The sequence below is a fragment of the Nicotiana tabacum genome, chromosome 19, assembly GCF_000715075.1.
Source record: "Nicotiana tabacum cultivar K326 chromosome 19, ASM71507v2, whole genome shotgun sequence".
Classification (NCBI taxonomy): domain Eukaryota; kingdom Viridiplantae; phylum Streptophyta; class Magnoliopsida; order Solanales; family Solanaceae; genus Nicotiana; species Nicotiana tabacum.
This window is the reverse complement of record NC_134098.1, coordinates 91,995,659-92,067,747: the sequence shown is the minus strand read 5'-3', so window position 1 is coordinate 92,067,747 and position 72,089 is coordinate 91,995,659. Positions and strand designations below refer to the sequence as shown.

The 72,089-nt window shown below is 38.9% G+C and overlaps 1 protein-coding gene and 1 non-coding gene across 2 annotated transcripts; both read left to right on the top strand.

Moving 5' to 3' along the window:
• Positions 1-12,860: 12,860 nt before the first annotated feature.
• On the top strand, positions 12,861-69,691 carry LOC107798920 (endo-1,4-beta-xylanase 5-like). Its single transcript, XM_075239216.1, has 7 exons — positions 12,861-12,867; positions 12,925-13,046; positions 66,996-67,218; positions 67,482-67,648; positions 67,862-67,960; positions 68,110-68,886; positions 69,266-69,691. Exons 1-7 carry the CDS (start codon positions 12,861-12,863, stop codon positions 69,629-69,631), a joined length of 1,761 nt encoding a protein of 586 aa, XP_075095317.1. The 3' UTR covers positions 69,632-69,691.
• A 1,026-nt stretch (positions 69,692-70,717) lies between these two features.
• On the top strand, positions 70,718-70,793 carry TRNAG-UCC (transfer RNA glycine (anticodon UCC)). Its single transcript has one exon. It is a non-coding gene; the product is annotated as a tRNA-Gly (tRNA).
• The last annotated feature ends 1,296 nt before the right edge of the window (positions 70,794-72,089 follow it).

Genomic DNA, 72,089 nt, shown 5'->3' with positions numbered 1-72,089 from the left:
CCAAGCCTCTGATGTCGCATTTGCGACACCAGGTTCGCAAATGCGACAAAACTCTCGCAAATGCGAAGCCTGGCTCCAGATGTTAAGGTTGCAAATGCGACGGAGGGGTCGCAAATGCGATCACTGCTGAGTTCGCAAATGCGGCTCAGGTGTCGCAAATGCGAAAAATCGCCAGGCTGAGCTTCTTCGCAATTGCGAAGCTCTTCTCGCAAATGCGAAGTCCGCATTTGCGAACTATTTCTTGCATTTGCGAGACTTGCAACTGGTGCCAAGAAACATTAGAAATCTGGTGTGTTTTTTATCCCTTCCGCACGTCCGAAACACTCGAACCCTCGGGGCTCTACACGAAACACCCACACCTGTCTAAAAATATCATACAGACTTGCTCGCGCGATCGGAACACTGAAATAACGTCAAAAACCAGGAGTCGGACGCCAAAACGCATGAATTAACTCATGAACTCAAAACTTCTAAAAAGACTTTCGCTCGTCTGATTCCTATCAAATCAACTCGGAATGACACCAAATTTTGCGTGCAAGTCTTAAATGACATTGAACTATTCCCGGTCTCGGAATTCCTTTTGGACCTCAATATTACCAAAACCCGTTCCAAACCAAATTCTAAAGAACTTCAAGAACCAACTTTTGATATTAGGCGTCGAAACGCTCCAAAACCCGAACCGAGCATACGCACAAGTCCGAAATCATCATGCGAACTTATTAGAATCATCAAATCCCGATTCCGGGGTCGTTTACTCAAAAAATTGACCGAAATCAAACTTAGCCTTTTAAGGCCAACTTAAGGAACCAATTATTTCGATTTCAACCCGGACCCTTCCAAGTTTCAAACTAACCATCCCCACAACTCATAAATTAGTAAAAGCACATACAGGGAGTCTTATTTAGGGCAACGAGGTTCTAGAAAGTAAAATGGCCGGTCAGATCATTACATTTTTGGCCTCTTAAACAAACGTTCGTCCTCGAACGGGTCTAGAATCATACCTGGGGTGCTGAACAAGTGAGGATATCTGCTCCGCATGTCCTCCTCGGACTCCCAAGTCGCCTCCTCGACTGGTTGGCCCTCCACCGAACCTTTACTGCGGAAATCCTCTTAGATCTCAACTAACGGTCATGTCTAGCAACAATGGCAACCGGATCCTCCTCATAACCCAAGCTCTCATCTAGCTGAATAGTGCTGAAGTATAACACATGTGACAAGTCAACGTGATACCTCCAGAGTATAGACACGTGAAAAATCGGATAAACTCCTGATAGGCTGGGAGGTAAAGCAAGCTCATAAGCAACTTCTCTAACTCGCCTTAACACCTCAAAAGGGAATATAAACCTTGGGCTCAACTTGCCCTTCTTTCCGAATCTCATAATCCCCTTCATCGGCGAGACTTTCAAGAGAACCTTCTCGCCCACCATAAATGATAAATCATGCGCCTTCTGATCCGCGTAACTCTTCTGCCTAGACTGTGGTGTGCGAAATCGCTCCTGAATCAACTTCACCTTTTCAAGGCATCCTTCACCAAATCAGTACCATATAACTTAGCCTCGCCGAGCTCAAACTACCTGATGGGAGAACGACATCGCCGACCATATAAATCCTCAAATGGAGCCATCTCGATGGTGGACTGATAACTGTTGTTGTAAGCAAACTCGGCCAAAGGAAAGAACTGATCCCATTGTCCCCCAAAGTCAATCACACAAGCTCTGAGCATGTCCTCCAAGATCTGAACTATCCGCTTTGACTGCCCATCAGTCTGTGGATGAAACGCAGTGCTGAGCTCTACACAGGTCCCCAACTCACTCTGTACGGCCCTCCAAAAATACGAAGTGAACTGAGGGCCTCTATCTGATATGATGGAAACAGGCACACCGTGCAACCGAACTATCTCCCGAATATAAATCTGGGCCAACCTCTCTGAAGTATAAGTAGTTGCAACTAGCATGAAGTGTACCAACTTGGTCAACCTGTCAACAATGACCCAAACCGCATCGAACTTCCGCAAGGTCCGCGGCAATCCAACTACGAAGTCCATAGTAATGCACTCCCATTTACACTCCGGTATGGTCATCTGCTGGAGTAGGCCACCTGGCCTCTGGTGCTCGTACTTAACCTGTTGGCAATTTAGGCACCTAGCTACGTACTCAACTATGTACTTCTTCATCCGCCGCCACCAATAATGTTGTCTCAGGTCACGATACATCTTCGTAACACCTAGATGGATGGAATACCGAGAACTGTGTGTCTCCTCTAGAATCCTCTCTCTCAAGACATCGACGTTAGGAACACATAAATGACTCTGGAGTCGCAGAAAACCATCCTCGCCAATAGAAACCTCCTTGACACCACCCTATAGTACCGTCTCTCTAAGAACTGCCAAGTGCGGATCATTAAACTATCAAGCCTTGATCTGCTCCAATAGTGAAGACTGGGCAACAACACATGCAATAACTCGGCTAGGCTCTGAAATATCCAACCTCACAAGTCTGTTACCCAAGGATTGAATGTCCAAAGCTAGGGGCCTCTCCTCTGCTGAAATGAATGCCAAGCTACCCATACTCTCTGCCTTTCTGCCCAAGGCATCCACGACTACATTCACCTTGCCCGGATGATAAAGAATGGTGATGTCATAATCCTTCAGTAACTCAAGCCATCTACGCTGCCTCAAATTTAGATCCCTTTGCTTGAACAAATGTTGCAAACTGCAGTGATCAGTGTAAACCTCACAAGGCACTCCATATAGATAATGCTTCCAAATCTTAAGAGCATGAACAATTGTGGCCAACTCCAAATCGTGCACAAGATAATTCTTCTCATGGGGCTTCAGCTGACGTAAAGCATATGCAATAACTCGCCCCTCCTGCATCAATACACAACCCAAGCCAATGCATGAAGCGTCGCAATAAACTGTATACATCCCTGAACCAGAAGGCAACACTAGAACTGGTGCTGTGGTCAAAGCTGTCTTGAGCTTCTGACAGCTCGCCTCACAATCCTCGGACCAACGGAACGGAGCACCCTTCTGGGTCAATCTAGTCAAAGGTGCTTCAATGGATGAAAAACCCTCCACAAACCGGCGATAATAACCTGCTAACCCCAGGAAACTCCTGATCTCAGTCGCCGAAGTGGGACGAGGCCAACTCTGAACTGCATCAATCTTCTTAGGATCCACCTTAATACACTTGCCCGATACTATATGCCCGAAGAATGCCACGGAATCCAACCAAAACTCACACTTGGAGAACTTAGCATATACCTTCTGTTCCCTCAAGGTTGAAACACCACTCTCAAATACTGCTCGTGCTCCTCCATGCTACATGAGTAACTCAAGATGTCATCAATGAAGACAATAACAAAGGAATCAATATAAGGCCTGAACACCCTGTTCATCAAATCCATAAACGTCATTGGGGCATTAGTCAAGCCGAAGGACATCACTAGAAACTCGTAATGGCCATATCTAGTACGGAAGGCAGTCTTTGGAACATCTTAGTCCCGAATCTACAACAGATGGTACCTCGATCTCAAGTCAATCTTGGAAAACACCCTAGGACCCCGCAACTGGTCAAACAAATCATCAATACGCGGCAACGGGTACTTGTTCTTTATGGTGACTCTATTCAATTGGCGGTAATCAATGCACATCCGCATAGTCCCATCCTTCTTCTTCATAAATAATACTGGTACACCCCGAGGTGACACACTCGGCCTGATGAACCCCTTTGCTAGCAACTCCTCAAGCTGTTCCTTCAACTTCTTCAATTCTTTCAGAGCCATATGGTACAATGGGATAGATATAGGTTGAGTGCCTGGAACCAAGTCGATACAGAAATCAATATCACGATCTGGCAGCAATGCATGGAAGGTTAGAAGGAAACATATCGGAGAACTCCCGAACTACTGGCACTGAATCAATCGTCGAAGACTCTGCGGTAGTGTCCCAAACATAGGCTAGATAAGCCAAACAACCCTTCTCGACCATATGGCGAGCCTTCAGAAAAGAGATAACCCGACTAGATGTAGTGATAGACGAACCCTTCCACTCCAATCTAGGCAACTCTGGCATCGCTAAGGTAACAGTCTTGGCATGGCAATCAAGAATGGCATGATATGGGGATAACCAGTCCATGCCTAGGATGACTTCAAAGTCGGTCATATCAAGTAACAAAAGGTCCGCTCTAGTCTCGTATCCATAGAATGTAACCACACATGACCGATAAATCCGATCCACACCAATAGAATCGCCCGCGGGAGTGGACACATAAATAGGAGTACCGAAAGACTCGCGAGGAATATCCAGAAAATGAGCAAATAGGGATGACACATATGAATAGGTAGATCCTGGATCAAATAATACCGAAGCGTCCCTACCGTAGACAGAGATAATACTTGTGATAACGGCATCTGAGGCCACTTCATCTGGTCTAGCCGAAACAACATAAAATTTGGCTGGAGCGCCACCTGACTGGCCTCCGCCTCTGGGCGGCCGGGCAGCTGGTACGACTGTTGGAGCTATAATCATGGGCTGCTGACTCTGCTGCACTACCTTGCCCTGAAGCTTGGAGCAATATCTCCGCACATGACTAAGATCCCCGCACTCAAAACAACCTCTCGACGTGGTGACCTGCTGCCGTGACGTCTGGCCCTGATGGCTTGAATACCCACCGGAAGAAACCTGAATAGTTGGTGGGCGATATGAACTCTCTGGCATGGCATTTAATTAAGTATTGGAAGGACCCTGATGACCGGAATACCCGCTGGAAGAACCATGGATAGCTGGCGGGCGGTAAGAACTCTACGGTATAGCACTGAAATAGGGCCTCGCTGGAGCACCTCGAGGAGGTGGTGGTGCTGAATATGGGGGCCTGCTGGACTGGCCCCTCCCAAGATGACCTCTGCCCCCAGCCGGGGAACCTCTGAACTCTCCCAAAAAATGAGACCTCTTGTCCCGCTGCATCTTCTCTTTACCCCTCTGACGGTAACCCTCAATCCTGCGAGCAATCTCCACTACCAATTGATAGGGAGTCCCCATCTCCACCTCTCGAGCCATACTAGCCTAAATACCCGAGTGCAATCCCGCAAAAAACCATAAGACTCGCTCCGCCTCAGTAGGGAGTATCATAAGTGCACGGCGAGACAACTCGAAGAATCTCGCCTCATAATCGGTCACGAACATCAAACCTTGCTGAAGCTGCTCAAACTGAAACCGTAACTCTTCCCTCTGAGAGGGTGGAATATACCTGTCCAAGAATAGGCGGGTAAACTGATCCCAGGTCATGGGAGGAGAATCTGCCGGTCTACCAAGAAGATAAGACTGCCACCACCTACATGCGCTGCCCTCCAACTGAAAGGTAGTGAAATTCACCCTGTGAGACTCCAATATGCGCATGTTATATAGTCTGTCCCTGCACCTGTCAATGAAGTCCTGAGGATCCTCATGTCGCTCACCCCTAAAGACCGGAGGGTGAAGCCTAGTCCATCTGTCCAAAAGCTTCTGCGGTTCGCCAGCCGCAGCTACTCTAGGCTCAGGCACATCTGCTGTTACTGGCTGGGCTCCGCCCATGGGAAGAGTGCCCGGGGTTTGATATACAACGGCTGCATGCCCAGGGGCCTGAGCGGTAGGGGTCTGTGCTCCCCCTCCCGCCTGAGATGTAGCCGGATCTGCTGGAAGTAAACTGACATGAGTCATATAATCCATAAAACGTAGCATACGGCCCATGACCTCCTGGAAGCCCGGTGCTGTCATGAAGTCGATCAGGGCTGGCTCTGCAGCGGGCACCTTACCCTGCTCCTCAACTATGGGATCCTCCACTAGATCCGCAGACGGTGCAACTGGGGCAACCCTGGTACGCCCTCGCCCCCTACCTCGGGCCGGTGCCCTCCCCCGGCCTCTGCCTCAGCCTCTAGCAACAAGGGGAGCAACTCCTCCCGAGTCAGGAATGTCTGTTGCGCACGTTCTCACCATCCGTGAGTGAATAGAAGGAAGAAACTTAGTATACCATCAACTGCACAATAGGAGATGAATAAAGAGTAGTTTCCTAACATCCTATAGTCTCTCGAAGATAAGTACAGACATCTCCGCACCAATCCGCAAGACTCTATTAGACCTTCCCATAACTTGTGAGACCTACGTGAACCTAATGCTCTGATACCATGTTGTCACGACCCAATTCCATATCAGGCCGTGATGGTGTCCAGCATCGTTGCTAGACAAGCCGACAACAAATAACATAATAACATTTTTATTTTTAACTAATTTCCCATGTAGTTATTTTTCCTTAACCTAAAAGGTTTGACAAGAGACCAATTTAAATTAATATGTGAAACCAGTAGGAATGTTTATAACCATAAGGAGAGAACCCCAAAAGCAATAAGTTTACTAATACATGCCAAGATCTAGTATCACAAGTATATGGGCAACTTAGTAGATTATACAAAAGAATGTCTATCCTACTGTCTGAAAAGGAATAGACAGAAATCAAAATAAAAGAGAGACTCCGGCATGCTGCTGAACAGCTCGGAAGGGCAGCTCACCGTGGAATCTCAAACCCAGATCAAGAATGCGCGCCGGATGGATATCCAGATGCACATGCCTTAGATCCTGCAAAGTTAAGTGCATAAGTGTAGCGTGAGTACACACAATAATATATACCTAGTAAGTATCCAGTTTAACCTCGAAGAAGTGGTGATGAGAGGTCGACTTGACACTTACTAAGGCTAATGATAATAAACCAAAATCATAAATAAGCATGGATTACAATAAATGTACTAAAACTCAACAACAAGAGATGATAAATATGTTTTTCACAGTTATTATTCCCAAGAGTTAACATGCACAAATAATGCCGAGGTCGTACGACCCGAACCAACACAATCATATTTAAATGTGCACTGCTGAGGGTCGAACAACGCGAACCATAGATGCATCTATTTAATCTGCCAAGGCGCTCGACCCGCTCCACAATAGAAAACACTTAAAGAACACAAGTTTTCCAATAACAGTCAAGTGTCCTATTCATAACCTTAAATGAGTGAAGACTTATCGTTTTGAAATTCTTGTACAATTTATGGGATTGTGATTTAAGCAATCTAATTGATAAGTAAAGGCGCAATTATTTCAAGTATAGCATGGTAGGGGTCATAGACTACCCTGACTTTAGCATGAATAGTTGCTACGCACGGACTCTCGACACTTCATACGTACGTAGCTCCCACAAATAGTCATATATATTAGTTAATTCGCCTATGGGGAGATTTTCCTCTTACAAGGTTAGAAGACTTACCTCGTCCCAAAGCCTACTTCTCAGTTCAAAAAGGTGCTCAAACCTCCAAATTTGGTGCCAAACGACTCGAAACTAGTCAAATATCATATAAATTATCACTTTATGCTTAAAAGTTCATATCCCCATTATTAAAGTAATTACCCAACCCTAAATGCAAGATTCCTAAAATTCACCCCTAGTCCCACGTGCCCGCATTCTGGAGATTTTTGAAGAAAGTTGTTACCCATAACCTTAGGAACATAAATATATGATCTTTACTAATATCCTTAACCAATTTCGTGGTGAAATCTTATTTTTATCAAAAACTTAGGTTTACATCTAAACCCTTGATTTTCACTAATTTTTACATATTAATCTACCCATAATCTATGTATTTAACTCATGTTATATAGAAATTACTTACCTCAAAGTGCTAAGTAAAAATCCCCTTCCAAAAGCTCCAAATATCGCCCAGGAGATGAAGTGAAATGAAATAAATGGCCTAAGTCTCGCATTAAATGAGCTGGGCACAGGCCTCTGATATCGCATTTGCGACACCAGGTTCGCAAATGCGACAAAACTCTCGCAAATGCGAAGCCAGGCTCTAACTGCTAAGGTCGCAAATGCGACGGAGGGGTCGCAAATGCGATCACTGCTGAGTTCGCAAATGCGGATCAGGTGTCGCAAATGCGAAAAATCACTAGGATGAGCTTCTTCGCAATTGTGAAGCTCTTCTCGCAAATGCGAAGTCCGCATTTGCGAACTATTTCTTGCATTGGTGTGTTTTAGATCCCTTCCGTACGTCCGAAACTCACTCTAGCCCTCGGGGCTCCACACCAAACACCCATACCTGTCTAACAACATTATACAAACTTGCTCGCACGATCGCAACACTGAAATAACGTCAAAAACCACTAATCGGATGCCAAAACGCATGAATTAACTCATGAACTCAAAACTTCTAAAAAGACTTCCGCTCGTCCGATTCCTATCAAATCAACTCGGAATGATACCTAATTTTACATGCAAGTCTTAAATGATATTACAAAACTATTTCCGGTCTCTGAATTCCGTTTGGACCTCGATATCACCAAAATTCGTTCCAAACCAAATTTTAAAGAACTTCAAGAACCAAATTTTGATATTAGGCGCTGAAACGCTCCCGGGTCATCCAAAAATTAAACTGAGCATACGCCCAAGTCCGAAATCATCATACGAACCTATTGGAACCTTCAAATCCTGATTCCGGGATTGTTTACTAAAATGTTGGTAGAAGTCAAACTTAGCATTTTAAGGCCAACTTAAGGAACCAATTGTTCCGATTTCAACCCGAACTTTTCTAAGTCTCAAACTAACCGTCCCTGCAAGTCATAAAATAGTAAAAGCACATACGGGGAGTCTTATTTAGGGGAATGGGATTCTAAAAAGCAAAATGACCGGTCTGGTCGTTACAATTATAAAGTCATTATTTTGCTAGGGGAGTTCTATTATGCGATTCACATAACCACATTACTTATTGATGTTAATTATGGAGTCGGCTCCCCTCCAGTATCCTCTCCATTTCCCTTACCGCTTGTTTGGATGATTGTTACTTATTGTATTGCATTATATTATTACTTTAATTTAAATATAATATTTATTTTAATTGTTATTTAAATTTATTGTATCGTAGTGTCAAATCTATCATTAAGTAACGACGAAAAGTGTCACTTTATGTAATGACAGATTTGGTGTGGTGGCATTGTTACGTTGCTTTATCCTCTCATCTTGCCCTTCCTTATTATTAAATAATTATATTTTATCCTTTACCCTATTTTTTATGTAATAATTCTATTTCGTATCTTATTTTTTCTTAGTAATATTGCAAGTTTATTATTCATCTTTGTAACGACAAATATTTGGGATTCTCTTACGGGATATAATATTTAATAAAAATATGAAGTGCTCCTTATTTATTAACATTAAATAATGGGTTGTATGTTCACTTTCTTATTAAAGTATTACTGAAATGTGTCAATCTCTTTAATTTTTTCTTCCATATTCATATGTCAAGATCTATTAAATTCTTATATCTTTTTTCCGAATTTGAAGTGGTTATTATTATTTAGGTATCATATTGACTTTTATGTTTAAACTAAATTCGGTTAACCTTGAAAGTGTACATCGACGAAAAATTATTGTCAAACGACTAAAAAAATAACTATCATGTATTACTAAGTAAATTCTCCCATAAGAATATTTAATAGATAATATGTTTGTCAATTTTTTTAAATTTTTACTAAATATATATTCACTTATCAAAAATTTAACAAAGTAAGATTGAAATAATATTTAAGTAATAAAAATTCCAAAAAAATACGAAAAACCTCCCAAAACCGAACCAATCCAAACCGATATAGTTAGTTTGGTTTAGTTTTGATAAAAACCGAACCAACCGAGTCCGTGTACACCCCTACGTGGAGGATGGATAAGTTTTTTGTAGTTATTTTCTATAAAAGAAAAGGAGATATGAGTCACTACTTTTAATTGTAGTTATTCTTGCTTAATTTTGAGGTGATAAAACTAAATCACGGGATAAAAGCAAAAATCTATTATAGTAAGTTGATTTCAAAGTGTGTGTTCAATTTTTGAGTAAGTGACTCTTCTCCTTAATAATGAGTACTTAGGTTTGCTTCTTAAAAGGGAAGTCGCAAGAGAGTTGAAACTCATAAACAATCTTTTGACTAGTAAAATTAGGATTGGACGTACTCTTAATAATATTTACCTAAATTATAAGAAACAAATTACAAAAATTAGCAAAGAGTTGATAACATATTGAAAAACTTACCGTATTTGAGTTTGATGTGATCAAGGAAACAACAATATAGTAGTACTACACGGCAAAACCTAATGCAACTAGGAAACGGAAGACTGAAACATCTATAAATATAGGAATTAGACTCTAGAAAAATTCCAATATGCACGACCAAAAGTTGAGCAGAAAAAACATACAGACATGAAGTACACATTTGAAGAATTTGATGGGGTCTTTTTATTGAGAATTACACATTTCAATGTTTCGTGTGGCACTTCGAATGCAACATCAAAATCAAGCTCCCTACGCCCTGCAACTACAGATTGCTCCCAAACTACACAGACTTGGGAAAAATCCTGTACAAGTGTGTCACTATCCGTTCGATTTATGACTACGAAGATTTGCCCGTTGATAACTTTTGTACTTGTATTAGTGGTAAATAATTGATACACGTGGAATTATATTTAGCTGACAGAGTATGATACGTGAAACAATGAGGGAATAATAACTGGCATATTAAATTTAAAATATGTATGAACTACAAGAGGTACGAGTCAATCAGCCACGGGATAATGGGGATCAACCTTCGAATCTAAACAGCTACTGAAGAGGCACGAGTGGAATGAATCAGGACAAAAAAGAGGAAAGATTTATGAACCTACAATTAATTAGGAAGGGGAATAATACTGCAACCGTAGAAAATCCACACTCGGGGCTTGCCAATTCAGGAAGCGGGGGACTCCTAATGAATCACGTGATGGGAGGTCAGGTACACTAACTAACTCTGATTTACAAAATTTGGTACTAACTTTGCAGAAGCAGATGAAAGAGCAAAACGACCGCATCGAACAAATACTTGGTGTACCACCAGTGATTAAGGGAGTGGATATCGACAAGTATTCACAACAACCCTGGAAGCCGAGCGCGGCCCCACTGCCCATTCCTAAGAAGTTCAAAATGTCTGACATCCCAAAATATGATGGAACAACTGATCTACGTGATCACATAACTGCATTCACAACAGGCGTAAAAGGCAATGATTTGACCAAGCAAGAAATCGAGTCGGTTTTTGTCAAAATATTTGGAGAAACACTCACGAAAGGGGCTTAACATGCTATTCTCTTTTACCTGAAAATTCTATTGATTCTTTTGCTGAGCTTACAGATTTATTCATAAAAGCACATTCGGGAGCTCAAAAAGTTGAAAAAATGATGGAAGATATCTTCAAGGTAAAACAAGGAGATGCTGAGTTACTCAGGGAGCTTGTGGATAGATTTCAACGTGAGAGAATGATGCTTCCTCGAGTACCTGATAATTGGGCAGCCATGGCGTTTGCAAGTAATTTGAATGATAAGAGTTCAGAAGCCACGAGAAGACTCAAGGAAAGCATACGAGAATTCCCTGCCACAACATGGAACGATATATATAACAAGTACAACACCAAGCTACGGATTGAAGAAGATATTGTCGCACAATCAAGGGTGGATGAAAGAACAAATTCGAGGAGGTCAGAGTCTGAAAAGAGGTTCGGTAAAAATAAAAACGAGCTTTATATGGGACCCACAGAGCGTGACTCATGGTCCAAGCCAGAAAATGTACGGTCTGATCCTAGATCGAGGAACAGAGATGTGGGTTCATCATCTAGGTTCAGGAAGGAACACGATGTACGTGATAGGGATACCAACACGAATGCAAGGATTGGTGATTATAGTTTCAATATTAGCACATCTGAGTTGGTAGCGGTTCTAAGGAGTATGGGTGATAAGGTGCGGTGGCCAAAGGAAATGAGATCAAACCCGAGCAGAAGAAATCCAATTTTCTAGTGCGAATTCCATAACGACCATGGCCACAAAACAACTGATTGCAGATTGTTACAAGGTAAAGTAGAGCATCTGTTAAAGAAGGGTTATTTAGCCGACTTGTTTAGCGAGAAAGGCAATCAATATTATATGAAAAATAGACAAGAACCTCCAAAACCTCGGTCTCCAAAAGGAATAGTTAACGTGATAAGCGGAGGAGAAAAAGTCAATGGTGTAACATACACAGCTACGAAAAAGACATCAAAATTTACTATGACCCACGGGGAGTGAGTTCGCCAAGAAGACAGTATAACATTTGATGATGCAGATGCAGATGGCTTGATAATTCCTCACAATGATGCACTGGTAATATCTTTACTTATACATGATACTAATGTAAAACGAGTTTTGATTGATCCAGATAGCTCCGTGAATATTATTCTTCTGAGAGTGGTAAATGAAATGCAAATGGGTGACAAGATAGTACCAAAAGCACGATCCTTATCTGGGTTCGATAATTCAACGATTATTACAAAAGGGAAAATAATGCTTACAACGTTTGCAGAAGGAGTTATCAAAGATATGAAATTCCAATTAATAGATACGGATATGACCTATAATGTGATTCTTGGGAGGCCGTGGATTCATGACATGGATGTCGTACCATCTATGTTACATCAATTCATAAAATTTCCTTCACAATGGGGAATTCGGCAAATCCGCAGAGGTCAACATGTTTCTAAGAATATCAATTCAGTGGTAGAATCACGCACGATGAATGAAGATACGAATAAGAATCCCGTTGAAGATGAGGTAAATCAGATCTCAGCTGAAAGTAGCTCAAGGCAAACAGATGTAGATTCGAGACCTGATGTCATTTAAGAACCAGAGGAGAATGAAAACATCAAAACAACAATTGAAGAGCTCGAAGCTATTGTACTATTTGAGCAATGGCCAGACCGAAAAGTTTATATTGGAGCGAAGTTAAGCTCAGAAATGAGAGGTAAGTTAATTAAATTTTTACAAGCTAATACAGATTGTTTTTCCTGGTCGCATTCAGATATGACAAGTATACCTCCGGAGGTGATGACCCACAAACTGAATGAAGGTCCTTCGTACCTACCTGTCAAGCAAAAGAAGAGGAAGCAAGGCTCTTTCAAAAATCAAGTGATTCAGGATGAGGTACAAAAACTCTTAAAAATCGGTTCAATACGGGAGGTAAAATACCCTAATTGGTTAGCTAATACTATGTTAGTTCCAAAAAGGAATGGAAAATGGCGGGTTTGCGTAAATTATACTGATTTAAATAAAGCTTGACCAAAAGATTCATTCCCTTTACCACATATAGATCAGTTGATTGATTCTACCGCAGGTCATGAGCTGTTGAGTTTTTTTAGATGTATATTCAGGTTATAATCAAATAAAGATGGATCCACTAGATGAGGAAAAAACTTATTTTAATACAGACATGGGGACTTATTGTTACAAAGTGATGCCTTTTGGTTTGTAAAACGCTGGAGCTACGTATCAAAGGTTGGTGACCAAGATGTTTCAAGAACACCTGAAAAAAATTATGGAAGTCTACAAAATAATAGAAAATAAATAACAATAAGGGCAACACAAATCAATCAGTGATATGCACGGCAAGGCAACAAGAACACTATTAATACCGCTCAACAAATAATAATTACAAGTACACTCAATTGAATCAAGTCTTTCAAATATAAATCTTTCGCCTATATTCTTCTCAAATAATAATCTTCAGGATATAATACTTTCCAATAAATATATTTCAAATATACTCCCTTCAAATATATATCTTTCAATATAATTATTTCAAATATAATTCTTTCAAATAAATCTTCTTGAATAAAATCCTTCCAAATAAATATTTTGAATATAATTCTTTCAATTAAAAAGTCACCATGTGACATCTCATTTCATAATCATACAAATACGGTTCTCAGCCCATTTTCATATTTTTCGTAAACACGGGTCTCAGCCCACTTTCGTATTTTCACGGCACTTCGTGCCCATAATTAAATTATCATATTTTTCCGGCACCTCGTGCCCACTTTTCATATCACATCTGCACGGACAATTCACGTGCCAATAATAAAACCATCATATATACTCACGGCACCTCGTGCCCACATTTCATTTCATAATCTGCCTGGCAATAGCCACATGCTCCCAATTTCAACATCAATCAGACTATTATCAATTTACCAACAACAAGACAAATTGTACAAGGTATAAAAATAATCACAAGGAAAATCACAACATCACATAAAAATCACCAATGCAACTACCCCACATCATCACATATCATCCCTGACAATAGCCACCCTTATCTCTCCTATAGCCACCCTTATCACTCATATAATAGCCTCCCTTATCCCTTCGCCCTGACAATATCAATAGCCACCCTTATCGCTCCTATAACCACCCTTATCACTTCGCCCAGACAATATCCCAACACATATAATAGTGAAATGCCACCCTTATACCCACATAATATCAACAATGGAATGCCACCCATATATAACAACTCACATAACACAACAATTTACACGGAAAATTATCATGGCAATATAACAAAATTAATTCATATCACAACTTTCCCAATGGTCACAACCAATTCCAAAGATACAACAAATTAATTAATTTCACAACAAATAACCGGAGGCTGCACACAATGTGTATAAGACCTCAAAAACAATAAACAGAGATAGAAATTACTCATCATAGGGCAACACATTCATTAATCCAAATTCGCAATAATTATATAAACACCTCTTCTTAAGCTCATTTAATTAATTATTTGCAGAGGAAAAATCCATAATGAAATTAAATTCCAAGAAATATCAAACCAACAAACTCACGGAATTCACATATATATACAAGTAATATTCACATCAAATCGTCATATAAAATAAAATTCAATAAATGTGATTCGAGGCATGGCAATTAGATGATTAAATATATATGCCAATAACTATCCAATTTACTAAACAATATGCCTAAGACATTAACTCAATAAATTTTGCACATATAAGCCTGGGTACGTACTCGTCACCTCGCGTACATGGCTTTTCACATTTCATAAATGGCACATAAGACTCGATGCCTAAGGGGTAATTCCCCCACTCGGGGTTAGGCAAGACACTTACCTTATTGAAGTTATGCCGATATTTCAAAATTGCCTTCTTGCTTGAATTGACCTCTGGACCGCTCAAATCTATCCATATTAATTGTATAACTTCATTAAAATTTATCGAAAATAATTCCGGATAATAATACGTCGACTTAAAAATTTATTCCAAAAAGTCAATAATAGTCAACGTGGGACCCGCCTCTCGGAACCCGATATAAGTTTCATGAAATCCGAACACCCATTCTGATACGAGTTCAACCATACCAATTTTATCGAATTCCAATAAAAAATCGACTTCCAAATCTTAAATATTTGTTTTTGGAAGATTTGCAAAAATCTTGATTTTTTTCCATAAATTCACGGATTCATGATGTAAATGAGTATGGAATCATGAAATATAATCAATATAGGATAAGGAACACTTACCCCAATGTTTTTCCATGAAAATCGCCCAAACATCGCCCAAGAACCGTGCTCCAAAGATCCAAAACGAAATGAAGGAAATGACCATTTTTGGTCCTTAAGTTTCTGTCCATCCGTCACTAAATATCCATTTTCTGTCACTAAAAGTCCACACCAGAACTTGCTTGCACCAACCTTCATTCAATCGATTATAACTTTATGTACAAATGTCCAAATGATAAATGGTTTAACTTTCTGGAAACTAGAATCAAAAGACTACAACTTTTATGTTTTGATAATTTTTCGATTCCTTATGAATTGCGAGATATAAGCTTCCAAAATCGGCTCCACGCATCAAACATTTCTGGCGAAACTGCTCTACCAGCCTTCATTTAATCCATTACAACTTTCTGTACAAATGCCCAAATAATAAATGGTTTAACTTTACGGAAACTATAATCAAAGGAATACAAATTTGAAGTTTTAGAAATCTTCAGATGCCTTATAGATTATGAGATATAAGCTTCCTAAGTTGACTCCACGCACCAAAAATTTCTGGCGAACAACTCTGCAACAGAAATTTCCAGCAACCCTCTTTGTCCGAAATCCATTCTGTTTACCTTCCGAAATCCACTGGAGGCCCTCGGGACCTTAACCAATTATACCAACATGTACCAAAATACAATACAAACTTATTCAAGGCTTCATACCGCGTCAAACAACACCGAAATTACGAATCACGCATCAAATCAAATTATGAGTTTTTAAATCCTCCAACTTCTATATTTTGCGCCGAAATATATCAAATCAATACGGAATGACTTCAAATTTTGCACAAAAATCATAATTAACATAACGAAGCTATTCAAATTTTTCAGAATTGGATTCCTGCCCCGATATCAAAAAGTCAACCCCCCGGTCAAACTTCCCAAAAATTCATTTTTCACTATTTCAAGCCTAATTCCACTACATACCTCCAAATAATTTTTCAGACATGCTCCTAGGTCCATAATCATCTTACGGAGATATTGACATCATCAAAATTCTATTCTGGAGTTATTTGCTCAAAAGTCAACTTTCCAGTCAATTCTTTCCATTTAAGCTTCTAAATAAGAATTGTTCTTTTAATTTAGTTTCGAATCTTCCAAAAATCAAACTCGACCATACCCACGGGTCATATAATATATTGCGAAGCTGCTCGAGACCTTAAGCCATTGAACGGGGCGTTACTTCTTACAACGACAATTCGGGTCGTTACAAGTACTCACATGGTTGATCGACTGCTGATGTTCAAATTTTGCCTTGTGGTACAGAAGAATTTTAGAAATATTCCTCTTGGGATGATCATGTATAACAGATGTGTTAGACATTCGGGCGGTAGAGATGATACCAGAAATGGTGGTGCGTGTGTTCTATGGATATGGAGACTAGGAGTTGTCAGGAGCAGATTGTTTCATAGTTGTGGACTGTGAAGTTGTGTCCGGAGCTATCCAGATGATAGAATGTATTGAGATTCAGTCATTATGGATTTTTGGAGGGATTTTTATCTATTTATGGGTAACCAGAGTGATTTGGGGGTCCATTGTAGGCCCAATTAAAATGTGTATTCTATACCAAGCCGGAATGGTTGGCTCCATACTACTATTGTTGAGGGATGTGTCCTTCGGTTGATGTTGAACTTATTCGTGTTCTGAAAAGATCTGTGAGTTACTCCTTTATGCTACGAGGAGTTGTGATTCATTGGTTATGTGCACAGATGGTGCGGTTCTATTTAAGCATTATAGCAGAATTCGAGAGTATTTGGGTATTGCATGATCGATTGCGTAATGGTTATGTTTTTTCAGGTTTTGTGTAGCATTTTTGTCCTTTGCCTCTCTGTGGTTATTGATTTTAAGCGGGGTGGCTCGAGGTATGTATTATGGACCAGCGTTTGGATGGGGTCACGCATTGCAGCGGAGTTATGTTAAGGTATGAACCTTGTGTTAGAATCGGGTGATGGTTCTACGGTGTATGATGAATTTTCAGCATTTCGTTGTGGAGATACTTGTTAATCTTGCGGGGAAATCCTCTCATTTGAGTCATTTTTCATGACTGAGTATATTGAATTGTTGCGTAATTGGTGCACGGATGGCACGAGTTGTGGCTCTGAGTTATATTGATGTGACATAACTGTGGGATAGTTTTGTTTAATAATATAAGGTCATTGGCCCTAGAATGGGTACTATCAGGTTTGGTTTCAGTATATTCGGGAGTATAATATTGAAAGTCGACTCAGAAAGCGATTATGGTTATGGTTAGGGCGAGAAGAGCTCCGTGACTTGTTGATCTGGTAAGTGGTCATGAAATTTCACGTGTTTCTTTTATTATCAACAGTGTACGAAGCTTTTGGGATGAGGTTTGATTCGATATGGGTTTTATACTAGTACTTGGTTGGTTCTGAGTAGTTACTGGCGATCAGAAATGGTGCTCCGGGCATGCGAGTTGTGTAATATCTTAGTTGATTATATCCATGGTTATATTTATAGCTCGATGCAGCTTGTTCGGACTTATACGGTGTGTAAATATAAGATTCGTGTCTTGAAAGAAATTCTAAAGGTAGGAAATTAAATTCCAAGGTTTATGGGCTAAAGTTAAATCAATGATTTCAGTTGTATTATGTTGTCAAGACTATATAGAATAGGGTGACGTGAGATCACCCCGGGTACGTGTGTGGTAAGATGGAACAGTGATTTGATGGCTTGGAAACAACCATTGGCACATTCGAGGACGAACGTATGTTTAAGTGGGGGAGAATGTAACGACCCGGCAGGTTATTTTGAATATTACAACCTCGTTCCCCCATTTACTGCTCAAATTGTACTTTAGAGTTGTTGCGTGAATTGCCGGGGTAATTGGTTCGGCTCCGGTGAAATTTTGGAATGAATTGCAACATTTAGTTCCAAGGTTTAAAGCTTAAGTTAAAATAGTGACCGAATGTGGACTTATTTATAAACGACCTCGGATTCGAATTCTAATAATTCCAATAGCTCTGTATGGTGATTTTGGTCTTGGGAGCGTGTCCGAAAAATTATTTGGAGGTCCGTAGTGGAATTAGGCTTGAAATGCCGAAAGATGAATTTTTGGGAAGTTTAACCGGGGCGTTGACTTTTTGATATCGGGGTCGGAATCTGATTTTTGAAATTAGAATAGGTCCATAATGTGAAATGTGACTTGTGTGTTAAATTTGAGGTCAATTGGATGTGATTTGATGTGTTTCGGCACAAGATATAGAATTTGAAGTTTTAAAGTTCAATGATTTCGAATTTAGGTGTAATTCGTCACTTCGATGTTGTTATGTGCGTTTTTAGGCCTCGAGTAGGTCCGTGTTATGTTATGGGACTTGTTGGTATGTTCAGACGGGGTCCCAAGTGACTCGGGTGAGTTCCGGACGAGGTTCAGAGCATTTTGGAAGTTTTAGCTAAGGCTGGAATTTTGTTGTTACAGGTGTCTTCGCACCTGCAAAAATGGGCTCACAGGTGTGATGGTCGCAGAAGCGACATTGAAGTCGCAGAAGTGAGGGAGTGCTGGCTGGGAAGGCATCGCAGAAGTGGAAGTTAGGGCACAGAAGCGCTTGCGCAGGAGCGGCCCAACGCGCGACCTTAAATGCAGTTGGCGTGCCGCAGAAGCGGCCTGGCTCGCAAATGCGCCCATTGTCCGCAGAAGCGGGGGTCGTAGGTGCGACATCTTGTCCGCAGGTGCGGATTGGCTAGGCAGAACCTTTAAATTCGGGGGTTCGATATTTTTCACCTATTTTCGGATTTTGAAGCACAGTTTGGGCGATTTTGGAGAGGAGAGTTTTCACACAACTTAGGGTAAGTGTTCTTGACTCCCTTGTGGTTATACTTCATTAATTAATCTTTATTTTTGGTGTAAGATTATTGAATCTTCAAGAGAAATAGAAGGAAATTCCTATAATGTTACAAAACTAATTTTTCAAGTTTGAATGCCGATTTGGAGTCGGATTTGAGTGAAATTAGTATGGTTGAACTTGTAATTGGATGGGTTGTTGTATTTTGTGAGTTTTGTCGGATTTCGAGATGTGGGCCCCACGAGTGATTTTTGGGGAGTAATTTCGGTTTTTTGTGGAAAATATTAGTATTTTGATATGGAATTAATTCCTATAAATTATGTGGGCTGAATCAAATTAATTGTGACTAGATTCGAGCCGTTCAAAAGTTGATACGCGTAGAATGGGATTTCTGGTGCATCATTTAGCTTGCTCGGCATTGGATTTAGCTTGTTCGAGGTAAATAACTCTTCTAATCTTGGAGCTGAGGGTATGAACTATGAATATATGTATTATGTGAATTATTGAGAGGTGACGCACATTCTAGGTGACGGGCGTGTGGGCGTGCACTATAGAAATTGTGGCATAATTATTTCTGTGGAATTTTGTAGTTAAATAATCATGGCTTTCTCCATGCGGTTTTATGTGTTAAAGAAATTGAGCTGAAAAGCATATTAAAAATCTTGTTGAGGCTATGTGCCAGTATTATTGGGATCTACAGAGATCATATTGCTGTGAATTATTTGTTTAAATTGAAAATTCATACTCAGTCACATTCATTTCATTACATATCATATCTCAGTCTTTATTGTTATTTATTGATACATCATATCATCATTTTTGGGCTATTCTCATGACATTGTGAGCCCATGAGAGAGAGACTGGAAAGATTGATTACTGAGGGAGGCCTAGGGCCTGATTGTGAGGATAATTTTGGAATCGGGTTGCACGCTGCAGCATGCCATTTGGCTTTATATATATTATTACTATTATGTGGATCGGGGTTGCACGCCTGCAGCAGGCCTTATTGGCTTATTATGGCACGTGAGTTGTCCGTGCGGATTCTAATATGATATTATAGCACGTGAGTTATCCGTGCAGATTATAGCGCTTGGGTTGTAGAAGCCCCTCCGGAGTCTGTACACACCCCTAGTGAGCGCAGGTACCTACTGAGTGCGAGTGACGAGTGCCGAGTGATGAGTGATTGGGAGGCATGAGTGATTGTGAGGTATGCCCGAGGGGCTGTTTTACGAGTGATTGTGAGGTATGCCCAAGGGGCTATTTTACGAGTGATTGTGAGGTATGCCCAAGGGGTTGTTTACGAGTGATTGTGTGGTAGGCCCGAGGGGATATTTATGATTTTATCACTGAGTTGCATCGCATTGGCATGCACACATGACATACATGCATAATGATGTATTTGTTTTTACATGGGTTATCTGGAAGGAAAATGAAACATCTTATTTATTATTGAAAATATTTTGGGAGAAAGTATTGTTTTCAAACTTATTCACATTTTGATAACTTTGGCAAACGATTTGGGTTTTTACTGATGTATTTGAAAGGAAGAACTATTATTTTCCAAATCATGATTTGGCTGAGCATTTTATTCTCTGAGTTACTTCTGGTATTATTTGCTTTATGTTGTTATGGACTATTGGTTTTGGACCCGACCTTGGTGGAAGCCCGTCACTACTTTCAACCTAAGGCTAGGTTTGTTACTTACTCAGTACATGGGGTCGGTTGTACTGATACTACACTTCTGCACATTGCGTGCAGATGTTGGCTGATGTTGTTGCTATGCTCGATGGTTGCGGGATTTGAAGATGTACATGCGTTCCTGTTGTAGCTGCCTCTTGTTCAGGGTAGACTTTGATTTATAAAAGCTCTGTTTATGTATTATTCAAACAGACTATGTATTTATTTTATTTCCCGCTTTGTATACTCTATTTTTAGAAGCTCATGATTTGTACTACCAGTTCTTGGGAATTGTATAAAATTAAGACCTTTATTTACTTAAATTGCCTTAAATAATTATTATTGGAATGAGATATTTGGTAATTGGCTTACCTAACGGGTTGGGTTAGGTGCCATCACGACTAGTTGGATCTTGGGTCGTGACACCATAACTGCGCAACCTTGTACCCAAAAGGGAAGATGTCTCAAAGTAGAGAACCGTATTGTAAGTTCAACAGGCACCCCCATAATTGTAATGCTATAAGCACGTTATATATAGTAGAACCAAGACACGCAAATTTAATAGCAGTAACCAGCTCTTCTAGAGCTCACATTAACATCACTTACACAGACAACTCACGTGCTATAGTATCAATATCTGGACCAGCACGGACAACTCACGTGCTATAGTATCAATATTTGTACTTTCATAATTCTTCTGTGCCACATATCAATAATTTTAATATCAGTAGTCTATTAACTAGGTGAATATCGCAATACCGATTACATCTGAAAGTCATAACACAATGTGCCTTTTGAAATGCGCACCCTTCTCAGGAATTACCGAGCAGTTATAACATTCATCTAAATATCTGAAACTAACCATGTTTTCTATAATTCATGATATTCCCTTCAAGAATGAACTGCCACCTTGTACATGTAAGTCTTAATCCCGCACAACACACTGCATCTATTATGCCATCATGTGATAAGCACAAGAATCTCATTTTTAACTCTGAGTCACCAGAAAATTTCATACCTGGTTGCCCTATTTTCTCCGATTTTTCTTTTAAATTACCCTCCAGTTGTCACTTCTCCTTGTCATAACACTACGATCATTGCCCTAAACTCACTACAAGACATCCTGACATAAAATCGCATCGCCCTAATGCCCATAAGGTATTGTATTCTTCCTAAGCACCCCCATAAGTACCACAACCGAAACACTCACTCTAAAAATACCCCATGTGAATTTAAAATTATTCTTTTACCCTTCTTATACTAGAATGGGGAATCCATAGTTGTACAGAATTACCGCAAGCCCCCATTAGCACAACAGCCCCCAAAGAAGTAACCCTGCCTTAACACCACCAATCAAATTCATACTCCGTGTGTACTACTTCCTACAAAATAATAATTTAATCATCTCATGATTTTTCATAAAGTGCAATATAACCTGCATTTAAGAAAAAAAAATTCTTACTCAAGTCATCCCCGATCTCAACCTCTACAAGTCATAACTAATCCACAAGTGTACCTCGTAACGAAACTAATACCACACATAATAGTGCAATCAAATCGTAGATAGCAGACTCCCCCACTTAGCCCAAAGCCATATAACAAAACATTTGATATCTCACCATACCCAGATAATATCTAAATTGACCATACGAAGCAATAAAAGTCTGGTCTCGTCCCCCAATAATTTCACACACGACTGATACACACGGTACACAATTATAGTATCGCCCACCAGCGTAGATACATGAACAGGTTAAACTAAGGACTCACGGGGAATATCCAAAAAATGAACAAAATATGATGAAGCATACGAATATGTGGAACCAGGGTCAAATAATATAGATGCCTCCCTGTGGCACACTAAGACAATACCTGTGATCACTGTATCTAAAGCAACAACATCTGGTCTGGCAGGAAAAGCATAGAATCAGTCCTGACCACCACCGGATTGGCCTCCCCCTCTTGGAAGACCCCTAGCTGACTGAGCCCCACCCCGAGTTGGCTGGGTGGGTGGTGGAGAAACTGGTGCAGAAGTAGTAGCCTGACTCCTATGCTGAACTGGACCTCGCATATGGCGGGGACAATATTTCCTTACATGACCTAGCTCTCCACACTCATAGCACTCCATCTCGAAGAATGGTCGCGAGTTCTGAGGCGGACCTCGGGCACCAGAATAACTACCAGAAGGACCTGGTACATATGATCCCTGAACTGATGGTGCACGGGGCATACTCGGGGCTGGAAGTGCACTGAGAGATGGCTGACTCTGAGGAGAACTATATGAACCATGGTTGGATGATGCCCTACGGTGAACTGGACGACCCCTGTTGTGGTAGAACTGCCCTCCAGAAGGTACCCCACCAAAACCGCCCAAACCTCGAGAACTCTTAGCCTCCCTATCAACACGTTCCTGGCTACGGACAACCTCTATCTGTCGAGCAATGTCAACCGTCTTGTCAAAAGTGGCACCAGATACCCTCTCCCTAGTCATAGGCAACCGCATCTAATACGTGAGGCCATCAATGAACCTCCTAATCCTCTCCCTATCAGTGGGAACCGACCAAACTGTGTGATGAGCCAACTCAGAAAATTGCATCTCGTACTGCGTCACGGATATGCCATCCTGATGTAACTACTCAAATTGTCTGCGCAGCTCCTCTCTACGAGACTGCAGAACAAACTTCTCCAAAAAGAGAATGGAGAAGTCCAGTCATGTAAGTGGTACTGCACCAACCGGCCTGCGCCTCTCATAAGTCTCCCACCATCTGAAGGCAACCCCAAAAAACTAAGAGGTAGTGAACGAGATCCCACTGGTCTCCAGAATACATGTTGTCCGAAGCATTCGCTGGTACTTATCTAGAAAACCCTGAGCATCCTCTGACTCAACACTGGTAAATTATGGAGGTCGAAGCCTCCCGAATATCTCAAGTTTTCTTTGCTCATCATCTTCCATAACAGGGACTACCGGGGCCTGAGCAGCTGTAACTGGCTGGGGTGGTAGTGCCTCCGGTATCTCAAGTCCCTGTACTACCAGATCTGGAGTACGGTCAACAAGGGTATAAGTACCTCCCCCATCCTGAGAAGTGGCAGGTGCGGCTTGAGCCGAAACCACCTAAGCAAGACCAGTGCAAACTGTCAATATCTGGGCCAAAGTCTCCTGGAGGCCTGAAATCTCAATGGGCACAGCTAGTGCTTGAGCTGATGCAACTGATGGTATTACAGGTACTGGTCCCACTATGCTACGAGTTACACCTCGACCTCTACCTTAGCCCCGACCTCTCGCGGCCCTAACTGGTGGCACTAGTGGCTGACCGTCCGCTCCGGTAGTACGTGTTCTCACTATCTATGAGAGAATAGAATAAAGGATTTTTAGTTTCTGGAATCAACAAGTTCGCACAACTGAATACAATAAAGTGAAATTTACTAAGGGTTCGACAACCTCTAAAAGATAAGTACAAACATCTCTGTACCGATCCGCAAACTCTACTAAACCTGCTCATGACTCGTGAGACTTATGTAACCTAGGCTCTGATACCAACTTGTCATGACCCAATATCTCACCTGTCGTGATGGCGCCTATCTCAACACTGGGCAAGTCGAAAATCTCAATAAACCACTATATCTTTTAAATTTGAAAACATAATAATTAAATTCAGCGGAAGAATCTCACAATTTCAAATATAACACTCTCAAAACCTGGTGTCACTGACTACATGAGCATCTAATATGAATACAAAGTCTGACGGATAAAAATAATTGTCTGAAAATATAGAACAATACAATAATTAAACAGGAACAGAATCAAGTCTACGGACGTCAAACAGCTATCTTGATAGTCCCCAACAGAATTAACTTTGAAAACTAGCAGTCGCCGTATCTGGGAGCACCTGGATCTGCACACGAGGTGCAGAGTGTAGTATGAGTACAACTAACTCAATAAGTAATAAGACTAACCTTTGGGCTAAAAGTAGTGACGAGCTCCGCAGTTACAGTCCAGTATAAATAATAGTACAAAAATGTAGGCAAGCTTTCAAATTCAACAGTTAAACTCAGTACAAATGAAATAGATCAATACTGCATGATATGAGGAATATGACATCTCAGTAGAAAGACCTCATATAAATACTGGTCACAAATTATACGGTCACTCGGTACTGTTTATGGCCAATCCAGTCCAGGGGTGTTCCAACCCGTAATTAAATATACATCGACTGACAGTCAGTCACTCAGTACCGTATAAGGCCAATACAACCATGGGGTAATTTATCCCCAAATATAAATGATACGGACAAGATCCATGTCCAGGTAAACTCATTACAATATAAATAAGTAAGACAAGTCCATGCCCTCCTAGGGAAATCCATCTCGAATATACATAATCATCTACCTCACTGGGAGTGTGTACAGACTCCGGAGGGGCTCCTTCAGCCCAAGAGTGATATAAAGCTTTTATGGCCTACTGCAGGCAGACAGTCCTGATCCGTATAATAATAAAACCTATAAGGCCTGCTGCAGGCGGGCAGCCCCGATCCATAAATAATAATATATATTAAGCCAATATGGCCTGCTACACGCTTGCAGCCCCGATCCCATCAATATCCTCACAATGGATGAACATGACTAATCCATTTAATGATAACATATATAAAGCTAATATAGCATGTTGCGGCGCGTAACTCGATCCCATAAATATCCTCACAATGGATGAATATGACTGAGTGTGAAATGTATATTTTTGAAACAATTAATTCAACAGCAACACGACCCCATGGGTCCCAAAATATTGGAATGTAGCCCAAACATGATATTTAATAAGTGTCTCAGCTCAATTTATCTAACACGTGGAATATGTTCAGATAATAACATGATTCACTAATTTTTACAACCGCACAGGATTTATTCAAGGCACAATTTATGTGGTGCGCGTCTACATGCTCATCACCTATCGTGTGTGTCACCTCCAAATATTTATATCATACCAAATTTCGGGGATTTATACCCTCAGAACCAAGTTTAGAAGTGTTACTTACCTCAACCTTCAAGCTCCGAAAATACTACAATGCTCCAATTGTTTAAAATATCCAAATATCACCCACAATTCAATACCTACCATTAGATATCCCAACTATATCAAAATAAATATGAAAAGATTCATAAATATCCATTTAGGCTTTACAATTCGCCAAGAAGCCTTCAACCATCCCAAATTATCCTATATGCTTATCCATTAGCCTATTCAATTTCATTCTTATCATTTAATACTCATTTGGGGTCATTAATAATACTATGTTAATTACCCAACATCATCAAGTCACTATTCATTGCCTTCTCCAACAAAACTCTAGGTTCAAGAACATCTATTTCAAGAACTAGTGTTGTATCTTATCCAAATGGTGATTCCCAATTAAATTCTCTCATTAATTAAGTTATCAAGTCTATTGTAATTATTAGAAACTCAAGACATATGTATTTATATTAATTCATCACTATTCATCTTCTTCTTTAACCAAAAATAGCATTCTCAAGACCCACCCTTTGGGTTCATACAATATCCCATTATAACGTCAAATAAAACTCATAAAAATTCTACCCATACTCCAACATGACATATATATGAAGCTCAAGTGAAGGGATTACCTCTTGGTGGAAGAATCTCACTTTTCCTATTTTTGGTGTTCTTGAAGATTCAACCCATTTCCTATGGATTTGATCCATAATAGTGTTCGTGTTATCACTAAATGATGTTATATAATCATCATTATGCCAAAAAACTTACCTTGAAGTGTATCTATGGTGGAAGAGCTCCTCCTTCTCTCTAGAAATCAATTCCAAGTTGAAGAACTAATATTTTCTCTCTCTAAACCCCTTGTTTCAACCCCTTTAAAATGGCCCCAAAGCTGCGTAGCCACCCTGCGTAGGCTACGCACAAAGGCTATGCAGGGTGGACTTCTATCCCCCTTTAGTTGGAAGCTGCTGGATTTGCCTATGCGATGGTGCGTAGGCTACGCTGCTATGCTGTGTAGGCTACGCAAGACTCGCGTAACTGTTCTGCCACCCTTTAGTAAAGACGTCATATCTTCGCGTAGGAATCTCCAAATGACGAACGGTTTGAAGCATGAGAAGCTAGACACATAGACCTATAATTTGATAGGTCATAAACCATATAAAACTTTATATCTTGAGAGTTATACTTGTTTGAATTAGGTCTTATGCGAACTCACTTAAAACTTTACCCCGTCGTATAATTTCCAAGTTGACTTAGCCTTGGGGCTCTTCTAAGATCATAAACCATTCTTAATGCACCTCATACATCTATTATCATGATTAATTGATATCATTCATATTATTAGTCTTGTTTATACTCGAATTAATATAATTAGTACCTGCCAATCTTCTTAATGGTCTTAAAACACTTCGAAATTTTCCGGGGTGTTACAGACAGGGCTTAAATTCTTCTCAAAGTCCCTATAAACTCTTACACTATAAATACTTTTGATGTTGCCAATTTCATGTAATACATCCTGTACGCCAATTGCATTTCATTATTGTCCCAAGGTAAAAGTATACAGTATCAAGAGTTCGTATTTCTCAAACTCAAACTCAGCTTAATCATGATTTCTGAAAATAGTTCTGCCTCTCAAGTGTATTAGTGAAAACTCAAGTATTTTACCGAAGTTGCCAAAAATATGAGTAAGTTTGAAAACAGTAATTTCCCCAAAAATCCTTTCAACAATAAATAAGATGTTTCATTTTCTTTCAAGATAGCTAGTGGAAAATGCATTACTATGCCCATATGCTAATATGTGTGAGTAGTCATGAATGACGTGATACCGTACATCATGAGAAAAATGCATCTCTATGCCTGTACGTCAAATGTGCATGTTAATGCGATGCAACTCAGAGATAAAACCATATGCATATTCTCAGAGTATCATTTCACTCAGTCCTCCCAGTCACTCAGTCCTCCCAATCACTCAATCCTCCCAATCGCTCGGCACTCGCACTCGCACTCAGTAGGTACTTACGCTCACTGGGGTGTGTACAGACCCCAGAGGGGCTCCTTAAGACCAAGCGCTATAACAAGCCAATCATGGCATAAATCAGTCAACCATGATGCGGCGTACAGATCGATCACATAAATAATAATATATATAAAGACAACATGGTCTGCTGCATCATGCAGCCCGATCCCATAATCATCCTCACAATTAGGCCCTCGGCCTCACTCATTCACCAATCTCTCCAGTCTCTCGGGCTCTCAGTGTCATGAAAAGAATCAGCCCAAAAATAATGATGTGATGTATCAATAAATGGTAACAGAGACTGAGATATGATATGCATATGAATGCGTATGACTGAGTATGTAAATGCAATATAAGCAAATAACTCAATAGCAGAAATGACCTCAGTGGGTCTCAACAGAATAGGCATGTCATCTAGACATGGTTTCTAACATGTATAACATCTCAATAACTCTAGTACGTAGAGATTTCATAGTTACAGATAAGATCAGGTATTTACACAGTACCACTGAAGTAATAGAGTTACAATTCACAGGGTGCACGCCCACACGTCCGTCATATAGCATGTGCGTCACCTCCAAACAATTCACATAACACGATAATCAGGGTTCATACCCTTAGCTCCAAGATTAGAGATATTACTTATCTCGAACCATGTAATTTCTTACTTCGCTATACCCTTGCCTCATGAATTGGTCTCCAAACATCCTGAAACTAGCTACAAGCAGTATAATACAATCAATATAGGCTAAAGGAATCAATTCCACAAGAAAATATGAAATTATAGCCAAAAATCCAAAATCGTCTCAAACACGGCCTCCGACCCACGTCTCGAAATCCGATGAAAGTCACAAAACCCGAAAGCCCATTCACTCACAAGTATAACCATACCAATTTTACTCAAATCCGAAAATGAAATCCCATTCAAAACCTCAAAATTTTAGTCCAAGAACTCTTCCTCATTTTCCCCAAATTTCCATCTCAAAACACTAATTAAATGATGAAAATAATGATATATATTCGTGTATATTGACCAAATCAGAGTTAGAATCACTTACCCCAATGTTTTTCCTTGAAAATCTCTCAAACAATCGCCTTTCCCCAAGCTCCAATTTAGCAAAAATGGAAAATGGGACGAATCCCTCGTTTTATAACTTAAAGTTTCTGTCGATTTCCTGCCCTCGATTTCCTGACCTCGATTTCCAGCCTTCGATTTTCCAGCCTCGATTTTTTTCCAGCCTCGATTTTTTTTTCCAGCCTTGATTTTTCCAGCAGAAAAATTTCAGCAGTTGTTTAAATCAAAATTTGGATCCGTTAACCATCCAAAACTCACCCGAGGCCCTCGGGACCTCAACCAAATACACCAACAAGTCCTAAAATATCATACGAACTTAGTTGAAACCTCAAATAACATAAAATAACGCTAAAACCACGAATCATACCCCAATTCAAGCTTAAGGAACTTAAGAATTTCTAACTTTTATATTTGATGCTGAAACCTATCAAATCAATTTCGATTGAACTCAAATTGTGCACACAAGTCATAAATAGTATAAAGGATCTATGAAAATTTTCAGAACTGGATTCTGACCCCGATATCAAAAAGTCAACTCCCCGGTCAAACTTTCCAAAAATTTAACTTTCGCCATTTCAAACCAAATTTCACTACGGGCTTCCAAATAATTTTTCGGACACGCTCCTAAGTCCGAAATCACCATACAGAGCTATTGGAATTATCAAAACTCCATTACGGGATCGTTTACACATAAGTCGATATCCGGTCACTATTTTAACTTAAGCTTTAAACCTTGAAACTAAGTGTTCCAATTAATTCCAAACCCTCACCGGTCCCGAACCAATTACCCCGGCAAGTCACACAACAATTGTAAAGCACAAATTGAGCAGTAAATGGGAAAACAGGATTATAATACTCAAAATGTTCGGTCGGGTCATTACAATAGAGTTTTAACTTAGCAATTTCTTTTCATATTTTACAATTAGTGTTCCAATTAAAATTGTCAATCAATAAATTTTGAAGGTATTTTGATTCTCCACCATTGACATCCATTAAAAAGCTTCAAAGCTTTAAATTCGAATTTGGGTTTTCAAAAACTATTGCTTATTTGGATTGGGTGTTGTTGCAAACAATTGAAAATATTCTTTGGAGTTTTTATCATAATTTTGAGGGTGCTTGGTGAAGATTAGACTTAATTTTGGCTGAATTGCAGATTAAAACTCGAAGAAGAAGAACATATGACGTACAATATACTTACGAAATTGTATTAAAGTTGTATGTAAACTATATTTAAGTTGTATTATGTTGTAGCTATATATATTTTTATTTGAATGTTGTATGAAAATAATTATTAACGGCTTCATGGTTTTTGTTTTGAAGAAGCTACGCTATATCCCATTAAATTTCTGTTTAACAACTGAATATTTTTTAATTATAAACTCGGATAACAAAATCCCCTAATTTAAGGCACTAACAGTAGATTGTATATAAATTGTAAGCAATCCTTGTTTAGGGCGGGTAATATAAAAAACTAGGAGAATTTTGATAAATAAGTTTCAAATATTGTATAGGAAAGAAAAATTCCTAATATAATCTTAAAATAAATATGGAACTTGCCAACTATTGTCAACATTAAAATCTCATTTGGCTTTAACAAAAATTTGCTGAATAGTGAAACATAATTTCCATGTATCAAATTTGTACGATTTTTATTTTTAATTTGATATTGTTATACCATGCAATTGTATATTAAGCATCACTGATCTGATTAAAGCCCTCATTTAGTACTCATGATACTACAGTTCGAAGTACAGATCAATGTGATGTTGTTGAAACTCCTAGATCTACTTGGAATTTATAAGATGGGCAACCTACGTCTACTTCTTCAAATAAAATTAGGCTAAAGGAAAAAGAAGTTGGGCATGAATTACTGGCTGCAAATTCCAGTGACAATGAGGATCTCAAACAATCGTCTCTCCCCAAACTCCAATTTGTCAAAAATAAAAAATAGGACGAAGCCCCCGTTTTATAACTTAAAATTTCTGTCGAGGCGCTGCTCTCAATTTCCTGCCCTCGATTTCCTGACCTCGATTTCCAGCATCGATTTTGTTTCCAGCCTCGATTTTTTTCCAGCCTCGATTTTTCCAACATAAAAATTCCATCAGCTGTTTAAGTCCAAATTTTGATCCGTAAACCATCTGAAACTCACCCGAGGCCCTCGGGACGTCAATCAAATACACCAACAAGTTCTAAAACATCATACGAACTTAGTAGAAACCTCAAATCACATAAAACAATGCTAAAACCACGAATCATACCCTAATTCAAGCTTAAGGAACTTAAAAATTTTCAACTTCTACATTCGATGCCGAAACTTATAAAATTAATTTCGATTGACATCAAATAGTGCACACAATTCATAAATGGCATAAAGGATCTATGAAAATTTTCAAAACTGGATTCCGACCCCGATATCAAAAAGTGAACTCCTCGGTCAAACTTCCCAAAAATTCAACTTTCGCCACTTCAAATAAAGTTTCACTACGTGACTTCCAAATAATTTTTCGGACACGCTCCTAAGTCCGAAATCACCATACAGAGCTATTAGAATCACCATAACTCCATTCCGGGGTTGTTTACACATAAGTCGACATCCGGTCACTATTTTAACTTAAGCTTTAAACCTTGGAACTAAGTGTTCCAATTCATTCCAAAACCTCACCGAGCCCGAACCAATTACCCCGGCAAGTCACACAACAATTGTAAAGCAAAAATTATGTAGTAAATGGGAAAACGGGATTATAATACTCAAAACGATCGGTCGGGTCGTTACAATAGAGTTTTAACTTAGCAATTTCTTTTCATATTTTACAATTGGTGTTCGAATTGAAATTGTCAATCAATAAATTTTGAAGGTGTTTTGATTCTCCACCATTGACATCCATTAAAAAGCTTCAAAGCTTTGAATTCGAATTTGGGTTTTTAAAAACTATTGCTTGTTTGGATTGGGTGTTGTTGCAAATAATTAAAAATATTCTTTGGAGTTTGTATCACAATTTTGAGGGTGTTTGGTGAAGATTAGATTTGATTTTGGCTGAATTGCATATTGAAATTCGAAGAAGAAGAACATATGGCATGCAATATACTTACAAAATTATATATATATATATATATATACAAAATTATATATAATATATGAATCGTTGTATGAAATTTTTAAATCAGTTATAAATAATATCTTTTTAGAAAAAGTTATTGATATGTATCAAAATTGTATTAAGAGAATATGTTTTGATTGAAAATTCAGAGAGGAAGAAGAACGCGCCAAATACAAAATATATACAAATTATATAGTATAAAATACATACAAAAGATATTTTGTATAACATTTGTATGAAAATACACCAACAAGTCCTAAAACATCATACGAACTTTGTTGAAACCTCAAATCACATAAAACAACGCTAAAACCACGAATCATACCCCAATTCAAGCTTAAGGAGCTTAAGAATTTCCAACTTCTACATTTGATGCTGAAACCTATCAAATCAATTCTGATTGACCTCAAATTTTGCACACAAGTCATAAATGATATAACAGATCTATGAAAAGTTTCTCAACTGGATTCCGACCCTGTTATCAAAAGTCAAATCCTCGGTCAAACTTTCCAACAATTCAACTTTCATCATTTCAAGCCAAATTTCACTACGGACTTCCAAATAATTTTTCGGACATGCTCCTAAGTCCAAAATCAACATACGGAGCTATTGAAATAATCAAAACTCTATTCTGTGGTTGTTTACATGCGATCACTATTTTAACTTAAGCTTTAAACCTTGGAACTAAGTGTTCAAATTCATTCCAAAACCTCACCGGACCCGAAACAATTACCCCGGCAAGTCACACAACAACTATAAAGCACAAATTGAGAAGTAAATGGGGGAAACGGGGTTGTAATGCTCAAAACGACCGGCCGGGTCGTTATATTCTCCCCCACTTAAACATATGTTCGTCCTTAGACATGCCAAGAGTTGTTTCCAAACCATCAAGTCACTATTCCATCTTAGCACACATGTACCAGGGGGTGATACCACGCCACCCTATTCCATATAGGCCTGACAATTCAACATAATTGTAAGTTATTAATTTAACCTTAGCCCATAAACTTTGGAATTCAATTTTCAACATTTAGGATTTCTTTTCAAAACATGAATCTCACATCTACACATTGTATGACTCTGAACAAGCTGTATCAATCCATAACCATAACCCCAGATATAATCACATAATATCCTACACAACTCGCATGCTCACAGTACTAACCCAGTACTAGTATTAAACGCCATATCAAGCCAACCTCATTCAAAAACCTTCATACATTACTGATAATAAAAGCAACACACGGAATCTCATAACCCCTTATCAGATCATCAAGTCATGGAGCTCTCCCACCCCAACCAGAACCATAATCACTTTCTAAGCTGACTTTCAATGTCATCTTCCCAAATATACCGTAATCAAACTTGGTAGTACCCACTCTAGGGCCAATAACAATATATTATTAAACACAACTATCCCACAGACATGCCACACCAATATAACTCAAGCCACAACTACGCAATCTGTGTACCCCAAAAAAACAAAATAGGAAATGTCTCGAAGAAGAGAACCGTTTCGCAAGTTCAACAAGCACCACCACAACTACAATGCTATAAGCTCATCATATATAGTAGAAACAAAACACACGAATATAACAACGGTAACCAGCTCTTCTAGAGCTAACATTAACATCAACCGCACGGACGACTCACGTGTTGTCACGACCCAAAATCTTAACCCGTCGTGATGGCGCCTATCTCGATATTAGGAAAGCCTACAATCTCAATAAACCACAATTTCTTTTAAGTTGGAAAATATAATATTTAACACATTCCACAAATCTCGCAAATACCGATACAAACACTCCCAAAACATGGTGTCACTCAGTACATGAGTATCTATTTATGAATATAAGTCTGAAAAATACGCTCTATAATAGTCTGAGACCGAATGTAGTAAATAAGGAGATAGGGAAGTAGAAGTAAGGTCTGCAAAACACGGCAGCTACCTCAGAATCTCTGGAAAATCAGCTGTGCGAAAGAATCAACACCCGCTATATCTGGGAATGCCTGGATCTGCACACGAAGTATAAGGTGTAGTATGAGTACAACCAACTCCACAAGTAACAATAATAAATAAGGAACTAAAGATAGTGACGAGCTACACAGTTACAATTCATTTTCAGTAATTCCCGTAGAGAGTAGATATGCTTTCAAATCCAGCAGTTTAAGTCAAATCAGTTTTATACAGTTCAAGTTCATGTGATCCTGATATAAAATCTTTCAGAGAATTTCACAATAATGACAGATAGCAACTAAGTGCAACAACAAATGAAAAGCAAGTACAGCCTCTCAGGGCAACAGTCCCTCAACTCGTCACAATAGCTCAACCACTCGGCTCTCAGCCCTCAGCACTCACACTCAATGGGTACTAGCGCTCACGTGGGTTGTACAAACTCCGGAGGGGCTCCTACAGTCCAAGCGCTATAATCTGCATGGACAACTCACGTGTTGCACGAACAACTCATATGCCATAGTATAAATATCTGGATCCGCACGGATAACTCACGTGTTGCACGGACAACTCATGTGCTATAGTATAATATAAGGATTTGCACGGACAACTCACGTGCTGCACGAACAACTCACGTGCTGCACGGACAACTCACATGTTATAGTATAATATCTCACCATCAGGCCCTCGGCCTCACTCAGTCATAAATCTCTCCAATCTCTAGGGATCTCAATAGTCATGATAATCAGCCCAAACAACAATAATATGATGTATCAATAATGAACAATAGAGATTGAGATAAAATAAACAAGTAAACTGTGACTGAGTACAAAACAACAATTTAGCAGATAATTCAACATGCACATGACCACTCTGGTCTTTACAACACCAACACATAGCCTAAGCATGCTTCAACTCAGCAAGTAACAATAATAAATAACCAACTCAGCAATACCACTCTGGTCTGCACACGAAGTGAAGGGTGTAGTATGAGTACAACCAACTCAGCAAGTAACAATAATAAATAAGGAACTGAAGATAGTGACGACCTATACAGTTACAATTCATTTTCAATAATTCCCGTAGAGAGTAGATATGCTTTCAAATCCAGCAATTTAAGTCATATCAGTTTTATACAGTTCAAGTTCATGTAATCCGGATATAAAATCTTTAAGATAATTTCACAACAATGACAGATAGCAACTAAGTGCAACAACAAATAAAAAGCAAGTACAGCCTCTCAGGGCAATAGTCCCTCAACTCGTCACAACAGCTCAACCACTCAGCTCTCAGCCCTCAACACTCACACTCAATGCGTACCCGCGCTCACTAGGGGTGTACAGACTACTGAGGGGTTCCTACAGGTCAAGCGCTATAATCTGCACGGACAACTCACATGCTGCACGGAAAACTTACGTGCCATAGTATAAATATCTGGATCTGCACTAACAACTCACGTGCTGCACGGACAACTCACGTGTTATAGTATAATATAAGGATCCACACGGACAACTCGCATGCTGCACGGACAACTCATGTGTTATAGTATAATATCTCACAATCAGGACCTCGGCCTCACTCAGTCATAAATCTCTCCAGTCTCTCGGGATCTCAATAGTCATAATAATCAGCCCAAAACACAATAATATGATGCATCAATAATGAACAATAGAGACTGAGATAAAATAAACAAGTAAACTGTGACTGAATACAAAACAACAATTTAGCAGATAATTCAACATGTACACGACTTCTGTGGTCTTTACAACACCAACACATAGCCTAATCATGTTTCACTGTCAAAGTTTTATAGCACAGAATGGCACATAGCTAACAACAAGCTTATCCAACTTTCCAGTTACGCGGAATGGACCAGGTCCCAATACCCATGGTGCAGTCCCACACGCCCGTCACCTAACATGTGCGTCACCTCCAAAATACTCACATAATACAATAATCCGGGGTTTCATCCCCTCAAGACCATATTTAAAATTGTTACTTATCTTAAACCGTAAAATTCTTATTCTGCTAAGCCTTTGCCTCGTGAATTGGCCTCCAAACACCTCAAATCTAGCCACAAATAATTCGATTCAGTCAATAAAATTTATTGGAATTAATTCCATAAAAAATGCAAATTTTCCATAAAAGTCCGAAATTTAGCTCAAAGCTCGCATATGGGGCCCACGTCTCGGAACCCGACAAAAGTTACAAAATCCGAAAACCCATTCAACCAGGAGTCTACCCATACCAAATTTACCAAAATCCGACCTCAACTCGACCCTCAAACCTTCAAATCTTATTTTCAAATTCCTAAGTTCAAATCCACGATTTACACCTCAAAAACATGTAATCTAGTCGGATTATTCGATGATAATTCAATATTATGGAATAGAAATGATCACTAGTGACTTACCTCAAGATTTTCCGTGATTTCTCGCTCAAGAATCGTCCAACCCGAGCTTGAAATGCCCAAAAATGGCAAAAGCTCGGAACTCCTCCAATTTTATTTTGTCCAGGGCCTGTCGCACCTGCGACCAGATTAGCCGCATCTGCAGTCTCGCATGTGCAATGAAATGTCCGCATCTGTGATCTCCCAAAATGGTCGCTCCGCTTCTGCACGTTCCTTTTCGCACCTGTGCCTTCGCAGGTGCGGAAATTACTTCGCATCTGCGACTACTGCCCCTTTTCACGCCTGGTCTCTTCTGCGATGGCTGGTGCACAGATGCGGCTTCGCACCTACGATCAGACCTCCGCAGGTGAGAAAATACCAGAAGCAAAATTTTCAATAGTGGTTTTATATCCGAATTTGATCCGTTAACCATCTGAAACTCACCTGAGGCCCCCGGGGCCTCAACTAAATATACCAACAAGTCTTAAAACATCATACGAACTTAGATGAGTCTTCAAATCACATCCAACAACACTAAAAATATGAATCACACATAGATTCAAGCCTAATGAACTTTGAAACTTTCAATTTCTACAAACGACGCCGGAACCTATCAAATCACGTCCGATTGACCTCACATTTTGCACACAAGTCATAAATGACATAACGGAGGTACTCAAATTTTCAGAATCGGATTCCAACCCCGATATTAAAAAGTCAAACCCCCGGTCAAACTTCCCAAAAATTCAACTTTCGCCATTTCAAGCCTAATTCCTCTACCGACCTCCAAATAATTTTTCGGACACGCTCCTAAGTCTAAAATCACCTTACGGATCTATTGAAATCATAAAAATTCAAATCTGAGGTCGTTTACACATAAGCCCACATCCGGTCAACTTTTCTAACTTAAATTTTCAATTATGAGACTAAGTGTTTCGTTTCACTCCGAATTCCTTTCGGACCCAAACCAACTAACCCGGTAAGTTATACAATAACTATAAAGTATAAATTGAGTAGTAAATGGGGGAACGAGGTTATAATACTCAAATTACCGGCCGGGCTGTACATTCTCCCTATTTTAAACAAACGTTCGTCCTCGAACAGGTTTAGAATCATACCTGGAGTCTCAAATAGGTGTGGATATTTGCTCTGCATCTCTTGCTCAATCTACCAAGTAGCTTCTCCGACTGGCTGGCCTCTCCCCTGTACCTTCACTGATGCTATGTTCTTTGACCTCAGCTTTCGAACCTGCTGGTCTAAAATAGCCACCGGCTCCACATCATAAGTCAATTTACCGTCCAGTTGTACTGTACTGAAATCCAGAATATGAGACGAATCCCCGACATACTTATGGAGCATGGATACATGGAACACTGGATGAACACCTGATAGACTAGGTGGCAAAGCAAGTTCATAAGCCATCTCTCCAATCTTCTTAAGTATATCGAAAGGCCCAATATACCGAGGGCTCAACTTGCCCTTCTTCCCGAACCTCAACACACCCTTCATGGGTGAAACCCCAACCATGTAAACAACATCACAAACCTTCCTGTCGGCATAACTCTTCAGTCTCGACTGTGTAGTGCGAAGCCGTTCTTGAATCACTTTGACCTTCTCTAAAGCATCCTGAACCAAGTCAGTACCCAATAGCCTAGCTTGTGATGTTTGGCATATTTCGATATGTGTTGATGTTACTTTACCCATATTTTAACCGCTTTTTGATGCTATTTGATCTTTAAAATGCCCAATATGGTTTAATTATTGGTTTTATGACTAATTGAGTTGTGTGTGGTGAATTAGGGTGTTTGGAGTGCAAAAATATGAAGAAAAGGTGCTCTAGCTAGAGGAAGAGAGATTGGATGCGTCGCATCCGATCTAGAAAAAGATCAGTTCGCGCACCCTTAGCAGTGAAGTCAGCCCATAGCATCCGCCATAGCATCCGCACCTGGGCAAAGCTGAGATGGAGGAACTAGGGGTGGATGCGACGCATCCACCCTCGCATGCAAAGCTGAGAAATAGAGGACAAGGTGGATGCGTCGCATCCACCTTCGCAGGCAAAATTGAAATGGAGGACGAGGTGGATGCGTCGCATCCACCTTAGCATCAATCCCTGAAGCCGATTTGGACTAGGAATAGGAGAGCTTTGGCCCACGACTTTTGTACGCAATATATAAGCTAAAAACGCCTCTTTTAGGTTATCTAACATATTGGGAAGAGGAAAAAAAAGCCAAAAAGCTGTGGAGGCTGGAATTCATCAAGTTTCTTCTTTCTCCCACCAAACTTAGTAATTTTTATGTTTCTTTGTATGATTTGTTGTTTGGCTACCATGTCTATATGGAGCTAAACTTCACGTTCTAGGGTTGTGGTTCTTTCATGACTATTGTTATTTGGATATTGATTTTAACTTCTTGATTTATCATATTAGTTTATTTATTCAATCTTGCGCTTAATTATTTAATTGCTTGATCACCAATTGAATACTATCTACGAATCTAGAATTGAACTCGAAAGTGAGAACTCTAGATTGCATATAGGATTGAGTAGAGCAAGTTCTTGAACTCGGGCATCGGGAAACGGATTCGTGGTTAGGATAGACATATACCTAATTGCCTTGCTTGGTTGATTTACAGGAATTATAAATGCATTCTTGTTGATTCTAACTCCATAGACATATAGGCGTTAGGTTAGCTTAAATAGGCGAGTAAGAACTCGACAGATTCTTATGAGCAATATTAACCCTGTCAACCAATAAGCTAGATAAATTAGTCGGTCAATTCAATTGAAGAATACAATAGGATTGTTAGATAGCCCATAACCCTAGAACGTTTTCATTACATTGATATCATAAAAATCTGCTCTTTCTCTGTTCAAAGTTTATTATTTATATTTTTTTATTTAATTAGTTTAGAATAAAATATTTTTAGGTTTAATTCTTGTTTAGATAATTAGGATAGTCTAATTTAGTTAATAGTTAATCATAAGTCCTCGTGGGTTCGACATCCGACTTTTAGTCACTTTATTACTTGACGACCGCGTATACTTGCGTGAGTGTGTTTGGCCGCAACAAGTTTTTGGCGCCGTTGCCGGGGACTTAGAAATTAACTATTTTTCTACAGTAGGCTTTTACTTTTATCTTTACAAGTTTTTTTTTCTTTTCTTTTTGTAAATATTTTATTTTTATAACTATTTGATTTTTCTCTTAGTGTGTTTCTATTTCTTTCACCATGACATCTGGGGATGAAATATATGGAGGTAAGGTTATTGATGAAGACTCTTGGTTGACGGAAGACTTATATGGCCCGTCATTTTGGGCTTGTCATGACCTGAACTCTTGGAAAGCTGAATTTGAATATGGGAGTAAGGGTTGGTATTGAGACGAATATTCTCGATTAAGGAAATATGCGGAACGACGTTGTCTTTTGACAATGTTGGCGAATGATTGGTCTAAGAGAGAGATGATCTTGCACATAAAATTGATAATTTTGGCTTGGCTGTGCATAACTTGGATGAAAATTTGAATGAAAAGGTTGATGCGTGTAATGGCCAACAATTTAATGATGAGTTGTGTGAAGCTGAAAAAAATCTTCTAGACCAAATTGAGGAGCTAAAACGAGAATATCAATCATTAGACCATATTTTTCTTGAGGATGCCAATGTTGAGAAGAATGCTCTAGAGTCATATGAGGGAATAGATAACATTACTTTGGGAGACTTGAGTGTGTGTATATATGGGGATGTAAATAGTAATACAATTCTAGAGTTAGGGCGTATTGGTCCTCATTCCAATCATTTTTCCACATTGTGTTTAGATAGTAAGATAGTAATCAAGACATCTGAGCCTATGGGGGAGTCAAAGAGTGAGGATGAGAGTGCTTGTATTCTTGAATTTGTCATGCCAAAAAGCAAAAAATACATTCCTCATCTAAAGGCCGAGAAGTGTAGAGTGAAAAATTTATTACTTGGCCTGGTTATCATGGTAGCCCCACCACTGGAGCATAGCCGCAAACTGGATGCCATGTTAGGGGCTCAATTCATAAGTTCGAGGTGGAGGCAAAAAGTGGTTCACGTCGTGCCGCTACGTTAAATCAGGCGCTTGTTGGGAGGCAACCCAGCGTTACTGCTTTCTTTTATTTTTGTTTACTTTTTATTTTATTTTATTTTTATTATTTTGTAGTATTTATTTTTGTTTTGTAGGATTATGAGCATAGGAAGCAAAGCCATTAGAAGAGTGCAAAAGCGAGCTAGATGGTGAGGACTAAGTGTGGGATGCCCACACAAAGGACGATGCCTGGGGGAAGTCTGAGCACCTCGTGAGCCGCTATTGCTTCGGCCTTTGGCCTACCAGGGAGTCTCGTTTACCCTCTTATTATTTATAATGTGCATTGAGGACATTGCAAAATTTTAAGTGTGGGGTGAGGAGATCGTTTGGATGAGTTTCTGTGCTATTTTAGCTTAGTTATAGTACTCATTCTTAAGTGTAGTAGCTTTTGTGAAAAAAAAACAAAAAAAAAAAGAAATTAAAAAAAAAACAAAAAAAAACGAAAAAGTAGAAAAATTGGACTTTTCCCGACGATTGATCTCCTAGACAGTTTTCTTGAGGGATTAAAGTCTAAACAAAAATCCAAAATATATCTTTTAGCTTTCTTTAGGTAGTAATAATCCCCTGTGGTTTTTCTTTGTGCCTCGGTTCTTTTCCATGGGATGTAGTTTGAACCGGGTAGTTTTTTTCTTTCCGAGTAGATTAGGAATTTAGGGAATAAAAGGAGCAAGAATGATGAACCTAGGCGCCCTTGACTTGTTTGATAGTAACATATTTATACTTTCGCATGTGTAGTATCTTCTGTATGATTTGAATTTATTGATGATGCCTTGTTAAATTGGATAGCATGTTTTGTGGCGCCTATGTCTCGTTTACATGACTTATGTTCACCTTGTGTTTAATACTTAATATCTCGTGGCTCCGTGAATACTTGCATTGCTTGAGAGTCGGAATGTGATCGTCCTTAGTGAGTCATGTGCCATGTGTGGTGAGGTTTTTGTGTTGTCCATGTATTGTACTTGTGTCTAGAACTTGCCCGGTATGTGAGTTGAAGCGAAATTTTAGGTGATGCTCGGTTTGAAAAATAATTTTAGGCTTTCTTTGATCTTTTTGAGCTTATTGCTTATCACAAATAAAATCTATCCCTAGTTAACCCTTTTGAGCCTGTAGACCTTTTATTTGGTACCCACATTACAAGCCTATACCCTTTTTATTCTTAATTGACATTGTTTTGATCCTTTTACCTCTTAAAGCACTTTAATTGTTAGATGAGCGCTAAAAGAAGTAAGAAGGGACTAAGTGTGGGGTGACTTTTGAGTGGAACCAATGAAAGAAAGAAGGGTGCACTTATTTTGTAAAATAATACACCACTAGCGGAAATTGAAAGAAAAAAAAAGAGAAAAATCTGGAAAAAAAAGAAAGAAAAATATAAATGAATAAATTGTTATCTTGTTCTTGCTAGTGGGTATGAACTAAAGTAGTGCTTAAAGAAAAAGGGACTGTTTTGGGGGTGATATTGTTTGTGAAATTGAAGTGGGGTTGAAGAAAAAAATGCTTAAAGTAATTTTGTGATGTATTAAAGTGCTTAGGAGGTTGAGTCACTATTCCTAAAATATATCCTACCTTTCCCTTAGCCCACATTACAACCATGAAAAAGTCCTAATTGATTTTAGATCGAGCGAGCTTACATTAGTAGAGATTTACATTAAGGGCAAGCATATGGTACCAATTGCATGCATGTGACTTCTCTGTGAGAGTGAGCGATTTTCTTTGATATATGTGAGTCATTAAAATATTTGATCATGAGATTCGAATGTGTGGATTGAACTCGCTCTCTTGTTCTTGTTGTGAGGGCACATGGTTTCACGAGGGATAGGTAACGTTATTAGACTTCTCTATGATGTTGGGTGTTCAAGCCATGAGTGCATAGTGACATTGAGTCGGTTTTTGAGGTTAGGATTGTTGTGAGCATGTTGTCTTTGTTCGAATATTTTTAAAGAATGGCATAAGTAAAGGGAAGTGTATGTGATGCATAGTCTAGAGCCTAACTATTGCAAATAACCATGGTCATAGGTGCAGTGTGCTTTGAATGATAAGAGCTTAATTTTGTTTCGTCTACTATAGTGATGGTTTGTTCGAGGACGAACAAAGGTTTAAGTGTGGGGTAGTGATGTTTGGCATATTTCGATATGTGTTGATGTTACTTTACCCATATTTTAACCGCTTTTTGATGCTATTTGATCTTTAAAATGCCCAATATGGTTTAATTATTGGTTTTATGACTAATTGAGTTGTGTGTGGTGAATTAGGGTGTTTGGAGTGCAAAAATATGAAGAAAAGGTGCTCTAGCTAGAGGAAGAGAGATTGGATGCGTCGCATCCAATCTAGAAAAAGATCAGTTCGCGCACCCTTAGCAGTGAAGTCAGCCCATAGCATCCGCCATAGCATCCGCACCTGGGCAAAGCTGAGATGGAGGAACTAGGGGTGGATGCGACGCATCCACCCTCGCATGCAAAGCTGAGAAATAGAGGACAAGGTGGATGCGTCGCATCCACCTTCGCAGGCAAAATTGAAATGGAGGACGAGGTGGATGCGTCGCATCCACCTTAGCATCAATCCCTGAAGCCGATTTGGACTAGGAATAGGAGAGCTTTGGCCCACGACTTTTGTACGCAATATATAAGCTAAAAACGCCTCTTTTAGGTTATCTAACATATTGGGAAGAGGGAAAAAAGCCAAAAAGCTGTGGAGGCCGGAATTCATCAAGTTTCTTCTTTCTCCCACCAAACTTAGTAATTTTTATATTTCTTTGTATGATTTGTTGTTTGGCTACCATATCTATATGGAGCTAAACTTCACGTTCTAGGGTTGTGGTTCTTTCATGACTATTGTTATTCGGATATTGATTTTGATTTCTTGATTTATCATATTAGTTTATTTATTCAATCTTGCGCTTAATTATTTAATTGCTTGATCACCAATTGAATACTATCTACGAATCTAGAATTGAACTCGAAAGTGAGAACTCTAGATTGCATATAGGATTGAGTAGAGCAAGTTCTTGAACTCGGGCATCGGGGAACGGATTCGTGGTTAGGATAGACATATACCTAATTGCCTTGCTTGGTTGATTTACAGGAATTATAAATGCGTTCTTATTGATTCTAACTCCATAGACATATAGGCGTTAGGTTAGCTTGAACAGGCGAGTAAGAACTCGGCAGATTCTTATGAGCAATATTAACCCTGTCAACCAATAAGCTAGATAAATTAGTCGGTCAATTCAATTGAAGAATACAATAGGATTGTTAGATAGCCCATAACCCTAGAACGTTTTCATTACATTGATATCATAAAAATCTGCTCTTTCTCTGTTCAAAGTTCATTATTTATATTTTTTTATTTAATTAGTTTAGAATAAAATATTTTTAGGTTTAATTCTTGTTTAGATAATTAGGATAGTCTAATTTAGTTAATAGTTAATCATAAGTCCTCATGGGTTCGACATCCGACTTTTAGTCACTTTATTACTTGACGACCGCGTATACTTGCGTGAGTGTGTTTGGCCGCAACATATCACCTGGCTCAAACCAACCCACCAGAGACCAACACCATCTCCCATATAAAGCCTCATACGGAGCCATTTGAATGCTCGATTGGTAGATGTTATTGTAAGAAAACTCTGCCAATTGAAGAAACTGATCCCAAGAAACCCCAAAATTAATGACACAAGCACGTAGCATATCCTCCAATATCTGAATAGTGAGCTCGGACTGTCCGTCTGTCTGAGGTTGAAATGTTGTACTCAACTGAACCCGTGTGCCCAATTCTCGCTGCACTGCTCTCCAGAACTGTGATGTAAATTGCGTGCCCCGATCTGATATGATGGACACTGTCACATCGTGTAGGCGAATAATCTCATGGATATAAATATCAGCTAATCATTCTGAAGAATAATTAGTACCAACTGGAATAAAATGCACAGATTTGGTCAACTGATCCACAATCACCCAAACAGCATCAAACTTCCTCAAAGTCCGTGGGAGCCCAACTACGAAATCCATGGTAATACAGTCCCATTTCCACTCCGGAATTTCAAGTCTCTGAAGCAACCCTCCCAGTATCTAATGCTCGTATTTCACCTGTTGACAATATAAAAACCGAGCTACAAACCCAACTATATCTTTCTTCATTCGTCTCCACCAATAATGTTACCTCAAATCCTGCTACATCTTCGCGGCACCTGGATGAATGGAGTACCGTGAACTGTGAGATTCCTGGAGAATCAACTCACGCAAACCATCTACATTAGGCATACATAGCCTACCATACATCAGTAATGCATCGTCATCTCCAATAGTGACTTCCTTGGCATCAACGTGTTGAACTGTGACCTTAAGGACGAGCATATGGGGATCATCATACTGGCGCTCTCTGATGCGATCATATAAAGAAGACCGAGAAACCATACAAGCCAAAACTCGATTTGGCTAGGAAACATCCAATCTTACAAACTGGTTGGCCAAGGCCTGAACATCCAAGGCTAAAGGCCTCTCTGCTACTGGTAAGTATGCTAAGCTGACCAAACTCCCCGCCTTACGACTCAAGGCATCGGCCACCACATTGGCCTTTCCGGGATGATAGAGAATGGTAATGTCATAATCCTTAAGTAACTCCAACCACATTCGATGATGCAAATTAAGATCCTTCCATTTCAACAAATGTTGTATAAGAAAGTGAAATTTTTCTAAGGGTTCTGGAGCCTCTCGAAGATAAGTACAAATGTCTTTGTACCGATCCATAAAACTCTACGAAATCTGCTCATGACTCATGAGACCTATGTAACCTAGGCTCTGATACCAACTTGTCACGACCAAAAATCTTAACCTGTCGTGATGGCACCTATCTCGATACTAGGAAAGCCGACAATCTCAATAAATCACAATTTCTTTTAAGTTTGAAAATATAATATTTGACACAATCCACAAATCTCACAAATACCGATACAAACACTCCCAAAACCAGGTGTCACTGAGTACATGAGCATCTATTTATGAATACAAGTCTGAAAAATATAGTTTATAAAAGTCTAAGACCGAATACAGTAAATAAGAAGATAGGGAAGGAGAAGTAAGGTTTGTGAAACACGGGAACTACCTCAGAATCTCTGGAAAATCAGTTGTGCGAAAGAATCAACACACGCTATATCCGGGAATACCTGAATCTGCACACGAAGTGAAGGGTGTAGTATGAGTACAACCAACTCAACAAGTAACAATAATAAATAAGGAACTGAAGATAGTGACGACCTATACAGTTACAATTCATTTTCAATAATTCCCGTAGAGAGTAGATATGCTTTCAAATCCAACAATTTAAGTCATATCAGTTTTATACAGTTCAAGTTCATGTAATCCGGATATAAAATCTTTAAGATAATTTCACAACAATGACAGATAGCAACTAAGTGCAACAACAAATAAAAAGCAAGTACAGCCTCTCAGGGCAACAGTCCCTCAACTCGTCACAATAGCTCAACCACTCGGCTCTCAGCCCTCAGCACTCACACTCAATGGGTACTAGCGCTCACGTGGGTTGTACAAACTCCGGAGGGGCTCCTACAGTCCAAGCGCTATAATCTGCATGGACAACTCACGTGTTGCACGAACAACTCATATGCCATAGTATAAATATCTGGATCCGCACGGATAACTCACGTGTTGCACGGACAACTCATGTGCTATAGTATAATATAAGGATTTGCACGGACAACTCACGTGCTGCACGAACAACTCACGTGCTGCACGGACAACTCACATGTTATAATATAATATCTCACCATCAGGCCCTCGGCCTCACTCAGTCATAAATCTCTCCAATCTCTAGGGATCTCAATAGTCATGATAATCAGCCCAAACAACAATAATATGATGTATCAATAATGAACAATAGAGATTGAGATAAAATAAACAAGTAAATTGTGACTGAGTACAAAACAACAATTTAGCAGATAATTCAACATGTACACGACCACTCTGGTCTTTACAACACCAACACATAGCCTAAGCATGCTTCACTGTCAAATTTTTATAGCACAGAAAGGCACATAGCTAACAACAAGCTTATTCAACTTTCCAATTTCACGGAATGGACCACGTCCCATTTCCACGATGCACGCCCATCACTTAGCATGTACATGACCTCCAAAATACTCACATAATACAATAATCCGGGGTTTCATACCCTCAGGACCAGATTTAAAACTGTTACTTACCTCAAACCGTGAAATTCTTATTCCGCTAAGCCTTTGCCTCGTGAATTGGCCTCCAAAGGCCTCGAATCTAGCCACAAATAATTCGATTCAATCAATAAAATTTATTGGAATTAATTCCATAAGAAAATGCAAATTTTCCATAAAAATCTGAAATTTAGCTCAAAAATCGCATGTGGGCCCCAATTCTCGGAACCCGACAAAAGTTATAAAATTTGAAAGTCCATTCAACCACGAGTCTACCCATACCAAATTTACCAAAATCCAACCTCAACTCGACCCTCAAACCTTCAAATCTTATTTTCAAATCCCTAAGTTCAAATCCCCGATTTACACCTCAAAAACATATAATCTAGTGGGATTATTCGATGATAATTCAATATTATGGAGTACAAATGATCACTAGTGACTTACCTTAAGATTTCCCGTGATTTCTCGCTCAAGAATCGTCCAACCCAAGCTTGAAATGCCCAAAAATGGCAAAAGCTCGGAACTCCTCTAATTTTATTCTGTCCAGGGCCTATCACACCTGCGACCAGATTAGCCGCATCTGCGGTCTCGCAGGTGCGCGATCTCCCAAAATGCTCGCTCCGCTTATGTGCGTTCCTTTTCGCACCTGCGACTTCGCAGGTGCTGAAATTACTTCGCACCTGGGACTACTGCCCCTCTTCACGTCTAGTCGCTTCTGCGATGGTTGGTGTGCACATGCGGCTTCGCACCTGCGATCAGACCTCCGCAGGTGCGAAAATACTAGAAGAAAAAATTCCGACAGTGGTCTTAAGTCCGAATTTGATCCGTTAACCATCCGAAACTCACCTAAGGCCCCCGAGACCTTCCAAATGTACCAACAAGTCTTAAAACATCATCCGAACTTAGATGAGTCTTCAAATCACATCTAACAACACTAAAACCACGAATCACACATAGATTCAAGCCTAATGAACTTTGAAATTTCCAATTTCTACAAACGATGCCAGAACCTATCAAATCACTTCCGATTGACCTCAAATCTTGCAAACAAGTCATAAATGACATAACAGAGGTATTGAAATTTTTAGAATCGGATTCTGACTTCGATATCAAAAAGTCAACCCCCGGTCAAACTTCCCAAAAATTCGACTTTCGCTATTTCAAGCCTAATTCCTCTACCGACCTCCAAATAATTTTCCGGACATGCTCCTAAGTCCAAAATAACCATACGGAGCTATTGAAATCATCAAAATTCAAATCCGAGGTGAACTTTTCTAACTTAAATTTTCAATTATGAGACTAAGTGTCTCGTTTCACTCCGAATTCCTTCTAGACCCGAACTAACTAACCCGGTAAGTCATAAAACAACTGTAAAGCATAAATTGAGAAGTAAATGGGGGAACGGGGTTATAATACTCAAAACAACTGGCCGGGTCGTTACACGTGCTAATAATATCAATCGCGTGGCATGGTCACAGGCCTCCAGTCCAAGCATATAATGCAGGAGCAATCAAATAAGTACACATGTATATGATAAATAAAATAAAATTCACATGCTCCTAGACTGGTATAAATAACACGCTATAGAGGAGGCATGTGCAAAGTTTGCGATCTCGACTCAAATCGGCAAGTTATCGCAGAAATAATTACTACCCAACTTATTCGGGGAATTAACCTCTTTGTAACCTCAAGTGTAGCCCAGATAGTTCTCGACAAAGGTACTAATATGAGAAACGTTATAACTTTACGCTTAACAGTCAACTCTAGGCATATCTTTGCCTAAGCATTCTTCCGAGTATAAATACTTGCCCCGATACCCGCACACGGCTCAAACCTCACATATGTACGCACTCGTAGCGCGCAGCTATCACAAATAACTAACGCAATTAGTGCCTCCACTGAGTTTAAATAAAGTGCTCACCTCAAACAGGCCGCAACCCTGAAATAATTTGATTCTGAGAACTCCAAGTCCCCCAAATTCATAGAACACATAAACCACCTTAACATATCACAACTCCAGCACTCGAATGACTATCACCTCTTTCATGCACGATCATCCCACGAGGAATACTTCCATAATTCTTGCGTGCCACATAGCAATAATTTGAATATCAGCAGTCTATCAACCATGTGAGTACTGCAATACCGATGAACATCCGTAAGTCAAAACACAATGCCCCTTCTGAAATGTGCACCCTTCTCCGAAATTACCGAGCAATTATAACATTCGTCTAAATAAATTAAACTAACCATTCTGCCCAAACTTCGTGACCTTCCCTTCAAGACTGAACTTTCATCTTGTACATGTAAATCTTAACCCCGCACAACATACCACATCTATCATGCCATCATGTGAAAAGCACGAGAATCTCATTATCAACTCCGAGTCACCAACAAATTACATACCCGGTTAGTTAGAAACCTTTTTATTGCTTCCATCCAGGAGGAAATCAAAATACACAACATGTCCCTCACATCGGTAGAAAAATATCTGGTTCAAACCATGATAGAAACCATCAAGAACACTTTGAAATCCATTTGCACACAACCAAGCTATTAGAATTGAATTCCTCTAACTCGACCAAGCCACACAGGTCACCAAACCCAAGAATATTTCCACTAAAACATCTGTAGAGCCTCACCACTTCATAGTTACCCAAAAGAACCGAGCATACCATTACCATACTGGTCTAGCCTACTACCCAGCTGTCCTATTTTCTCCGAGTTTCCTCTGAATTACCTTCAAGTTGACACTTCTCCCTGTCAGAACTCCATTGTCCTTACCTGAAGCTCACTACAAGACATCCTAACATAAAATCACATAGCCATAAGGCCCATAAGCCATTGTATTCTTCTTAAGCACCTCCATAAATACCACAACTGTAACACTCACTCTGAAAATACCTTATGTGAATTTAAAATTGTTCTTCTTACTTTCTTATACTGTAATGTAGAATCCATAGTCATATAGAATTACCGCAAGTCCGACAACATTAAATGTAAATCTCAGATTCTATCCATACACAAATTCGAAAAAATTCTCGATTGCTATATATATATATATATATATATATATATATATATATATATATATATATCTCGAACCCATTAGAACTTTCTCGAGAGTCGCCCACTTTGCTCAAATCCAAATTGCACCTCCCGAACGGGCCGAATGACACATGCCCCATTAGTACAACAAAACTCAAAGAAGTAACCCTACTTTAGCATCACCAATCAATTTCATACTCCGTGTGTACTATATCCTTCAAATAACAACTTAATCATTCCATGATTTTCATATTTTCATAAAGTGTAATGTAACCCATATTCAGGAATTTTCTTGGTCAAGTCATCCCCAATCTCAACCTCTGTAGTCATAATTGATCCACAAGTATATCTCAGACCAAAACTAAAATTTATCATATAATCATGAAATTGAATTTCCAATAGCAGGCTCCCCCACTTGGCTCAAAGCCATAGATTAAAACACTCGATAACTCACAATACCCATACTCTATTACTGTCATAATACCGCAGTCAGTTCAACGAAAATTCTTCTCAAGCTCATGCAACACCAACTATAAAACACCTCAACTATCCGCTAAGCTCGCATTCATTCTCTTGACAGTCAAGTCAACTTTCTCAACCAGATTCAAATTCAAATCTCAACACATACACCCCGCTGGTAGAAAAGAAACCCTCCGCTCAACATTATAAGGAACACACCAATGTAGATTACTCCGTAGGAGATAACCCACCTGCTTAGTCTCAAATTGGCATCTTGCTATACCCTTTCTCAACCACAATTTCTACGCAATCACTTAATCTTTCTAAGTCCAAATTCATTAACAAGACATGAGAATTTAATTTGTCCCACAATTTCACAACATGAAAGATCCTTCAACACACTCATAACTCGAGACTATACATCAAATCAAGACGTAAATCAAGAACCCAATGGCTCCTTCTCGTCACATTCAAACCATCTGAACACGTTCCACAGTCGCATCATAATCATCATTTAGTCATTCCACCGCCTGTCGAGCCATAAATTCCACTCATAGGGGCACTACCCGATGCATAAGTCTAAATGTACAAGTTCATACAACTGAAGCTACCGAGCCTAAGTTGCGGTCGAAACCTAGCCTCAAGTCCTCCAGATTGGCCTATTACCAAAACACAAATAACACATCTCGAACCTCGTTAATGGAATCACCAGCCAGCAATGCACATCCAATACTGAGCACTCACATGCGCACAAGAATGCGTGGAAGGATTTCAAAAGGTTGTGTTTCAATTTGAATCAATTCTGCATGATGAGGAAAGAAAGATGGGAAATTATCCTAAATGCCATGTAGCCTCTCAAAAATAAGTATGGACGTCATCATACTGATCCGCAAGACTCTACTAGATACTTGCTCATGACTTGTAGAACTTATGAACCTAGAGCTCTGGTATAAACTTGTCACGACCCAAAATCCACCTAGTCGTGATGGCACCTAACCCAACCCGTCAGGTAAGCCAATTAACCACTATCCAACTTAATGAGATTTATTAAGATAAGAAATGATAATACACCGTTTTTATACAAAACTTTCCCAAGGACTGGTAGTACAAATCATGAGCTTCTAAGATTAGAATTTACAAAGCTGGTGTGAAATAAATACATCATCTGTTGGAAATGTACATAAACAGATTTTTTTTTATAAATCTAAGGCTACCATGAATAAGAGGCAGCTACAACCAGAACATAGGTACGTCTTCAAATCCAGCTCTCGTCAATCACATCAACATCAGCATCCAATATTTGCACGCAAGGTGCAGAAGTGTAGTATGAGTACAACTGGCCCCATGTGCTCAATAAGTAACAAACCTAACCTTAGGTTGAAAGTAGTGACGAGCTGGAACAAAGTTTGGGTCCAACACCAATAGCCAACAATAGTCCATAACAACATAAAGCAAGTAATAAAAGAAGTAACTCAGAGATAAAATGCTCAACTTAATCATGATTTCTGAAAATAGTTCTGCCTCTCAAGTGTATCAGTGAAAACTCAAGTCTTTTACCGAAGTTGCCAAAAATATGAGTAAGTTTGAAAACAGTAATTTTCCCAAAAATCCTTTCAACAATAAATAAGATGTTTCATTTTCTTTCCAGATAGCCTGTGGAAAATGCATCACTATGCCCATATGTCAATATGTGTGAGAAGTCATGAATGACGTGATACCGTACAGCATGAAGAAAATGCATCTCTATGCCTGTATGTCAAACGTGCATGTTAATGCGATGCATCTCAGTGATAAAAACATATGCATACTCTCAGGGTATCATTTCACGCAGTCCTCCCAGTCACTCAATCCTCTCAGTCACTCGGCACTCACACTCAGTAGGTACATGCGCTCACTGGGGGTGTGTACAGACTCCGGAGGGGCTCCTTCAGCCCAAGCACTATAACAAGCCAATCATGACATAAATCAGTCAACCATGCTGCGGCGTGCAGCCCCATCCCATAATCGTCCTTACAATCCGGCCCTCGGCCTCACTCAGTCATCAATCTCTCCAGTCTCTCGGGCTCTCACTGTCATGAAAAGAATCAGCCCAAAAATAATGATGTGATGTATCAATAAATGGTAATAGAGACTGAGATATGATATGCATATAAATGCATATGACAGAGTATGTAAATGCAATATAAGCAGATAACTCAACAGCAGAAATGACCTCAGTGGATCTCTACAGAATAGGCATGTCGTCTAGACATGGTTTCTAATATGGATCACATCTCAATAGCTCTAGTAGGTAGAGATTTCATGGTTACAGATAAGATCAAGTAATGACACAGTACCATAGAAGTAATAGAGTTACAATTCACACGATGCAGGCCCACACGCCCGTCATCTAGCATGTGCATCACCTCCAAACAATTCACTTAACACTTATAATCAGGGTTCATACCCTCAGCTCCAAGATTAGAGATGTTACTTACCTCGAACTATGTAATTTCTTACTCCGCTATGCCCTTGCCTCGTGAATTGGTCTCCAAACGTCCTGAATCTAGCCACAAGCAGTACAATACAATCAATATAGGCTAAAGGAATCAATTTCACAAGAAAATATGAAAATATAGCCAAAAATCCGAAATCGGCTCAAACCTGGGCCCCGGGCCCACGTCTCAAAATCCGACGAAAGTCATAAAACCTGAAAGCCCATTAACTCACGAGTCTAACCATACAAATTTTACTCAAATCTGATAACAAAATCTCATTCAAAACCTCAAAATCTAGTCCAAGAACTCTTCCTCATTTTCCCCAAATATCCATCTCAAAACACTAATTAAATGATAAAAACAATGATATATTCATGTATATTGACCAAATCCGAGTTAGAATCACTTACCCCGATGTTTTTCCTTGAAAATCTATAAAATCAACGCCTTTCCCCAAGCTCCAATTTGTCAAAATTGGAAAATGGGACAAAGCCCCCATTTTATAACTTAAAGTTTTTGTCGAGGCGCTGCCCTCGATTTCCAGCCTTTGATTTCCAGCCTCGATTGTTTTTCCAGCCACGATTTTTCCAGCATAAACATTCCAGCAGTTGTTTAAGTCAAAATTTTGATCTGTTAACCATTTGAAACTCACCCGAGGCCCTCGGGACCTCAACCAAATACACTAACCAGTCCTAAAATATCATACGAACTTAGTTGAAACCTAAAATCACATAAAACAATCCTGAAACAACGAATCATACCCCAATTCAAGCTTAAGAAACTTAAGAATTTCCAACTTCTACATTTGATGCCAAAACCTACCAAATCAATTCCGATTGACCTCAAATTTTGCACACAAGTCATAAATGACATAACGGATCTATGAAAATTTTTTGAACTGGATTCCGACCCCGATATCAAAAAGTCAACTCCCCAGTCAAACTTTCCAAAAATTAAACTTTCGTCATTTCAAGCCAAATTTCACTACGGACTTCCAAATGATATTCCGGGCACGCTCCTAAGTCCAAAATCACCATACGGAGCTATTGGAATTATCAAAACTCCATTCCGGGGTCATTTACACATAAGTCGATATTCGGTCACTATTTTAACTTAAGCTTTAAACCTTGGAACTAGGTATTCCAATTCATTCCAAAACCTCACTGGACCCGAACAAATTACCCCGGCAAGTCACACAATAATTGTAAAGCACAAATTGAGCAGTAAATGGGGGAACGAGATTGTAATAATCAAAACGATCGGTCGGGTCGTTACAATAGAGTTTTAACTTAGCAATTGCTTTTCATATTTTACAATTGATGTTCGAATTGAAATTGTCAATCAATAAATTTTGAAGGTGTTTTGATTCTCCACCATTGACATCCATTAAAAAGTCAAAGCTTTGAATTCGAATTTGAGTTTTCAAAAACTATTGTTTGTTTGGATTGGGTGTTGTTGCAAACAATTGAAAATATTCTTTGGAGTTTGTATCTCAATTTTGAGGGTGTTTGGTGAAGATTAGACTTGATTTTGGCTGAATTGCAAATTAAAACTCGAAGAAGAAGAACATATGACCTACAATATACTTACGAAATTGTATTAAAGTTGTATGTAAATTATATTTAAGTTGTATTATATTGTAATTATATATATATTTTTTTAATTTGAATATTGTATGAAAGTTAAAAATTACTTGTATAATATACAAATCATTGTATGAATTTTTTAAATAAGTTATAAATAATATATGTTTATAAAACTTTGTTGATATGTATCAAAATTGTATTAAGAGAGGAAGTTTTGATTGAAAATTCAGAGAGGAAGAAGAACACGCCACATACAAAATATATACAAATCATATAGTATAAAATACATACAAAAGATATATTGTATGAAAATTATATTTAAGTTGTATGATATTGTAGTTGTATTTAACTGGGTAAAAATAGTGTAGGAAAGTTGTATATAAGTTATAAATAAGTTTTATACTATATAATTAGTTATATAAAATACGTTTTTAGTTTATAAGTTATTGTAAATGTATCAAATTTGTACGATTTTTATTTTTAATTTGATATTGTTATACCATGCAATTGTATATTAAGTGTCACGACCCGAAATTTCCCACCGACGGGACCGTGATGGCGCCTAACATTTCACTTGCTAGGCAAGCCAACGTTAGAGAATCATTAACCAATTCCTTATTCCCATTCAGTAATTAACAATAATTAACTAAGATGAAATATATTAAGTGCGGAATATCATAAAACTGTATTAATTACTACCACCCGGATCTGGAGTCACAATTCACGACCATTTTAGAAATTGCTACAAGTAATAGTCAGAAAAGAAATACAACAGTCTGAATGAAAGAAACAATAGAACAGAAAAGATAGACGGGGACTTCAAGGTATGTGAACGCCGACAGATCTACCTTGAGTCTCCGGACAGCGGACCAATAGCAAAATCTCGATCAACCCGAGCCGGTATCAAAATCTGCACAGAAAGTACAGAGTGCAGTATCAGTACAACCGACCCCATGTACTGGTAAGTGTCGAGCCTAACCTCGATGAAGTAGTGACGAGGCTAAGGCAAGGAACCTACAATCAACATGTACAATTTAATAGTGTATATACAACTAACAGAAATGAAGAACACAGGAAAGGTCGGGAGGGGAACATACTGAGGGGAATATAAGATAAAGAACTAAAACAGAATGATCACCGGAGCAGTCAATATACCATGAATTAACAGGAATAGTGAATACAGTAAGAAAAAATGCACGGCATCACCCTTCGTGCTTTTACTCTAAATCTCACCATAAAAATCAATAGAAACGGCACGGCATCACCCTTTGTGCATTAACTCTCATATCATGGTACGTCATCTCCCTTCGTGCATTAACACTCACAATATGGCACAGCATCACCCTTCGTGCATTAACACTCACAATATGGCACGGCATCACCCTCCGTGCATTAACACTCACAATATGGCACGGCATCACCCTTCGTGCATTAACACTCTCCCTTACCATAATGCAATGCATAAATATCAATAGGGAGATAGAATAGCAAGTACAAACCTTACCTCAACGTTTGGTTCCATAACATCAATCTCAACTTTGAAATAAAAACTCAATTAACACCAGAAAATCCGTAAACATGATGAGAACGATAAATTGAATAACACTAGTAAAACACATCGCAATTAGGCATAGGATTTTGCTAAAGGAATCAATTACCTTGCATAAATTTAGATTTCCTAAATTTTTCTCCAAAAAGTCAAAAATCGACCCCGGGCCCGCTTGGTCAAAACCCGAGGTTTGGATCAAATTCCATTTACTCATTCACCCCCGAGCCCGAATATATAATTAGTTTTGGAATCTGACCTCAAATTGAGGTCTAAATTCCCAAATTTTCAAAATCCCTAGTTTCTACCCATAACCCTTAATTCTACCATGAAAACCTTAGATTTTTAGTTGAAATCTTGTAAAATGTAGTGAAAGATTGAAAGAAACCAGTTTAGAATCACTTACCTATGATTTGGGGAAGAGATGGTCTTTGGAAAATCGCCTCTTGTGTTTTAGATCTTGAAAATTTGGGAAATGAATGAAAATTCCCGTCCAAAAGTCATTTTGTTCAGCTGCAGACGTCGCATTTACGACCTGAGCTTCGCAAATGCGAAGCTCGCAATTGTGGAGGGTCTATCGCAATTGCAAAGCCTTCACAATCCTGCTGCCCTTCGCAAATACAAGGAAAGTGTTGCAATTGCGATCACTGACCTCGCAAATGCGGACAAAAGATCGCATTTGCGATCCATACCCCTCTCAGACTCCCTTCGCAAATGCGAAGAAAAGTTCGCAATTGCGAACACAGGCTGGCCCAGCTTCTCTTCGCATTTGCGATGAGAAGTTCGCAAATGCGAACCTCTTAGAGGTCAAAATTGCGATGCCTGATCTCGCAAATGCGAGATCAAAAGCCTGCAATAATATCAGATGCCCAGCAGTGTTTTCCAAGCCAAATCTCACTTCGTAGCCTACCTGAAACTCACCCGAGCCCTCGGGGCTCCAAACCAAACATGCACACAAGTCTAAAAACATCATACGAACTTGTTCGCGTGATCAAATCGCCAAAATAATACCTAAAACTACGAATTTAGCACCAAATCAAATAAAATTTTCAACAACACTTTAAAATTTATATCTTCTCAATTGGACGTCCGAATCACGTCAAATCAACTCCGTTTCTCACCAAATTTCACAGACAAGTCTTAAATATCATAATGAACCTGTACCGGGCTCCGAAACTAAAAATACGAACCCGATACTAACAATGCCAAATATCAATCAATTCTTAAAAACAAATAATTTCCAGACTTTTAATTTTCATCAAAAATTCATAACTCAAGCTAGGCACCTCCGAATTCAATTTCGGGCATACGCCCAGGTCCTATAATTCGATACGGACCTACCGGGACTGTCAAAGCATGGATCCGGGCCCGTTTACCAAAAATATTGACCGAAGTCAACTAATATCAACTTTTAAGGCAAAAATTCTTATTTTCAATAGTTTTCAACATAAAAGCTTTCCGAAAACCTGACCGGACTGCGCACGCAAATTGAGAAAGGTAAAAAAATTAGATTTTTACGGCTTAAGAGCACAAATTCGAGTTATAAAACATAAGATAACCTTTTGGGTCATCACATTCTCCACCTCTAAAACAACTGTTCGTCCTCGAACGGACATAGAAAAGTACCTGGGCTGGTGAAAAGGTGGGGATATCTACTCCGCATATCGGACTCGGATTCCCAAGTAGCTGCCTCAATAGGCTGACCTCTCCATTGCACTCGAACTGAAGGGTAACCCTTTGATCTCAACTGGCGAACTTGTCGGGCTAGAATTGCCACCGGCTCCTCCTCGTAAGTCAAATCCTTGTCCAACTGGACAGAGCTGAAATCTAACACATGGGACGGATCTCCTTGATACTTTTGAAGCATGGACACATGGAATACCGGATGAATAGCTGCTAAACTAGGTGGCAACGCAAGCCTATAAGCCACATCTCCCACTCTCTCCAGAATCTCAAAAGATCCGATATACCTAGGGCTCAACTTGCCCTTCTTTCCGAAACTCATTACACCCTTCATGGGTGATACCCATAGTAAAACTCTCTCTCTGACCATGAATGCAACATCACAAACTCTACGGTCGGCATAACTCTTCTGCCTGGACTGAGCTGTGCAAAGTCGATCCTGAATAATCTTGACCTTATCCAAGGCATCCTGTACTAAGTCTATGCCAAACAATATAATGCCTCATAGGGAGCCATCTGAATGTTCGATTGGTAGCTGTTGTTGTAGGTGAACTCTGCAAGGGGCAAAAACTGATCCCACGATCCTCCAAAGTCTATAAGACAAGCGCTGAGCATATCCTCCAAGATCTGAATAGTACGCTCGGACTGCCCGTCCGTCTAAGGATGGAATGCTATGCTCAACTCAACCCGCGTAGCTAACTCACGCTGTACAGCCCTCCAGAAATGTGAGGTAAACTGTGTACCTCGATCTGAAATAATAGACACGGGCACACCGTGAAGGCGGACAATCTCACAAATGTAAATTTCAGCTAACCTCTCCGAAGAATAGGTAACTGCCACAGGAATGAAGTGCGCTGACTTAGTCAGCCTATCCACAATAACCCATACGGCGTGGAACTTCCTCTAAGTCTGTGGGAGTCCAACAACAAAATCCATAGTGATACACTCCCACTTCCACTCAGGAATTTCTAACCTCTGAAGTAAACCACCAGGCCTCTGATGCTCATACTTTACCTACTGGTAATTTAGACACCGAGTTACATATGAAACTATATCCTCTTTCATTCTCCTCCACCAATAATGTTGCCGCAAATCTTGATGCATTTGGGCAGTACCAAAATGAATAGAATACCGGGAACTGTGAGCCTCCTCAAGGATCAACTCACGAAGCCCATCCATATTCGGCACACAAATACGACCCTGCATCCTCAAAACTCCGTCATCTCTAACAGTAACCTACTTGGCACCACCGTGCCGCACTGTGTCTCTAAGGATAAGTAAATGAGGATCATCATACTGCCTCTCTCTGATGCGCTCATATAAAGAAGACCGAGCGACTGTGCAAGCTAGAACCCGACTGGGTTCTAAAATATCTAACCTCACGAACTGATTAGCCAAAGTCTGAACATCTGTAGCTAATGGCCTCTCACCAACTGGAATGTACGCAAGACTGCCCATACTCACAGCCTTTCTACTCAAAGCATCAGCCACCACATTCGCCATTCCGGGGTGATACAAAATGGTGATATCATAGTCTTTCAACAACTCCAACCATCTTCTCTGTCTCAAATTAAGATCCTTTTGTTTGAACAGATATTAAAGGCTACGATGATCAGTAAATACCTCACACGAGACACCATAGAGGTAATGCCTCCAAATCTTCAGCGCATGAACAATGGCTGCCGATTCTAAGCCATGAATAGGATAATTCTTCTCGTGAACTTTCAATTGCCATGACGCATATGCAATTACCTTGCCATCTTGCATTAATACTGCACCAAGCCCAATGTGAGATGCATCACAATATACTGTATACGATCCTGAACCTGTGGGTAATACTAACACCAGCGTTGTAGTCAAAGCGGTCTTGAGCTTCTGAAAGCTCAACTCACACTTGTCTGACATCTAAATGGGGCACCCGTCTGGGTCAATCTGGTCTTAATAGTTCTTCATAATCAATTACAGAATCGTCAATTAACTTCATGTTAACAAAAATCTTGTTTCAAACCTTCACAATACTAATAACGAGATGCGAGGCATGAAGACCTCATAATTATTTACCCGAATTAACGAGTCACATTTAACGCCACCTGGGCGGGCACCTACCTCGTAGGTTACAACTCAATATTACAACACGAATTTGGCAAGTATGCACAGAGAATTTCATACAATTTATTTTTTCAAATAAGCCTAGCAGGCATGACTCCATATTAGTACTATAGTACAAATTTAATTTTCACAAAGGAGAATTTAAACACAAGAATTTTATCACAAGGATATCGTCCTTATATAACTTCCATCGCAGCTCAAAGCCCGGTCTAAACATATCAATTTATTTTAAAATACGAGGACCTCGGTCTCAGTTCTGAATCACAAGTAATATGTACATCTTGCCAATCGAAAATTTCCATTTTCTCCTTTTAAATAACTTCCGTTAAACAAAATCACAACACATAATGAACCTCACGCCGATAGGGCATATAATTCAAAATTTATAATTAATTATCCGTAAATTACATCAAAACTCACCGAAATGAGTAATAGAAAGCCACATTTAGCCTCACAGTTCTTATTAGTGACCAGCATGGAACGATAGGCGTAATTGTCTCCATAGAACTCCCAACAGGAGTAAACACATAAGTAGATTATAGAATTACGAAGCTTTCTCATAAGTGGAGCACAATAGGAGGACTTGTCTTGATACTCAGAACTGAATCAAGTTAAGGAAATTATTCCTTTATTTTAAATCGAGGTCGTACCTATAACGACACCATCTGATGTAATGACCTCCACCATACCATCAAACAAATATAATAACGGCTGGGTCTCCACCTCTAGGACGCCTTCTACCCGCCTGTCCTCCACCCTTAACTGATCGTGTGGGTGATGTAGTAACTGCAATGGGGCACGTAGCCTGAGTGCTTTGATGAAATATGCCTCTCCCAAGTTTGGGACAATTTTCTCATGATGTGCCTAGTATCGTCATATTCATAACAACCCCTTTGCGGGTTTGGCTGCTCATATTGGGTATGTGCCAGATAACTGGAATAACTATTATAGGAAACTCATGTCAGTGATGCATTAAAAGAACTTACTGGAGCACCTCGATTAATCTGATGTGCGAACTGGGCTGGCCGACTACCTGAACCCCCGCCATAATGATTTATACTCGCAGAGTAGAATCCACTGAATCCCCCAGAACCTCGAGACGTCTTGGTCTCCTTAGTTTTCTTTTTCCTCACCCCGAACACGTTCTAATATCTTGGCAATTTATACCGCTAGTAGAAATGAAGTATCAGCCTGTAGCTCCCGAGTCATACAAAATTTTACGATCATAATAAATCCTTTAATGAGTCTGTGGACTCGCTCTCTGGTTGTAGGAAGCGAAGTAGGAATATGACGGGCTAACTTATTGAACCTGATGGCATATTATGACACCGTCATGGTGACCTGACAAAATCGTTCAAACCCTATGTGCCATGCATTATGGAGAGTCTGGGAAACAAACTCTTTCAAAAGCATTTCTGAGAGCCGAGCCAAGTGGGCGGTGTTGTATTGACTAGTCTACCCTCTTCATAGGCTTACCACAGACACCTGTGGAGAATTATCCCTCCCAAGGCCAATTTCTTCTTTTGTTATGTTGACTTAACACTGTTAAGCTGACCCATTTCTTAACATACTCTTCGATTCTTCTTTGGGGTAAACTTTGCCCCTATTTATATACAATGATCACAAAAGTACAGCTCCATACAGACAATTCTTAGTCCAGAATCTCTTCAACCACTGTACTTCCTCCGAAGCACCCCAAAATCTGCAACCGTGACGTCCACGCTGAGTAGACCTTTTGTAAATTTAATGTTGTTTCTCTAACTCCTTTGGTACTGAAGTATAAGATTATTTCGGAGGTGGACATACCGCAAGTCCCAACCTTATCCTCTATAAAATCTCGAGCCTTAAACACATGTAAATTTTGGGAGAACCTTTCAGTATCACATATATACATTTCAGGCCAAAACTGATATAACACATGACTCGTAATCCATTCATTGATAGTGGACTCCCCCACTCGGCGCGAAGTCATAGTTCACCACGTCCGATGGTCCATAATATTAATCTTCAAAACTCGTATAAATCAACCAGATGCCAAGGTACGTTGAACCCCCCATATTATTCACTAGGTGATCTCTTTATACGTCCGCATCTTCAGTCGGAATCACACATTGAGGCAATGTTTGAGCATCTCTGGCTCCCTCGTAGTTCATCTACGGCATCACGAACCGTCGACGCACAACTGATACCGAGTGTGCAATGTCATACACGAGTAGATACAAAGCAATACGAGATATAGGTTTCAAGCAAAAATCAATGTCGCACGATAAGGAATGAAAGAAGTGATATTGTTCCTAAACTTCATGGCCTCCGAGAGATAAGTACAGACGTCTCCATAACGATCCTTCAGACTCTACTAAGTTTTCTCGTGACTCGTGAGACCTATGTAACCTAGTGCTTTGATACCAACTGTCATGACCCGAAATTTTCCACCGATGGGACCGTGATGGCGCCTAACATTTCACTTGCTAGGCAAGCCAACGTTAGAGAATCATTAACCAATTCCTTATTCCCATTCAGTAATTAACAATAATTAACTAAGATAAAATATATTAAGTGCGGAATATCATAAAACTGTATTAATTACTACCACCCGGATCTGGAGTCACAATTCACGAGCATTCTAGAATTTACTACAAGTAATAGTCTGAAAGAAATGTAACTGTCTAAATGAAAGAAACAGTAGAACAGAAAAGATAGATGGAGACTTCAAGGTCTGTGAACGCTGACAGATCTACCTTGAGTCTCCGAACAACAGACCAATAGCAAAATCTCGATCAACCCGAGCCGGTATCAAAATCTGCACAAAAAGTGTAGAGTGCAGTATCAGTACAACCGACCCATGTACTGGTAAGTGTCGAGCCTAACCTCGACGAAGTAGGACGAAGCTAAGGCAAGGTACCTACAATCAACCTGTACAATTGAACAGTGTATATACAACTAACAGAAATGAAGAACTAAACAGGAAAGGTCGGGAGGGGAACATACTGAGGGGAATACAAGATAAAGAACTACAACAGAATGATCACCGGAGCAGTCAATATACCATGAATCAACAGGAATAGTGAATACATTAAGGAAAAATGCACGACATCACCCTTCGTGCTTTTACTCTAAATCTCACCATAAAAATCAATAGAAACGGCACGGTATCACCCTTCGTGCATTAACTCTCATATCATGGCACAGCATCACCCTTCGTGCATTAACACTCACAATATTGCACGGCATCACCCTTCGTGCATTAACACTCTTCCTTACCATAATGCAATGCATAAATATCAATAGGGAGATAGAATAGCAAGTACAAACCTTACCTCAATGTTTGGTTCCATAACATCAATCTCAACTTTGAAATAAAAACTCAATTAACACCAGAAAATCCATAAACATGATGAGAACGATAAATTGAACAAAACTAGTATAACACATCGCAATTAGGCATAGGATTGAGACAGTATAAGAAAAAACTGAGAAACATGGAAAACATGTAAATTGGCAACGCATAAGTACTCGTCACCTCACATATACGCCGCTCACATGAATTTCACTTAGCAAGTAATCGAAGGTTCCTAATTCCCTCAAGTTAGGGTTAGACACAACACTTACCTTGCTCTGAAGGCCACTTAATTCTCAATCACAGCTTTTCCTTTGGAATTCACCTCCAAACCACTCGTATCTATTCAAAAATGACTCAATAATATCAAATTTTGCGGAATCAATTACCTTGCATAAATTTAGATTTCCTAAATTTTCTTCCAAAAAGTCGAAAATCGACCCCAGGCCCACTTGGTCAAAACCCGAGGTTCGGATCAAATTTCATTTACCCATTCACCCCCGAGCCCGAATATATAATTGGTTTTGGAATCCGACCTCAAATTGAGGTCTAAATCCCCAAATTTTTGAAATCCCTAGTTTCTACCCAAAACCCCTAATTCTACCATGAAAACCTTAGATTTTTAGTTGAAATCTTGTAAAATATAGTGAAAGATTGAAAGAAACCAGTTTAGAATCACTTACCTATGATTTGGGGAAGAGATGCTCTTTGGAAAATCGCCTCTTGTGTTTTAGGTCTTGAAAATTTGGGAAATGAATAAAAATTCCCGTCTAAAAGTCATTTTGTTCAGCTGCATACGTCGCATTTGCGACCTGAGCTTCGCAAATATGAAGCTCGCAATTGCGAAGGGTCTATCGCAATTGTGAAGCCTTTACAATCCTGCTGCCCTTCGCAAATGCGAGGAAAGTGTCGCAATTGCGATCACTAATCTCGCAAATGCGGACAAAAGATCGCATTTGCGATCCATACCCCTCTCAAACTCCCTTTGCAAATGCGAAGAAAAGTTCGCAATTGCGAACACAGGCTGGCCCAGCTTCTCTTCGCATTTGCGATGAGAAGTTCGCAAATGCGAACCTCTCAGCGATGCCTGATCTCGCAAATGCGAGATTAGAGGCCTGCAATAATATCAGATGCCCAGCAGTGTTTTCCAAGCCAAATCTCACTTCGTAGCCTATCCGAAACTCACCCGAGCCCTCAGGGCTCCAAACCAAACATGCACACAAGTCTAAAAATATCATACGAACTTGCTCGCGCGATCAAATTACCAAAATAACACCTAGAACTACTAATTTAGCATCAAATCAAATGAAATTCTCAAGAACACTTTAAAATTCATATCTTCTCAATTGGACGTCTGAATTACGTCAAATCAACTCCGTTTCTCACCAAATTTCACAGACAAGTCTTAAATATCATAATAAACCTGTACCGAGCTCCAAAACTAAAAATACAGACTCGATACTAACAATGCCAAATATCAATCAATTCTTAAAAATAAATAATTTCCACACTTTTAATTTTCATCAAAAATTCGTAACTCAAGTTAGGGACCTCTGAATTCAATTCCGAGTATATGCCTAGGTCCCATAATTCAATACGGACCTACCGGGACCGTCAAAGCACGGATCTGGGCCCGTTTACCAAAAGTATTGACCGAAGTCAATTAAAATCAACTTTTTAGGCAAAAATTCTTATTTTCATTAGTTTTTAACATAAAAGCTTTCCGGAAACCTAGCCGGACTGCGCATGCAAATCGAGGAGGGTAAAAAAATGAGATTTTTACGGCTTAAGAGCGCAGATTCGAGTTCTAAAATATAAGATGACTTTTTGGGTCATCACATTAAGCATCATTGATCTGATTGAAACCCTCATGTAGTACTCATGATACTCCAATTCGAAGTACAGATCAAGGTGATGTTGTTGAAACTCCTAGATCTACTGGGAATTTATAAGATGGGCAACCTACGTCTACTTCTCCTAATAAAATTAGGCTAAAGGAAAAAGAAGTTGGGCATGAATTACTGGCTGCAAATTCTAGTGACAATGAGGATGTTGAATGGGGATGAACTAGGCAAAGGTATGAAGACAATAGGAAGGTTGGACTGATATGCACGCAAAAAGAATGTAGCAATTCAATTGCCTTATTCATATTGCAATAGGGTACAACTAGGTGATTGAGTGGATGGTATTAAGGACTATCTGAGTCCAAATTCTTACGATGTATTGATGACTAATGATTCAGTTGAGGCTACCAATGATTAGGAGATATAACTGAATACGCTGCAGAGAATTAGGAAAGAGAAAAGGAGAGAAAAAAGAAAAAGAGTGTAACTCAATCCCCTAATTTAATGTATTAATACTGGATTGTATATAAATCGTAAGCAAACTACAACTAGGACGGGTAATATACAAATCTAGGATAATTTTGGTAAATAAGTTTCAATTATTGTATAGCAACGAAAAAATCCCTTTATTTAGTTGTAGATTCGTTGCCATATATGGACATCAAGATAAGATAAAATCTAATCATATTGTTAGGATTATGATATACTTGTATTTTTAGTGTTATTATCTACTTGTCTCGGTAGGTTTATGTATCTCTTCCATTCCGTTAAGTACTAGCAATTTTCTTTTCTGCAACGACTAATATACACGTACCAAATTATCCGGTCTTTTTGTATGTTCCGATTCAGGAAAATATTTCCGTTTCGCTTTCTTATTATGAATGATAATAAATCTTGCATAATAGTCTTGCAAAAACTGATTCATGATAATATTTGGTACAATCTGGGTAACTTTTTAACCTATATTATACGTGCTTTTAGAACCTCCAATTTCATGAAATAATTCTCATAATTAAAATCAGATAAGGATACACCTTTTATGACATCCAAAATCATGAAATAATGCTTATAATCAAAATCAGATAAGAAGACGTGCTTTTGTAACCTCCAAAATCATGAAATAATTTTCAAAATCAAAATGAGATATAAAGACGCGCTTTTACTTATAAACTCCAAAATCATGAAATAACTCTCTTAATTAAAATCAGATATGAAGAGGTGCTTTTAATTACTTATAACCTCTGTAATCATGAAATAATTAGCATAATCAAAATCAGATTTTCTCACCACAATTTAAGGACACGGCTTAAATTCTTCTCAAAGTCCCTATAAACTCTTACACTATAAATACTTTTGATGTTGCCAATTTCATGTAATACATCCTGTACGTCAATTGCATTTCATTACTGTCCCAAGGTAAAAGTATACAGTATCAAGAGTTCTTATTTCTCTATATATAACTTCTTTTTTTGGGAGGAGTGGGTCAAGGAAAAAATTTACTCATATCTCATGTTGACACCAAGCAAATAAATGTAAGAATGTATCATTCTTGTAAACATTAATCACTTGCCAATTTAATTTGCGACACTTATACTTAATTCATTAACTTTGTGTGTGCAATGCTCTTAATGGATTTAAAAGTTATAACACTTAGATTGCAACTTCAATCTCAGTTTGAAACGTTGTTGAAATTGAGTTTTCTTATTTTCTTGTTCTATACAAAATTTCGTATTAGAAATTTCTTACTTTCTTCATAAGATAGCAGGATTATATAGTAATTGTGGATTTGTAAATGCAGATTCTTTTCTATGGACATCATGAAAAGAGAAAATCTAGTTCTAGTGTTATCATATTTACTTATTACGGCAGGTTCGTATCTCTTCTTTCCTCTAAATTGCAGTTTTCTTTAACAAAATGGCATATATTGACTTACGACTTCATTGTTACGTTGTTATATATATATATATATATATATATTTGGCAGGTTTTGAAGTTTATGCACAAAACTATGACTACAGTTATACAGCCGAGGCATAGCTCCTTTTTTTTTTTGCTCTTATTCATCTTACTTAATTTTTTCTCGTTTGTTGATTAGCTAAGTAATTACTGATTTGTCATGGTTCTTTAATTTGCGTTTGCAGTGTTTGAAAAATCCTCTTAAACCTCTATATAATGGAGGGATAGTGATAAATCCGGAACTTAATGATGGATTAAATGGATGGTCGAGTTTAGGAGATGCTAAAATAGAGCACAAGGTTACAAATGATGGAAATAAATTCATCGTTGCCTCAGAGAGGAAAGGACCATATCATGGTTTTTCACAAACGTTTCAATTGGAGAAAGACAAGTTCTACGTAATTTCTGGTACTTACTCTCGACTTCCATTTTCAATAGTGACATTTTTTTTGGGCCAAGTATAACAACGTGGAATTAATTTGGCTTTTTTGTTCAAGTAATATTGAATTCGTTACGTCATTATCATGATACAAGTATAGTTGGCCGTATATACAAATTATACATTAATTTTACCCGATTATACACATATTTTATATATCTATTGACTATTTAAGTTAAAGCAAAATTAGATGGGCGATAATTTTAATTAATTCTTCTTTTCTTTTTTGTAGGTTGGGTACAAGTGAGTCGTGGTGATGCCAATAGTGTAGCAGTCATATTCAAGACACAAAGTGGTTTTCAACATGCTGCTTGGGCCATTGCTAAATCTGGTTGTTGGTCCATGTTTAAGGGTGGTTTAGTTGTCAATGCCTCTGGACCTGCCGAACTCTATTTTGAGGTGCAACTTTGTATATTATCGTTTAGTTTAACATGTTACAGCAGACAGATTAGTTAAAGTTTTTGTCAAGTTACCGTAATATCATTGTATAAATATTTTTGCAGGGTCAATGCCTAAAAAATAAACCGTAACTAAAGAAGAAATTGACATTGCTAATTACTACACATTTTTACTTATGTTCGATCTTTCTTTCTTTTTTTCCCCTTTACGCAGACCAATAATACAGCAATTGACATATGGGCAGATAGTATTTCAGTAAAACCATTCAGCCAAGAAGAGTGGAAGTCCCATCAAGATCAAACCATTGAAAAGGTAATTAAAAATAATAATAATGATATGCAAGTTCGAAAACTTGTTACTCTTTCGTCTATTTATGTTCACATATTCTATCTTATTTCATCTTAAAATAATACTTACCTTAATAAGATAGAAAATTCTTGATTTTAAAAATTGATATGCAGGTACGCAAAAGCAAAGTGGCAATCCAAGTTGTTGACTCAAAAGGCAAGCCTTTACCTAACGCAACAATCTCCTTAGTTCAAGGAAGAGCCAATTTCCCATTTGGTTGCGCAATCAACAAAAACGTCCTAAACAATACTGCTTACAACAACTGGTTCTTCTCAAGATTCAAATTCACAGTATTTGAAGATGAAATGAAATGGTACAGTGACGAACCATCTCAAGGCAAAGAAGACTACTCAGTTTCTGATTCATTGCTCAAATTATGCAAAAGCCGCGGCGTCAGTGTCCGAGGCCATAATATACTTTGGGATGACCCCAAATTTCAGCCAAATTGGGTTCCTTCATTGTCCCCACAACAACTATCTGCTGCTGCAACAAAAAGGGTAGGCTCAGTTGTGAGAAAATACAGTGGGCAAGTTATTCATTGGGATGTTGTAAATGAAAATCTTCACTTCAATTTTTTTGAGAGTAAACTTGGCCAGGGTGCATCTGCTAATTTTTATCGTTTGGCTTCACAATTTGATAAGGCGCCTTTGTTCTTGAATGATTTTAATACAATAGAAGAACAAAAAGATGGTGCATCGTCACCAGCCAATTATCTTGCCAAGATTAGACAATTAAGAGCAGGAGGGTATAATGGTCCTCTTGGGATTGGATTGGAAGGACATTTTACTACTCCAAACCAGCCTTATATTAGGTCCGCACTTGATACACTTGCTTCTGCAAAATTGCCCATTTGGATCACTGAATTGGATGTTTCAAGCAGTCCTAACCAGGTACTTTTCTCATACAAATTACAAGCATATTAAATTTCTCCGGTTCCCATGATATATATATATATATATATATATATATATATATATATATATATATATATATATATGAATACTCACTTTTCCATTTAAGCTTGACTCTTAACAAGACGGGTTCGAACCGTGGAAACAGTCTCTTGCTAAAATGCAGAGTAAGGTTGCGTACAGTAGACCCTTGTGGTCCGGCCCTTCCCCGGACCCCACGCATAGCGGGAGCTTAGTGCACCGGGCTGCCCTTTTAGTAATATTATATATTGTCTAGGCACATTCAAAATGATATGTGAATTATACTAATGGCATTAAAATTTTCTTTTTTTATGTCTGTTTTGGTATCAAATGAAAGGCACAATTCTTAGATCAAATTATAAAGGAGGTGGTTGGACACCCAGCTGTTCAAGGGTTAATAATTTGGTCAGGATGGAGTCCAAATGGATGTTTTCGAATGTGTTTGACTGATAATAATTTCAAAAACCTTCCAACTGGAGATGTTGTAGACAGAGTTCGTACGACATTATCTCACGAGGGTTTAATTGGGACAACAAATTCCGATGGTTATTTCGAGACTTCACTTTTCCATGGAGATTACCAAGCCGTTGTTACTCATCCATTATTGGCAGATTCATCCTTTCAACACAATTTGACAGTGATACCTACAGCTGATGAAAGTGATGAAATTAGATTATTAAGTTACAAATTCACAACTGAATGAGTAAAAAAGTGTACTTAATTAATTCACTGAATAAATAATAATAATATTGATTTTTAGCCTTTTCTTTATTTTCTTGTCCAGCGTAAAATGCCGCTTATTCAAATTTGATTAACAACTATTTAATTTTTTCGTGACATTTTCTACTTGTTTGTTTTGCTATCATTCTTCCTCATGATTCAGCCAAAACTAGAAAAACATACAAGGATCAATAAAAGCAAGATTTAAAGAAAATATAACTATAATGATTAGAAGATAGTAGAGTATTATGTAAAATACAATTTGCACTTATTGCCACCAAGTCACGTTAACTGTTTAACACTTTAACCTTTGCGAAACATAGTTGGGTGAGTTGATTTATATTTTCAGTATTCCACATAGCATAAAAATTGCAAGATGATTGCACACCTCCATTTCTTTCTCTCTTTTTTCGTTTTTTCTTCTTCTAGTTTTCTATCCTATTATTCTAGGTTTTCCTTTCTGTTTAAAATAAAGAATATACACAATATTTAGAAATAGCGACCCTTCACTTTACAAAATTAACTTGATTTACTCTAGTCTCACTTATTTCAATTGTTTCTTTAGTTTTCAAAAACAATGTGAGAAAAATATTACGAACCAACGAAACACAAGAAAATAGCATTCATCAATCAACTTACACTAGAAATAAGTTTAAAAAAAAATTGTTTGTTTTTTTATAAAAACACTTTTCTTCATACCAAACACACCTTAGAAATTGAAAGTTCGCCATAGGGATGAATTTCCAAGAGTTTTTCTTTCATGTGTTTACCTTAAATGATGTGAAAACGAAAACTTTAATGATGTGATAACCCATTCTCTAGCACTATCAACATGTTAACGCAAATTTATAAAATTACTACAACTGAACATGAAGATACTATATGAATTGCTAATAAAGGTAAGTCCACTGGGTGCTTACAAGAATGTTATGTTTGAACATAGATTTATTAGTAGATTACCTTTAAATATTTTTTAATAAATAACGAATAAATGGACCTTTTATTAACTCGTTGAATGGATAAGACAAAAGAGAATTAGAAAAGAACGTAATATAGAATTGACAACCAAGCGTTTGTAGTCCAACGGTTAGGATAATTGCCTTCCAAGCAATAGACCCGGGTTCGACTCCCGGCAGACAGACGCATTTCTTTTTTTGTTTTCCATTCGTTATCTGTTCCGGGGCAGAGGCGGCTCAACACAATTCGAGGCCTATAGCCAAACTTGTGATGACCTAAAATGTCACCGTACAATTTTTTGAAAAATTTTTATGTGAAATAAAGTTTTAAAACTCAACTGAGTTGATTTTGTTCAACATTTTGAGAAAACGGATCCGGATCAGTGTTTTGACAATTCCAGTAGGTCGTATCGTGATTTGGGACTTGGGCGCATGCCCGGAATCGAATTCCGAGGTCCCTAGCCCGAGATATAAAATTTTGATAAAAAATTAAAAGCTTGAAAGCTTAATGATTTTTAAGAAATTACTGAAGTTGGATTTATTAACCTCGAGTCCATATTTTATTTTTGGAGCCCGGTATAGGTCTACTATAATATTTATGACTTGTCTGCCGAATTTGGTGAGAATCAGAGTTGATTTGACGTGATTCGAACGTTCGGTTGTAAAAATATAAGATTTAAAGTTTTTTTGAAAATTTCCTTTGAATTGGTGTCCGATTCGTAGTTCTAGGTGTTATTTTGGCGATTTGATCGCGCGAGCAAGTTCGTATGATATTTTAAGGCTTGTGTGCATGTTTGGTTTGGAGCCCCGAGGGCTCGGGTGAGTTTTGGATAGGATACGGAATGATTTTGAACTTAGAAAATCTGGTTTTTCTGCAACTTCAGGCTTCTGGTATTTCCTTCATCACGTTCGCGAATGTACTCTCGCGAACGCGAAGAGCAAAATAGGTTGGCTGAATTTTCTTTCTTCGCGAACGCGAAGATTGGGTCGCGAACGCGAAGCTATGGGGACTATACCCTTCGCGAACGCGAAGCTTTAGAGGCTTGGGGGAGGGGTCAGTTGTCCTTCTATACGAACGCGAGCACTGGCATGCGAACGCGAAGGCCAGGGGAAAAAGCCTTCGCGAACGTGAAGGAGGACTCGCGAACGCGAAAGCCACGGGCTGCTATTCATCGCGAACGCGACAGGACCTTCGCAAACGCGACAGGCCCTTCGCGAACGCGAAGAAGGCCTGACGCCTGTGACTTAAAACAGAACCAAAACGGGTTTTTTCTCATTTTTCACAAACCCTCAATTATAACTCAGCTTAGGGGCGATTTCTAAGGAGTTTTTTTCACGATTTCGAACTGGATAAGTGTTCTTTATCATATGGTGATTGTATTTCATAAATCTAAGTCTATATTCATCATTTATTTCGGATTTAGACAGAAGAAATTGGAATTTTAATAAAAGTTTTCAAAAACGAAAAAAAATTAGATTTGAAGG

Coding starts and splice junctions, on each gene's coding strand:
- LOC107798920 (XM_075239216.1), top strand. Junction 67,649..67,861: donor CTGCCGAACTCTATTTTGAG/GTGCAACTTTGT, acceptor CCCTTTACGCAG/ACCAATAATACAGCAATTGA. Junction 68,887..69,265: donor TTTCAAGCAGTCCTAACCAG/GTACTTTTCTCA, acceptor ATCAAATGAAAG/GCACAATTCTTAGATCAAAT.